The 72,089-nt window shown below is 37.1% G+C and overlaps 1 long non-coding RNA gene across 2 annotated transcripts; it reads left to right on the forward strand.

Annotated features, from left to right (window-relative positions):
* Positions 1 to 1,153: 1,153 nt before the first annotated feature.
* On the forward strand, positions 1,154 to 37,371 carry LOC118160823. 2 transcript variants are annotated; one of them, XR_004747695.1, is made up of 3 exons: positions 1,154 to 1,282; positions 16,479 to 16,591; positions 37,098 to 37,371. It is a non-coding gene; the product is annotated as an uncharacterized LOC118160823 (long non-coding RNA). The 2 variants fall into 2 exon arrangements; XR_004747694.1 differs by lacking the exon at positions 37,098 to 37,371 and adding an exon at positions 19,152 to 21,118.
* The last annotated feature ends 34,718 nt before the right edge of the window (positions 37,372 to 72,089 follow it).

Genomic DNA, 72,089 nt, shown 5'->3' on the forward strand with positions numbered 1-72,089 from the left:
TCCAAAAATATTTATGTTCTTTGTCATATGATGTGTGCATAACTTTATATACAGTTTTAATGTGATGAGATATAAATGTCCCAAGCATTGCAATGTTTCTAAAAATGTCTAGCTTCTAAAACATTTGATTTGTTAACAAAATGGTAAATACTGTGTCACATTGTATTGCAATTGCTACTTCAATATGCATTAGTACAATTCTGGAACCAAGGAATGTATTTGTGACAGGATGTAATAGCAGAACTTACTTCAACTTTTCTTCATGTTTGGAAGTCATTTTAATAATGAATTGTTGACACCCAGGATTTTTGTCTGTTCAACTTTTGAACTCAATAATGAAATCTTAATTTTATATACATGGAGGAGAGTGTGTGTGTATGTATATGTATGTGTGAATATTTAATTGATACTTTCCATCTCAAGTGTAGTTAGAGTAAAGCCTCACTGCCTTTAGTTTTTCTGGTTTTACTCTGCGTAGCACATAGCTGCTTTACTCAAGGGAAAAAAAAAAAAACAGCAACAACAACAAAACAGCACAATTGCTGTTAGTATTCCCTTTAGTCTGACTGCATATGATCCTGGGTTGATTCAGAGGAGTTTGTGTGCCATGTTGAGTGGTGAGGATAAGCTGATAAGCTTTCCAGCTGTTTTGGTACAAAACATCTGTGCAAAACGGTTTCATTCTTCCTTCTGTGACAAGAACATTCTCTTCCAACTGCAATCCATTTAGTTTATTGTAGAGGAAGTTAAAAGGTAACTCGATCATCGTGTTCTGAGAGTATCTACGCAGGAAGGATGTTTTTGACAGTAGAGGGGTCTTTAATCTATCAGACAAAAAGCATTAAGGAATTTCCAGTTGTGAAGCTAGACAAATCCAAATTGAAAGTAAGGTGCAACATATTTTTTTAAGCAATTAACAACAAAGGCAATTAAGGATTGGAGTCATTTGTCAAGTGAGGTCTTGCACTCTTCATATTGTATTTGCAAGGCGGCTGGATGGCTTCCAAAAGGTGTGCTGTAATTCTAACCACAAGGTTATGTGTTTGATGCAGACATGTCTGAGTGAGGTTCAATGGAAGGAGGTTGAACTACTGGTTCTCAGTTGTTGCTTCTAGCCTGCAAATATTAATCTTTCTTTCAAATTGCTCTTGACAGGTACTGTCATGAGCTTTTCCATGCACTCAAGTCCTGAGGCAAAACCCACTGAAGACTTTCTGACATCAATGGGCTTTGGATCTAATCCATAGACAGCTAGTTTCTTTTGGAAAACGTTGAGTGAAATGTAAGTGAAAAGTTTTATACAAGTATTACTGTAGCAACCAAAGTATATTTATAGCACTGGTGTTGTGAAGATGAAAGAATCGAAGGGAAAATGCATATCGGAAACAAGTAAAGTCATCATTACCCTATCCTGTAGTCTCTCAAATTCAGCATGAACGGTAATTTGTGTTTCTAAGCATTAAAAGCTGTCTTTTCAATATGCTGTAAAGGAACAAATGCATGCTTGTCTTTTGACTACCAGAACTTCACTGGATTAATCATGGCATGTTGCCTTCCCAGTCACATAAATATTTTGTCTGTTTGCCATTTTGAATATGTAACTGGTGAAATCTGTAAGTGAAGGTCAACACAATTGATATATCCCAATTAAGACTTATTTTCTAGACTTAAAAACATACCAGGTCCTTACACAGGAGGATGACTTCCTTTTTGATTTTATTAAAAAAAAAAAAAAAAAATAGTATTCACAAATATCTGTGAGTATCCAGACTATTTTTAGATGTGTATAGTGGCATTGAGTCTGAAGGACACTTTGTAAGCAGGCATAACGTTTCTGGTAACAGTATTACCAGATGCAAGCTTGTTCTCCCAGGCCAAAATTGCAGGTTTTGTGGATCTGGTAAGGCTGAAATGCAAGAGATAGTAATTCATGCTTGGCGCCACTAGCCAAAGCTTAACTTGTACTAATCACCAGAAATTATGTGAAAACAATTAGAAAGAAAAGGTAGAATCCCTGCAGAACACCATGAAGTTTTGAATCCCTGAGCAATAGTATGCACTGCCATATGTAGACACTTGAAGCTAAATCATTGCCCTTCCTGCCTTCCCAACCTTGTAGCATCAAGTCAAAGTTCTTACAAAACTACATTTTTATACATTCAAAATATCTTGCTTATCTGCCCAACATCTGTCACATTAAACTATTTCACTTTGTTTGCTATAGGTGGTGGTCTTGAAGCTCACGTTTCTTTGTATGCACTGACCACTTTTCTAGAAAGTCATTTACTCTCTTACACTTGCATTCTTTATGTCATATCTCCCCGAATCCTACTACATGTGGGATTCATGTGATCAAATGCACTTACTTGGAATGTAGACAACTAGGTTTCATTTACAGCAAATCAGCTGAAGGACGCACTTCAGTGATGCAATTCATCTGATCCCAAAGTCGATGCCAAGGTGATGCGGTTTGATCCTGAATGGTAGGTTTCTGTTGCCTTGAGCTCTGTGATTTTCAGCAGTTGGGGTTACACAGGTCTGTGCCAAGGCTGATAAAAATCAGCCTTGCAACACCAACAGCTGTCTTCATGTCCTGTGCCAGTGGGAATGTTCCTATGCACCTTCTTTCTCTGAGGCAAAGAAGTTTTGCATAGCTGAAAGCACTGAAGCCACTGGCAGCGGAGGTCCATTAAAAGGGACCTGTTTCTCAGTAATAATGATGAATTGCGATAGTTTGATCACGTTCTTTCTATACTCTGCTGAAAGAATAAGCAATTTAGTTCTCACAGTCAAAGGTCTCGCTGAGTTTTCTTAATATTCCTGTCTTGTAAATGCACTTTTTAGTCATGTTTTCACTGTGTCTGTAGGTGTCGTCTTCAGGGGACAGAAATTCATCACTTCATAAAATGCTTTATTTACGATGTTCCTAAGACTGCAATACTTCTGTTCATATGCCACGCTAGTGTTTGTAAAATAACTTACCAAAGTTCTAATTTCAGAAACTATAGAAGAAAAGTGATATTTTTAGCCTGAGAAAAATAAGCCATCTTTGATTGACTTCTCCAAAAGCAACTCTTTTTGCTGCAACAGCAGGAAGTAGTTTAAGATTGTTTATAAAATATAATGTCCAGAGAAAACCTCTCCCTGTCTTTCTTTTTCTTAGCAAAAAAACAAAACAAAAAAAACTTAGAAGCTGATCACCCCAATCCCACTGTGAAATAATTTTGTCTTGTCTACTTGTTACCACTTCAGGTTTTTTCCACTGATTTCACAGTTCTATTCCTTGTATCTCCGCTCTGCATGATACCTTATGGTCTGCTCCAATTTATTTATTTAGATTTTATGCGCAGGGTTAAATTATAACTCTTTGATACAAAGCATCTCATTTTCCAGGACACCCCACAGATATTACCAATTACACTGGAATACAAAAGGTTTCCATCCAAGCAAATATTTTTTTTTTTTCGAGTAAAGAATACAAGATATCTCACCTCTGAAAAGGGATTTTTTTTTGATGTTGTTTCTCTCATAACTGTGAATGACCTGTGAGACCCATCTGGTCTTTCCACAAATGAAAGAAAGAAAGAAAACCCTTCAAGGATAAAGTATAATTTATTGTATGAGAAAACAATTTTAAATTAGAAAAGGAAAATGTTTGACTTTATACCACTGTGTGTCTGACTTGAGTCACTCGCAGCTTGTAGTATTACACCCTCTTAAAATGTTATATTGCATAATATCTACATGGAAAGTATAAAAACCTTTCTCACCAGTAAGCGATTGCATATGGTCTGAAAATTAATCCCTCACTACCAGAATATATAAATAGAAAGCCAGATTTGTTAGTAGGCTCCAGCTGCTTTGTGCTTGTCAGACAGTGCAAAATAACCATAGACCCAGATTAAATGTTCAGCTAAAGTGGGTTTAAGGCTGCTTTCCATTACCAAAGCAGTGGAAAGCAACTGGAGGGGGCTCATGAATCTGGCCCGTTCTGGAACCTGACACCGCATCCTGTGTTGTACAACAATGCTAATAGTCTAGCTAGGATGCTTCGATACTTTCCAATTGCTGACTGCTGCTACATCCTTGTGAGCTGAGAACCTGTCATTATATGAATGTTAGATGGAAGAATAAAGAGGAGCTTTATAGTGTGAAGCGTCTAACACACTTGTAACTTTCCACGTGGTGGAGGTGTTATGCTCTCGGGATGTTTAGAGGAACAATGTAGTGCAGTTCTGGCAATGGTCAGATTCTAACATAAATATATATAGCTATATTGGATTCCCAGAATTGAGAAGTTGTGTTCATGTTTTGCCAGTGTTGCCTTGTCCTGATCTGTTTTACATGTTTAGAAATTGACTTGAATTTATCAGGTCATTTAGTAGCTTAGCAGCTGAGATATCAGAATTTCTTTAATGATTTATTTAGTTTATATATTATACTTTGTATGACTCTGGTACTTGTAGCTCTGTTCCAAAGTCTTCACTCTTTGCCAAACCATTTTTCACAGAATCCTAGAACAGTTTGGGTTGGAAGGCATCTAATCTAGTACCAGCCCCCTTGCCATGGGCAGGCGTACATTCCAGTAGATCACGTAGCTCAAAGCTCCCATCCAACCTGGCCTTGCATGTTTACAGGGATGGGACTTCTCTGGGCAGCCTGTTCCAGTGCCTCACCACCCTCTGAGTGAAGAATTTCCTCCAAACATCTGGTCAAAATCTCTCTTTTAGTTTAAAACCATTCCCCCTTGTCCTGTCGTTATCTGCCTGAGCAAAAAGTTGCTTTCCATCTTTTTTATAAGATGATTTTTATATATGAACCATCTATAAAGAGTGATAGAAGAAAGCTTAACAGATGGAGCATTATTTTTTCCCTAACAGGCAGAAATTACTTTTGGATTTCTTTCCAAACCTTCCACAGTAACAACTGATGTAGAGATTATATAGGCACGGAGCATATCACCTACAGTAATGTAAATTTCTCAATCGGGGATGTTTAAGCTAAGAATGTTCCAAGCTGTAATGCTGGTGCACCAGCACTCAGGAAACTCTTCAAGCCAGCTGTCCAGCTAACCGATTATGTGCAATATGCTGGGGATAGCCTGTATCAAGGTCTTAAGTTCAACGCATTGTCTTCCCCCTTCTCCGATGGATTAGTCTGTCAGTGTTCAACGTCAGATTCCATATGATGCTGTGTAGCCTTGGGTCAGACTTCTGTGAAAAACAGAAAAATGGTAAGAAAGAGTTGTGCAGAGCTTCATCCGGGGCTCCCACACACTTGGGTGCTGCATTTATGGAACATGGGCTTGAGTTTGCTCGAATTGTGTTGTAGTCATGCCTGTGCACAAAAATAAAATTATTAAATGTAATCCTGTTGTCATTTTCATCAGTGGATCTTTCCTATATATTCTACAGTAGATCCTAGAAGGAGAAAGGATTATAACTTTGCTCGGAGTGAGCACATAAAATCCCTCTTTTTGACTGTTCTATATAACAAACTCTTGTGTATGTGCAGCAAAAAATGTATCATCTGTTATCCTAGTTCAGTTTTCTATTCTCAAATTTTAGGTGACCCCAGTAAATGGTTTGATTTTGGTCATTGGTTAGAGAGCCTGTCACTTAAGGAACTTAAGCAAGGGAGAGTAAGATACCTGATTTGCCTGTACTGTACTGCCTTTTTACATCTTTTAATTTCTCTAAGTATATACTAAATTGCTTTATTGTACCCTGAGCTGTTAGACATTTTCTACAGGAATTATTAGGTTAATTTTAGGGCCTACACCAATCATATTTCTTGTCTCTCATTTTCTTAAATTCTGAAAAATGGGAAAATAAATTTTCAAGAAGATTTTCTTCATTAAATAAGGCAGTCAGCCCGTTTTAATAGTCATACAATGGTAAATCCACAGTAGTAGGGCTAGAAACAGAGCAGAATCTCCTGCCTGACTCTGACCTCTACTTCCAAAGCAGCCTGCCAGGATGAAGAATTCATGCCCAAGCCATTTTAATCAGGCTAATGCATTGTAAAGAATTAATAACTTAGTCGTTTCTCAGGTAATTTTCAGCTTAGTGTTACTGATATCGGAAGTTACTGGAAAAAATACGATCCTCTCCCATAGGGATAAAAAATCTTATTTTATACCTCTCTGAGACAAGACTTGGGTATTCTGTAATTCGCTAGCTCTTTCAGGCTGTGTTATCTGTCTGCCCTGTGGGCTTGATTCTGGTATCATTTACATTGGTTTTGAACAAAAATATGTTCAGCAAGATGATATGTTATTCCACCAGTAAATCAGGTCACCATAAAAATCTGAATCAGTCTGCATTGTATGCTTAGTGTTCAGGCTGCACGTTTCTTTCATTAGCACTCCCCTTTTCTTTTCTAGAGAGACCTGCTTTTGATTTACAGTAGTAACCTTCTGTCCTGTGCCGGGTTAGCCTTTGAGCTATTACTTTTTCATTTTTAGCCTTGGGCCAGTTGTTTGTAACCTTTCTGTCTTGCATCAGTGGTATTCAGCTTCTTGTAGTTTACAGCAATCATGTAGCAATGACCTTATAAACTTTCTGTACCTTTCTCCTTCTTGAGTGTTCAAATCCGCACCTCGTGTGGCAGTGTATTTTTCAGCTACTTGTGAGGCACTTGGTATTCAACAAGCTCAGGTTCTGCTTCAGCAGTCTCTGGCCTTTTTCACTTTGGTTCTAAAACTGCATGGGGACCCACTTTACAGAGGCAGCTCTCTTAAACACGTTTGTTTGTGGGCTGTGCTCATGCTATTTCTGTATTGAAATGTTACATCCTTTTTAGGAATGTCAACTGGTCTTCAAAGGGATTTTCACCCTTTTTTCATTTCAAACTTTCTGGGGACACTTTCAGGTAGGGAAAAGGTAAAAGTTGCTATCAGTTGTTTTTTTTTTTTTTTAAATGAATAAATTAGTAAATGGACTCAATCCTAATAGAAGAAAGCAGCAACAAACTGGATTTTTCTTCTATGCTTGTTTCATACATACTCAGTTTCACTTTTGCCATCGCTGTGTTAACTTAAGATGGTATCTGCTTCAGGTTTCTCCTTTCCTAGCTGGTGATAAATGGACTCAAATATCAGGGAGATGCTTAGCACCTGCTGGACTGACACCATATGCTTCTGTCGTGGAGAAGCAGACTTCTCAGCAGAAGGAGACACCAAGTTGATCCCTAGAGGAAGGCCATGCCAACGCATCTGTATTGCCTGGCACACGTAGGTATAAGGACTTGCGCATTTTTTCCAAGAAATCTGTCGGGGATCCATCTCACTGCTAGCAGGACTGTGAATTATAAGCAGCATATAAAGCTGGTGGAAGATGACAACAGGATGAATGCACTCTCTTTGTTTTACCACTTTCTTAAATCTAGATTTCCTAACAAGGAATAATAGAAGAAAAGAGCATTGCAATGAATTTTTAGCTTAGGTGCTACATAATTCATGTTAAAAGCTAGTTTGAAGTTTTTAAGTACATATCTATAAAATTATGAGGTAAATTATATTATTAGATGTTTTATGAAGTGTAAACAAAGCCTTGAAAGTCTGTTTGTCTCAAATCTATACTGAAATCATGTTGCAATTGAATTTGCTGAGGTTTCTGTTTTTGTTGTGCTTTTTAAAAGATGATCTGGACATGATCTCAAATCTTGGAATTTTATTTTGTAATTCAAAATGGTATCCTCTAAATTTCTCACTGTGGAAAAGCTTTCAAATGACACCAGATTGTAGTTGAGCTGTAGATTTCAGGAAGTACTTATTAAGGTATCTGCAGTGTATTAGGTCGACAAAATCATCCTACAACTTCAGAAATCCATTATTTCCATTTGGGTTTAGGTTTTCCTTTAAAACAAACAAACAACAACAACAACAAAACTTAACTGAAGAACTTTCTTCAGTTGCTTAAGGATACTCTAGGCTTAAAAATCCTGAACAGAACATTGTTCACCTGATGAAAAATTGCTTGATTATATTTTATGCAAATAGATTAAAATACATGTCTTTATTCCACTCCTCCATTAGTAACATTTTTACTGCAGTGCACTTACATTTAGTTAGTGAATGTTTACTCTCATGAATTCATGACACTTGACTTAACATTTCTTTGTTGTAATTTTTTTTTCAGACTTCTGTATGCCTCAGTGTATTTTCTCTAACTGTTAGCAAAATCTACTGACATTTTGCTTCATATTGGAAAATTTGGAGGGAGGAAGGACATTGTCATTTTCATATTGCTTTGAGTAGTTGATAGTGTGAAGCAAAAGACTGAAATTTTCTTAGGTTCTTGTTTTGTGACATTCTCATTAATATTTGTTTTATTTTTCATCAGTTGTCATTCTTTGTAAATGACCTTCTTGCATATTCATTGCCTGGTTTATGGGCCTTTTCATTAAAAAAATAAGCAAACAAATAAAAAAAAAAACACTTGATATACATCCAGTCATATTCAAAGAATTGGAATCAAGTGATTAATGAGCGTATTTCCCGTCTGGAGAACTAAGTCTGCAATATCCATGGATCTGAATTTCAGGGTGTGGTGAAATGCATACAGAAGAAATCAACAGTTTGTAGCAGAAGCTTTGCAGGTAATTCCTAATTAAACTATGGCTTTTCTGATGTTACATGGAAATTATGACTAAGCTTCAAAAGTAGGGCTGGCAAACCAAAGCACCTGTGCAATTCCTTTGGAAAAAAAAAAAAAAGAAACACCTTAAACATACATCAATATCTGTATCTACATGCATACATGTAGTATATGGGATTATGTATGTATGGGATAGTATATATGTATTTATTCTGATTAAAATCTCTGTAATCCCATCGAAAAGCTTTTGTTAGGCTTGTTACAATGACACACTTCTAAAACCTGTAGCATTGATAGAAATGGACCCAGACCACGCTCCTTTGTGTCTTAAAGTCATAGTTGTTTGTCCCCCTCACAGTTAAGTCAGAGAGAACTGTGGTAAATCATGAGAGATCTTCACCAGGTGAAGGACATGGTGTTGAGGACATGAATTTCTTCCTACTTACTCTAGGGTCTGCTGGGAGCTATGTTATGTTTTCCAGAATGGTACTTTTTTGTTTGTTTTTATTGATCTGCAGTTCCACCTAACTTGCCCTACGTGGTATGTCTTACATTGAATGTATGTTCTTTAGTATCCCTAAAACTGCTTTTACCTAGTATCCCAACGCATCTTTCTTTTAACGACCGGTAACTGACCAGTGAAGAATGTATCTTGCTGAAGGTTTGTGATTTCATGCTGTGCTGGTATTGTCAAGGCCTTCGCGATTACCCGACACTGCACTTTCCTAGCCTCCATTTTTATTCTAGGGTCATAGTTCAGTCTGTATGGAAAGACTACTTATTTCTACTATCTGTTAATTACAGATAAGTATCAAAATTACTATAACAGCAGGCATTATACAACTCAATTTCTCAAAGCTAAGATAAATCTAAAACAGATGAGATAATATTTGCCTTGCCATTAAACAATTGCCCACGCAGCTAAACAAGTTAAAATAAAAGCTTCATTCAAGCCAATCCAAGTGAAACCTGACAATTCCTAAGTCTGAGACCTTGCAGAGTTAATGCATTCCATGAATCCTGGTGCTAACAGTAATGTTATATTTACTGTGCTTGCAGGCTATAATGAAGCATGAAAAGGAATGGGTGTGCTGTTGGTAATTAGAAAATTCAAACATGGAATTTTATGTAGTCTTGTCTGCAGCTCTTTCAATGCAAGGAAGGGTCAATTCATCATTCGGAGTAGAAGGATTGGCACATGCTTAACTGATCAAGCTTCTATACTTTCAAATGGGGATGCGTTTCTGTTTCATGAAAATATGTAAGATGTCAAAAATATCTAGTGTGTAGGATATGCGTTCTCATCTAGAACACTTCCATGAACTGATCTGTTTAATTTGACAGACCATATCAATTTATTATTATTTTTTAAGTTTAAACAGTATTTTTGCAATAATAGCACAGAATTTTCTGTTGCCTTAGGAAAAAAAAAAAAATCACTTCTAAATGAAGAAAACTGATTGCTCTCATAACTTTTGACAATATTTATTAAAGATAAAAAGTCTTTCTGAATATTTGGAGAATTCAGAGAATTTGCTGTGAGTTGGCTTCTTCTATTAACAAATGAACCACAATTTTCTCAGGCAGTCCATCTGAAACAGATGAAGCCAAACCCAGCCCAACCCTATAGTTCAGTTGTTGTGCCTGGTGTGTGATGTCTGTTCTCCACCACCTGATCAGAGAAGGGATTCACAGTGGTGCAGCCTTCTGCATCCAGGACCTTAATAGTCACATGGAAATAAAGTATGGATAAGAAAAGCAAGGGAGCTAACAGATGTGGGTTTAGTGATTCTTGGAAACATGAAGGTCTTTCTCTTCATAGAGTGTTGTAGTGCCAATGAATGTTAATTAACCTTGAAAGGGTATTAGCTCAGGCTGTGATCTCCTGTTTTACTTTAGAGAAAAGGAACAGCCCATTTCTATAATAGAACATGTAAGTTAAAGTTCATCTAAATTTGGGTCTACAAGTAAAATACCTGCAATCTTGTTTTTTTAAAGATAGTTTCCACACAGATTTTTGGTTTGTAAAATCCTGAGGTAGCTATGTTCTAAAATACCTGCATTGCCTATAGATGCTCATGCATTCTTTCTGAGATATACCCTTGAATGTGCAACTAGACATGCAGAAATTTTGTATCTACTGGATTTAATTTGTAGGATGCCCAAAGGACAGGTGGCTTTAAAAATGTTTTTTCATCTCAACAGAATGGATTTTAACTAGCATCAGTGATTACTAAATGTGTTCACTGCCTGGGAAACTGCAACAGAAATCAAATATTTGCTAATTATCCCCTACACTGACATGCAATTTCTTAAGTAAACTGGATTTCGAAATCACATCAAAACTTAATGGAACTCAGGACATCTTAAAAATGAAAGGACTGTACAATTCCCTGCTAATAGAGAGAATCTAGTTAAGTTGGGCACTTTCAATGGATGTACATTATCTTTGTAATTTGAAACAATACAAAAATGGTTGTAAAAAAAATATTTGGGGAATTTAATTTTTTCTACCTCAAGAATAGAGCATTCATTATGGTGGTGGAAATTTTATGTTGGTGGAAATTGAAATGCAGATCCCGTTGTAGATGCTGTCTTCGTGAAGGCTGGATCAAAGGAAAACCTATCTATTTCATACGAATTGCCTGAAATAACTTGATCAAAGGATATCTAGTGCGCAGGCTGCATCTAGTCAAGTCTTGAGTGTCTCTAAGGATAGTAATTCCTGGGCTCTTTGAGTACCTATTCCAGCATTTGATTTCCTTCACTCGGGAAAAACTTTTTCTGGATAGCCAGCTGGGCATATTCTAGTTGCAGCTGGTTTCTGTTCCCTCTCATTCTGCGCACGTACCTCTGAGAAGAGTCTGGCTTCGGCTACCTCATTGGACAGTGTGGAGAAGAGGGAGATGACAAGATTATCTTTCCTGAGCCTTCTCTTCATGTTGTCGAGCCCTTTGGTGCTCCTCGTGTATCATGTTTTCAGGCCTGGCCATCTTGGTGGTCCTCCACTGGACTTAGTTCAGTCTGTTTCTGACTATCATCTTACTGGGGAGCCCCAAACTAGGCACAGTACCTGTGTGCCTCACAAGTGCTCAAGAGAAGGGAAGGATCACTTTCCTAGTCCTGCTGGACACACTTTTCCTAATGCAGCCTAGGATGCTCTTGGCTGTCTTCTGTTGGGGTTTCTATTAAAGCCATCTTTTTTATTTCAGGTCCATGTTAACATACATTAGACACAAGAACAAATCATCACATATGTGTATATGGCATGTCACCTACATTGCCTCTCTGTGTTTTATGACCAGAGCTATCTGGATAATACATTTTCTTATAACTAGCATTCATAACTATGTTTTCATATATATCCTGCAGCTGTGATAAAGAAATGATCAAGTCAGATTCTGCAAACTCTTCAGAGATTTTATAAGTTGGTACTTCAAGAGGCGAAAAAGGAATATGTAAAACTATTTTACGAAAAGTGGTACTGATGGTCAGTACAGATCAATATTTATTCTGAGTTTCTGTTTAGGCACTGCTTTTCTGGGGTTTCATGGGGCAGAATGCTAGGAAAGTCTTGTCCTTCAGATAAGATTAGAAGTCATGTTGCAAGTAGTTGTATTCATTATTACTCTGGGTCCTTTTCCACAGTAGTAAGGTTATCTGTTATTTACAATCTGCTTACTTAAATTCTTTTTGAATATATATTATCATGGCTTTTCAGTCATTGCTCTACTGTTCTGTATGCCCAGAAGACTCTGTGAGAACAGAAGGTTCAGCACGTGTACTACCTGCAGGCTAGTCTGAATAGCCTCTGGAAAGCATGTAAGTGTTACCTGCTTCCCGCTGAATATGCTTGCTCAGAAGACTAAAACATAAAATAATTTTAGTTTATTATGTTTTCTACCAATATAAGAAATATAATTCTCCTTGCAGCCATATGCTGTTCACTGGCTGTTCTTTCTTGAAAAGATGAATTTTAATGATGGCTAAAATAATTCATATGCATAGACTAGTCTGCAAATTTATGTAGCTCTTTGAGAAGAAAAATACTTAAATATATATGTGTATATTTGAGAAGAAAAATACATAAATATATATATGTGTGTTTATTTTAGTTTGGAATATACTTGGTTTATTCAACTGGCTTAATCAGCATAGATGCTTAATTGAGTGACCCTAATTTATTTGTAAGTACTATAAATGAAGTTAGAGATAAGAGCAACCAGTTTAATTGAAGAAAATAGTGACTTAAGTTTTTTACATTATGGACAGAATAAGAGCATCACTACTCTTAAATGTATTAATGTAATTAGCTGAGTTTTAAAGATAAAGGAGTTTATATATTTCATCCTGAGCTGAAATAATAGGACACAGAAATTATTAGGAACAGCACATAAAAGTCAAAAATATGCTTTCAGTAAACAATTCTTTCTTCTTTTTAAGGGTGCTGGGGGAGGGGAGCAAGTGCAGCTTTAACTTTGATTTAAAAATTACTTGTCTAAAGTAGAGCAATAGAGACAATAAGCTATGAATGGAGATGTCCCAGTTAAGAGGATTGGACTGTATTAATTTGATAAGCTATTAACATTCCTATGTGGTTTTATCCTTCAGGACAACTTTCTCCTTCCTGTGGGAAAATGATTTGATTTGATTTCTTCAGGGGATCTTTGGTTACATTTATCACACATGGTTTCAAGCTTCACATGCAGTTCTTGAATCTGATTTAAAATATCTTAGTTTATGTAAATTGAAATCTGCTGTCTTTTCAGAATTTTCCTAAGAGGTGTTGTCTCCATCCAGGACACAAATCAAGTTCACTTTGTTTTACTGCATTCTCATGATCGGACATACATTCTCATGCATTTCGCTTATCCGATATAACATGCTTTTATTGTTTTGTGGCTGTCTGTATACTATAAACCCAGGCATCCTGTAGTCTGGCTTTTCCTAAGTCTAAAGAGCAGTTAATCTGCTTCTGAAAAAACCTAATGTCTCCTGTTTACCTGATGTCTGGTTTGCTGAGTCAGTTCTCGAAGCAACCATAGCTGATATTCCAAAAAACCTATCAGGCTGGAAAAATTACTTTTTCCCTCATATGGGTATTTAACATACGAAAGTTGCTTGAGGCATATCCTGAAGCAGTTGCTCAAATGGAGCTGCTGTGTGTCAGCACTGTACTAGCATATTTTCTCTGCTCTCTCCCACACATTTTTTAGTGTACATGTAGTACAGGAATGTGACACTGACAAAAAATGAATTAATAAATTAAATGTCTGATTCGTTTGTTCAAAAAATAATTAAATGCCATGCCGAAAGATACGGAGCCCACAGCAATCTCATACACAAATGAGAAAAAAACAAATTCCTACTTTCTGCTTCAGTGACATAATGTTAACTTGATATTACTGGAGTTTATTCTATTTTAATTTGCTCCCTAATCTTCACCAGTCTGGAAATGTCAGTTTCTCTCTGGAATCTTGTACATTCTGCTTTTTTGTTCTTTTTTTTTTTTTTTTTTTTTTTCTTAAGAAATAGCATAAAAAGAGAATTATGCAACAGTCAAATTCACGGGCAGCCCTTCACTTTTTCAGCCTTTATAAACTCTTCTTATGGATTGAAAATGATCTCTAGGGCATGTGTTAGAATTACACTGTTCAAATTCAAATCATTCGTTGGACTGTGCATCTTTCACTTGTGTCTAGCCTTTCTGGGGTTTTCTTTCTAGTCCCTTGTGTTTCTCTTTAAATGCATTTACAAATACCTAGCGAACAAAAACGAAAGATGGGATTTGCAGTTTGCTTTCTGACATTTTTTCCCCTTTCCAATTTGTATTGTATTACCTTCAAATTGAATGGTTATGGAGACATCTTTCCAACTAGCTGCTTTCAACTAATTTCAGAGTCAGGAGTTACATATTCATATATTTCTCTTCTGCCATTTTTCTCCTTCTCATTATTACTGCCCCCAGGAATAAAAAAAATATAAAAAAATGTGTTTTAAATAGAACTCAAAACTCAAATTAAGGAGGAAAATGTGTGAATTTTTAATCTACAGAAATAGTCAACTGTTGAAGATAACATGAAAATGCTTGCACCAAGAAAGTTGTTACCTACCATAAGATGAGCTACTCTGAGGGTTATGGATCACTCATCTAGATTGTAAATAATGATGTGGAAATGAATTGCTCTGAGCAAAAAGGAAAACAAAAAGGTTTTGTCTGGCAGACATCACTTTGCTTTTATTGTCGTTGGAAAGCTGAAACTGGTTACCCTCAATCTGAAAGGTATCAACTTTTATCTGGTAATTTTCGACATAGTTTGTTGGATTGCTTTTCGTTGTTTGTTTGGTTGTTCGGTTGTTGTTGTTGTTGTTGCTGTTTTTTTCTTTGCCAATCTTACTTGGTCTGTTTTGATCTTCGTCTTCTATTCAGAAATGGCACGTTGCTGACTTAAGTTCAACTTGGTGTCCACCAGGAGCCGCAGCTCCTTTTCTGTAAAGCTGCTTTCCAGATAGGCAGCCTCCAGTAAATATTGATGCTCACTTTGCTGCTGTGAAGCATCAATTTTTCTATATGTATCTCAATATCCGTAGTCGTTTTAATTAAAGAAAACAAAATGGATGTGAAATTTGTCAAGCTATTTGGTTGCATAGTATGCCGTCACCTCAACCTCTCTCATCACTTGCTGAGAGAGGTTGTGGAATCTCCTTTTCTGGAGGTATTCAGGACTCGCCTGGACATGATCCTGTGCAACGTGCGCTAGGTGGTCCAGCTTGGGCAAGGGGGTTGGACTGGATGATCTCCGCAGGTCCCTTCTGACCTCAACCATTCTGTGATTCACAAAGCATGTCATGGGCAACAAAAATGGAGACTTAATGAACTTGATATTTATCTATTAAAAAAAAAATCAAAATATTTACCACTTCTATTTGCATCCAGATTTGAAGCCTCATGGTATGTTCAGACCATATTTAAGCAAAAATCTAAGCCACAGATTATTGGAGACTGGTAGAATACTCAAGGGAAGGATGACCACATACTTGATGCAGCATGCTGCACTTGCCATCTCCAGTCAACAGCCATTGGAAATGGAACAGCAGGCAACACGGGCCCTTGAAATGACCCAACAAGGCAGCAGTTTGAAACTTAGCAAATAAATTAGTAAGTTGCACTGAACAATCACCTTTAAAGGCAATATTTTCTGATTCATTCTCTTTCTTATTTTTTACCACCTTCCAAAGCAATTGAAGTAGGCCTAAAATAAAAATACTGAAACAGTACCAGGAAACAGAAAAACATGACTTGATAAATTGACTGAAAAAAAATATGCATCAAAAATGGGTAATAAAATGATAATACTCTACCAGATTCAGAAATGGCTCTCCTGGGTTATCCTTCCTGAAAAGTATTCTACTTCTCACAAACTGGGGGAATTTTTTGTTTATTTATTTTTTCCTTGTGTCGTTTTATGTGTCAGAAATAATAGAAATGGATAAATATCCCAAAGGTAAATGAATGCATTTCAGAAGATACATAGTTTGCTTCCAGGGTAAAATTAGTTTATAGGTTATATATATATAATTTTTTTCAGTGTAAGTTTTCTTTTAATGTGATTTCTTAGGTAGGTGCATTGGCTAATGTTACTATGTTTACTTGATGTAATTTACAGGGGAAGAAATCTTTTTGGACACTGAAATATTTAGTGTTGTGTACCTGTGCAGAAGCAGGACTCAAGTTAATTGGAAAAAAACAATTCTACTACATATAATTAAAACCTTTCTGATATTGCTGAAATACTTATTTAGAAACTTAACAGTTGAGCCAAGGATAAAGTAAAACTCCTTTTGCTGAGAAGTGACAGGTGTTTAATTATGTTTCAGAGACTTTATGTTCAGGACTGCACAGTGCCCCAGTCTGTCATGGAAGGAGTGGTAACGGTTGTTATTTTACTACACAAAGGTTATGGGAGGCATCTGACCTTTTGGTAGGAAAGGTAAGTTTTTCTTTTATTAATAATTTACTGTCTTACTGGTACAGTTAGCATTCATTAGGGAAAGCCTGCTAGCCCGCGAACCAGCGGCCACTTAGTACTGAGGTCTCCTTCTGCATGCTTACCAAAACCCCAGCTTGCCAAATCTAAAGAGCGCAATGATAGTAGTTTAGCTATCAATATTGCCCAAATGCTGTTATCAGTCACAACTGGTCTCTATGATGGGAAAGAGCACTTGTGACCATGTAAGTTTTTAGCTAGCATGAAAGCAAAAGAAAAAAAATATTTTTAAGTGGGCCACATACTTATTATGCCAATTCTGTTTCCTACTGAGTGGGAAAGATCCAGAGAATGTAATGGGTGAGCTCACAGCATCCTGTCTTTTCCCTTTTCAAAGGAAGCTAAAATGGAAAACATTGATCTCATCACTGAATACATTACATGTAATATTGCTGGTTTGATGTATCTGTAGCCTTCATCTCAAATGTTTTAGGGGAGAGAGAAAGAGGCCAGCACAGTCAGAAATGAACTTAAACAGATAAATTGAGCACAACTGTGATGTACCGACAACTTTAAGTGGCTGATTACAGCTTGCTTGCCTAATAAGTGTAGCAGCTGTGCTGGATAGAAAGAGGCCATGATGATGTGCTGCTACTATTAAAATGACAGTACATAAACTGGTTTCTCAGATGAATGCTATTCTCAGTTTCTACCTTACTCACTGACTGACTAAGAGTTTATATTATAGCATTTGTGTTACAGTAGTGACCAAGCGCACAATTAAAAGGAAGGCATTTTATTCTTGGTGTAGACTGCTTTTTGGTATTTTACAGCCTAAATAGAACTGCTAAAATAGGCTTGGGGCACAGAGGAGTGAGGTGACTTGCCCAAGGTCAAACAATAAGTCTTCAGAGTAAGGAATTTAACTTAAATTTTTCATCCCTTTCCCTTTACCATAAATGCATTCAGTACTTGGCTTATCTCTAAAAGCTGGGTAAATTAAAGGGCCATTGTCAAGTATGCTAGACTCCCATTTGAATTATTTTTCCTTATATCTTTCTATAGCCTCAGTGTAATCCTTTATTAAAAATATTTCATTTTCCCCCAGATCATTATTTGAATCATTATCAGCACAGAAAGGCTCGTGAGGCTACTAACAATAACAAAGCTGAACATGTGGGTTTTGAAAGAAAACACTCTAGAGCTCAAACAGATTTTTCTTTCAAGCTTCTCAGGAGGCTTTAGAAACAATGGAAAAATATTATAAAAGTCTTACTTTCAGAGGTGTTGAACTGCCACATCTGTTGAAATTCAGTGGGAGTTACAGATGCCGTAGGCCTGACTGAGTACATCAAACCGTTAATTTTAAATATAATTATATCATTATTTTCTTTAAAAACATAACAATAAAGCTGCTTATTGGTCCTCCATAAAACTTACGTATACTCCAGCCACTAACTCCAAAGAACATCATATTTTTTAGGGGGTAGTGCTCAGATGTGACATTAGTTATGGCCAGGTTATCAAATTAAAGGGGAGGAAGACTCCAAAACTCCTCCAGTCATACAAGGGGTAAAATGCCAGGAGTTCTAGACAGATGCTTAAGGCATGTGGCAGTATATATGAAGAATTATGTTTAGAGGAACTTTATTCTTTCACAAGAGCAATTAAAATTTGGACTGCTGCCATGAACAACATATGATGACACTGAAGCATGAGTAGAAATAGGTCAGATAATGATAGGACAAGTGGGAATGGTCTTAAACTAAAAGAGGGGAGATTTAGATCATATGTTAGGAGGAAATTCATCAATCAGAGAGTGGTGAGGCACTGGAACAGGTTGCCCAGAGAAGCTGTGGATGCCCCGTCCCTGGAGGTGTTCAGGACCAGGCTGGATGGGGCCCTGATCTAGTAGGTGGCATCTCTGCCCATAGCAGGGGGGTTGGAACTTGGATGGTCCTTAAGGTTTCTTCCAACCCAAGCCTTTCTATGATTTTATGGAATTATGCCTGGTGCGTTACAGGTAGAACTGATTTGGATCTAGAGTAAATTTTGTCTGAAAAATCCTTGAAACCTGTACTTTTGGGATCTCTTCACCTTCTGGCAAAAGGAAACAATGGATACTTTTTCAAAATCTATCTTCTGAAATAAGGTGGTTACTCTCCTGTTGTAGCATTTCCAAAGTGGTTTGCTTTGAGCTCTCTTGTAGTCACTAATTGGTATTTGCGTGTTTTTTTTTTTTTTTGTTTTGTTTTTATTTTTTGTTTTTTCAGTATGCAGATGCAGATGTCAGCATATTAAGCATTAAGGGATTTAATTTGGAGAATTTTCTGCGGATTTTTTGTCACCTCTCTCTCACCCTTCCTAGTAATTTGTGAGCAGGCTCTGCAGCTCTGTGCTGGAAAGTACATTCCTATTGTGAACTATCAATTTTCTGTTCCCCCACAGCCTTGTGCCAGTTTTATAACCAGCAGCAAGCTATTAAATAGCTGGGTCATTAACTAACAGGCAGAACAAGTTATATGTAGCTGTATATGCACAAATGTCTTCTGTTTTACCTCAGGTCTGCAACTGATCAGTGATTATATCCTCTTCAGGAGCTTGATCACAGTTCCCACCATCACTTCCATAATCTTCGAGTTCTTGCTACCATTAGGTCTCACAGGGCAATGGAAATGGAGCATTTTCTTGTGTCTGGAAGCATTCTTGCTTTTTTTTAAGACTAAATATTTTTCATTTTAATTGAAAGAATAGGTAGCTAGAGTCCATGAAAGACGGGTAACTTAGAGACAGGAGGCCTGAGGAATCTGGTTGCAAAGTGGACCTAACAGAAAGGCTGTGCTTTGCATGCTAGGGTTCTGAAAAACTCAATTCTGTATCCCTCACCAATCCTTCCTCCACTGTTCAAGCTTAATTATTCTTTTTGGATGTCTTGGGGGGAGGAAAAAAAGTTGTAAAACATTTACTGAAAGTAGAACAGAATGTTTTTTGCTCTCGAGTGAAGAATTACTATCAGCAAAAGACTCTTATCACAGAATCAGTGTTAAGACCTTAGAAAGCCAGTCAGTAGCAGAGTTAAAAAATTACTGCTTAAAGCAGGTACTCTTCTTTAAGAAAGCACTCTCATCTACAAGTGCCTCTCAGGTAGAGAAGGCTTAGCCATTATCTCCAATTAATATTCACTTGTGGGGTGAACATATTAGTTGTTCATTTTTGACATAGAAAATAATTTGATTTGTATTTAATATTATTATTTTTTGTCAAACATGTCACAACAATTCTTGGAGCTTAGCATTGAGAACTGCATTGTGAAAGTTAAAGATTGCCATTCTGTGCATCTTTGAGTAACAAATTCTTACTACAAAAACTCTTTGAAAAGTCTCATAGGGGAAAGTTGCCATGGAGACAAAAAAAAAAAATGTTCATTTTTATTCATGAGTAATTGTAAAGGAGGGATAGGCCTAATTAAAGCTGTTTCAGCCCTATTTATCCACAAATATCTATATAAAAAGATCTTGCCTCAAGTGAAGTCCATTTCTCAAAAGCATGCTGGTTTTCCCATGCACTCGAGAGAAGTATTCTGTAGTTTTCCATGGCAGTAGCGAATACTAAATATTCTAAATTAATGAGTTTATCCTTGCTGCATATTTGAGGTGAGGAGGGGAAATCACTGTTGCCCCTGTAACTTGTGGCCTTCAGGCTGGCAGTGTTGCTGAAAATACTATAGAGAATATGTACCACACAGGAGATTCTAAAATAGATCATACAAATTAAAAGAATGAGACAAAACTAATTCTGCTTCCTTTTGTTTGTCAAGTGTACATAAATATCAGCCTAGGATTGATGTGACCTGTGTTTCAAATTACTGAAATAATTTATGCTTCAGTTTTCTGGATTTACCTAGAGCTTGCTTAAAGCTCTGCTGTTTCTGCCTGTGTAAACAGATGTTAGTTCCAGGCTTTTTCTTTATCCAGTCTGTTTTTAACCTCTAATCTCATTGCCCTCTTCAATCCAGTGTCACGGTATAAATATGTCAGTTCATTTTACATTGAATAAATAATCTGAGTAAATTTTATCCCTGTGTTTTAGGTACTATATTGTACTATTAGACATATCATTAAAGATACATATTATCCTTCTGCTGCCCGATGTTTGCGTTATTTTTTTCCCTTAGCTTCCTATTTAATTGTCATGTGGGCAGTGGCATTATGTATCTGACCTTATTCTACCATGTTGATTTGTATTCAGCTATATTTTATTTTTCAAATAATCCTACAGCTCAGCTACAGCTGAGTCTGAGTAATAGTACGGTCTAGTTCTCATACTCTCCTCTCCCATTATTTTGTCAAAATGTGCTCCTGTTTTTCATTTATGGATTAGTTTCTTCTGCGTATGTTGTGGTTCACAGTGGGGCTCCAGTGGGTTATGAGTCTGGTTTAAGACATGAAATTATATTGGGGCTTAATAGATTGCATTAAATTATTATTGCTATCCAGATAATACGGCAATTTTTCCTGCAGTGTCACTTGATACTTACTCAGCTTGTTTCGTACTGCCTGTTCTCTCCTGGATATTCAGAATTAGATGGCATAAGTTAACCCATAATTTAATTTCAAGATGAAACCGAAATTCTCTGGGGTTTCCTTCAGATTGTATACCTCATTGAGAAAGGAATAGTAAGTGGAACAGCCAGGCCAATAGGTTCCTTGCTGTTGAGAGCTTTTGAGTGAGGCCAGCAAAAGTGAACATGGCAACCAGACATTCAGTACCTGCCAGAATTTGATCAAAAATACATCAAATTTGGTTTCCAGACTTAGATGACAAAGTTCTGACTTACGTTTTTTCAAATTAATTATTTGAAAAAAATAAGTAGCTTCCTGCTGGAGAGAAATAGGCAAAATAAGAAATAACTAGTGTTCTTTGTAGCATCTCCTGTTTTGAAATCAAGAAGTTAAAAAGGGAGCAGGAGGAGCATCTAAACCTCTGGATTCATATTATTTGTATTATGAGGTCCCTCTTTTCTCCTTTGGTAACTCTGTTTAGAAACTTCAGTTTCTAATGTCTGAGATGGGCTGGGGCTTATATTTTGTTTCACATTTTGTTGAGCTGACTTTCAGACTGACCTATGCTTTGGTGTCTTAATAGATCTCATATCCCACATGCAAGTTTCTTTATATGCAGAATGCACTTTCTTTTATAAGCTTGTTTTAAGCACAGTCATGCAGATGAGTCTAAACTGGTGTGGTAATTTTCAAGAAACGGTCTGGTGGCTGCCTCTCAGGTTGGTGCAGGGAAACTAATAGCTCAGGATCTTAATGGGTGATCAGAAACTATTGATTGCAGCTAGACAGAGTCTGGCATCTGTGTACAGTTTCTGATATATAAAGCACTAGAGTTTGCTCAGTTCTTCGGATAGCACTACTTTGAAAACTAAAAAACATTTTGTGGGGTTTTTTTTTGGTTGGTTGGTTGTTTTTTGGCAGAGTAAACATTTCAGAATCAATGATACAAGAATGTTGACTTAGGAAATACCTTGTTAGATGACCTTACTCTTATGCACATAGAACTTACTCCTAGGAAAACAAATAGTTGTTCTATACCAGAGTATTGTATCAACTGAAGCTTTAAATTTTGCTAAGTAAAGATAAAGTAAACCATGCTGTCCTTGGTTAAAGACATCCCTGAACATTTGGATTGACACTAGATTGGACTTTATGGTGTAACCATGCAAGTGGTAAAACCTGTTCATACGTAAGTGATAAGCAGTTTGAAAAAAATAGGATAGTAATATTGGATCTTGAGTTATTTTCCCCTGTATGTTGGGAAGTACTCACTTGTTCTGGTTTTATTTGTATTTTGTCCTGTTAAATTTCTTTCAAATAAGGAAAAGCGGAACAAATTTACTGGGGCTTCTTTTTCTTTACTATAAACATAGCTTTACTATGCAAATAAAGAAACTGGAGTTGCAGAGTTAGCTGAAAAATACAATAGTTTGTAAACATACGTTCTAAGACCGCATGGTCTTTGTCATGTAAAGTGTATGGATTGCAATGTTTCAATTTTTTACATTTAAGTAAGCATATTTTAGTATAGTTTTCTGTTGCTGAATTAATTCTGTTGAATTTTTATGATACTTGGCAAAAAAATGCAACATACTGATTTTTTTATTCAGGAATTATTGTAATTATCATGGTTGCTATGTAGAAGAATGTAATTAATCCATAGGTGAATAATTGAGAAGGAGGGGGGAAAAAGACTCGTCATGAATCTCTGTGGGTTTTGAAGCACCACTAACATAATATTTAAAGTATCTTCTACATAACTGTACTCTAATCATGTTCTATTATAGGTAGGCTGCTTACACATTTCTTTTTGCTCTCCTATTGTTTTGTGGGCTGTATAAGCAATATATACATACTACTGCTTTTATCTAGAGTTTAGCGACTATAACATGTCAAATACCAACAAGTAATTTTTGATTTTAACCTGAGTAGGTACATCCATTTTTATCTCTATTCCAAAGAAATAAAACCGGACACGGTAACTACAGAAAAACAGAATGCTAATCTATGTGTAGTCAAGATGCAAAACCATAGGGGTTTGCATTTCTAAAATAACATCTATGGTGTCAGTGAGACTTTTTGAAAACTATTGTTTTATCTGAGAATTAGTAACAATGTTATCATTCTTTTTGTCTCATCTACTAACAGGAAAACTGGGAATCTGACTACAGTGAGCTTTGTACCAAATCCACAGGAAGGAAAAACTGAGGAAATCAGTTTCCAACATTTTTTTTTAATTGCTATTGATGAGGTACCATTATCTGAGCCCTAGGATGAGCTTTTATGGTCCAAGGTTAAATGGGAATCACCCAAGTGCATAACTGTGAGTTTCAAAGAAAAACCAGTACCTTTTTATCTATGCCAGGTGAAGCTGCAGTTAATTCAGGGTTCGCAGCCTGGGTATTGCTTCTCAAGGGTAAAAGGGAGTGTACCCTGACTAGAAACGAGGTGAACACCAGAAAATGTGTATGTGGAGATCTTGATTTCTCTGGGGATAAGCAACCAGAGCAAACAAAGCTCTCCTATTAACAGGATGAAGACTATTTTGTTAATTTAATTCAAATATTTTATTAACTGGAGCTAGGAAAAATGAATATGCATGTTAAGCAATATATTTCTCAGCTAGTGTAAACTGACAGAAATTGAAGTGAACTGTGCTACACTGGTGAAATCCAGTGTTGATTTAGTGCTTTATTTTGCCTTACATCATATGAAATATCCATTAAAAGAACAGATTCTTAAGCAAATAGTTACAGTAATTCATTACCATATAGAAAGTCAGTTTCCTTCCATTTCATTCTCCTCTCCAGTTCTTTTTCAGGTGCTCAGCTGTTCTCTCTTAATTATTGCCTTCAGAGTTTGTTTAGTGCATCAAGAAACAGTACAATATTTTCATACTGTTCATGATCTATTATTTTAAAGGAAAGGAATAGAGTAAGTAAGAAAGAATGTGTATTGCAAGCACTGCTCAGCAATAGCAAAAGCGGTGGTATGTTACCAGCACTGTATTAGCCACAAATCCAAAACACACCACCATGTGGGCTGCTGTGAAGAAAGTTAACTCCATCCCAGCAGGGCACAGTACAGTCCTACGTTTGGGTTTTCTTTGCTTAATGACATTCGTTCTTCTCCATTTTCAGTAGGTTTGTCTACTTCAGCTGAAAATTTCCATAGTGCAACGTTTCTCAGGGCTTGTATGTTCCTTCACTTTCCGCAAGTGAGAAGATTTGTAGGTTTTTTCTTTCTTTCGTAGCATTACAAATAATTCCTTGATTATTTTTTCCTATGACTTTTCCGCTGATTTCTCTCTTGTCTTGGATACCTTATTGGAAGGTGGTTTACATTTACACCAGGTATGTAAATTCTAAAATGAGGAGGTTATTATCACCACTTCAGCATGACCCATATCTTGTCTGCTACCTATGAGCAAGCTAGTTAGCCTAATGGTTATATGTGGTGCAGTCACTGAGTGATTTGCATTTGGATGTCAGTTCCATAGTTAGCACAGGACAGCTGCGGCCCTGGAACACAAGGATCAGTTTGTGACTTCAAAAACTTGAATGCCTTCTGCCCATGCGCTGAGCACTGAATTAAATCATGGTGTACTGTGACAGTTGACCAACTAGCTTAGGTGTAGTTATGCCAGAGAAATATTTGAACCCTTGCTTAATTCAAAGACAATAACAAAAGTCAGTTAAGTTATAATAATGAACAAAACACCACTTAAGCAAGAACAATAATAACCAAAATGTATGCATCCCACACATGTCATTTTAATTATCTACAGCCCCTGCAGTCAGGAAGTCATACTTTTGGTAGCATGGTGCACCTACCTGAGAGATGACTGAGCAACACTCAGATCAGTGATATGGATGGTGCCATGCTGACCACAGTCCAAATCAGGGTACAGTGTGTAGCTTACCTCATCCTAAGGTCTGGCAATGAGGACAAGGCTTTAGTGCTTCCTGCTAGGAGACTACTTTCTGCACAGCAATTGAACCTACTGGCAGCAGTTCTTCTGCGATCTTCTGAGGATCTTTCTATTGAAAGGCAAGTTCTCTTTTTCATGCTGGTTTTACGTTTCCAGTCCCCTGGTTTGAGCAAAACATTGCATTCAATGATTTCATCCAACCATTAGCTCTTTCATGTACTGTTGCTTTTGGGTACTGATCTTCAGAGTTGTTTACTTTTTCATCTTATTTTGGGGTCAGTAGCATTGCTAATCTCCAGTCAGTTCCTTTCCTTCTACTAATCATGCTCAGATCAGTCTTCATTCCAATTTTTTATAGCCAGCAGCCACGTTTACCACATACACATCTGGCAAGCTCACGGCAGCAACAGAGGGTCAATGCAGGCTCCTCCTCACACAACCTGCTTACTGAAGATGAGCCTTAAAGTCCTAAATTCTCCTTGTTCACTTTATTATCACGTATTACTTGAGGTTCTGCACCTTATCTTTGTAATAAATTCCCAGTTTTGCACACATTTCTTTCATTTCTGAGAGCAAATAGAAGAAAATATGTAAGTGGAGTGGTATCTTCATTCCTTGGTAGTTCTTTCTGACATTATAGACCTTTCCCACACAGTAAATGGCAACAGACCTAGAATTACCTTTAAGGAATCATCTTTCCACTATGAGGATTGTGTTTTTTTGTTGTTGTTGTTTGTTTGTTTGTTTATCTCTTTTCCCAGAAGCTTTCAGGACTGCATTGGACTCCTGGAATTCTGTATTCTGAAGTATCCTTGAGGGTTCTGGTTATGTTTCTGAGTTCCCTGATGCTCAAAATACCAGCCTTGCTGTATGAAATGCCAGCATTTCTGTGAATCACATTTTACCATTATTATTTCTTTCAACTCACAGAGAAGCGTGGGGAAGACTTGATGCTAGTCCTGAATAATACCTTTTGCATTCAACGTTCAGCAGAGTTGATTCATGGGAAATAATAGTGTGGTTGCATCAGCCATCTGAACTGATACACTCTTCTGTTTCTGAAAGACTTTTTTTTTTTTTCTTTTTTTTTCCCAATTTCCAAGTTAAGCTCAGTGGCAGAGCAGCTTGAAAATATATATATATATATTTTGAGTACCTAACGGTCTCAGCCTTCTATCAAATGAAAACTAGCTTTAAAAGCCAAATTTGTTAACCACCATCGCCCTGAAAATGTTAAAAATATGACAAACTATTTGCTAGAGGTCCTAAGCAGGTGAAGGAGAGAATGTTTCTATTCTCTCAATTTTTACACTTGAAAATTTTGTATAGAATTGAAAAGGGGTGAAGGATGGTATTTTCAAGCGTGCTTTTAACAAACTAGGATTTATTTTTTTTTCCAAAAGTAGCAAAAGTTTCTAACATGACGTTGCTGAAAACCACTGAAGCTTAACTGACTTTGTTAATCAGGTCTAGGCTATGAGTTGGACATAAATCATTAAAGACACATAGTTGCCTCATTCTTGTTGTTCGGAAGCCCAGATTGCAATGAAAGCATCCTTTGATGTGTCAGGCATTCCTGAAACCAAAGCAAATATAGAGTTTCTTTTGTAAAGTACTCTAAATGTTTGGTTTGTTCAGCCCAGAGCAGAGCAGGCTGAGGGGAGGCCTCATGGCAGCCTGCAGCTCCCTCACGAGGGGAGCGGAGGGGCAGGCGCTGAGCTCTGCTCCCTGGGGACAGCGACAGGACCCGAGGGAACGGCATGGAGCTGGGACAGGGGAGGGTCAGGCTGGGGGTTAGGGAAAGGTTCTGCACCCAGAGGGTGGTCGGGCACTGGGACACAGGCTCCCCAGGGCAGTGGTCACAGCACTGAGCCTGACAGAATTAAAGTGTTTGGACAAAACTCCCAGACATATGGTTTGATTTTTGGGTGGTCCTGTGTGGAGCCAGGAATTGGACTTGATGATCCTCATGGGCCCCCTCCAACTTGGGATATTCTGTGATTGCATGTACTTAACGTGGAATAACAGACTTCTTTCATATTACAGTTTTCATGATTCCATCATGAAATCCTAAAAGACTAAAAATTTTATCATGCTCTTGAGACATGTAGAAAGGCTCTTGTGCTACGTAGAGTGATACGAAAAGAGTTTCCCATTAACTAATATTTTTAAATGACTTTCTTAATTAGATTGAAGGTTTTGGAAGAGCTAATAAGTACCTTCATTACAGACCTTTATTATTATTATTATTATTATTATTATTATTAGATGTAGCAAAAGGGAGAAATGCGGTGTGTTAATTTGACTCAAAAATACATTCGGAAGGGAAGAAAACAGCCTTGAAAATTGTCATTTTCTTCATCCACTTTCTGCAGATTGTTTTTCAAACTGCAGCTTGTTTTGGAAAAGAAAAAATATTGTCAAAGGAGAAAAGATAAACCAGCATAAAGAAATTTACAGCTTTAACAATGTCAGGTTTATTGTATGATGGTAATCTACTTGAATGGCCCAAAGCCACTATCAATAGTGAAAGAGTCCCTGATTTTCTAGTTTCTTTCCTAATGGGGAAAAAATGAGCTTGCTGTAACTGTAGCATCTGTCTAAAATTTCAGAACTTGTGCTTGCATTATGCTTACAGTATTGCTTGAAATATCTTTAAATAGAAATCAGAAGATTTATGAAAAATGTTGAGAACACGGACAATTTTTAAAGCTTGCTCTGACAGCACCTCCTTCTGGTAGGAGTGTACTGAAGAGACTGTAATTTATTTTTATGCTAACAAGAAATGGTTTTCAGGCTGCCGGATGAGAAAGCATAAGGAGAAAAGTAACCCTTTAAATTTTGTTCTTTTTAGTGTGTTGATCTCCTTGTAATTATAAAATTAATAATAATAAAAAAAAAGTTATAAGAATACTTTTAAAAAATAGGTCTGTTAGCTAAAGAATAGTAGGACAACTATTCTGTGAGCATAAATCATAAAAATAAAATAAAAATAGCCCCCTATAACTCTCTTGTCACTAAAGGAAAGAAGTAGTTCAGTTTTCTTATTTAGTAAGGAAGAAAGAAAGAAAGAACTTCAGTTTCCTTATGAGGAGAGGACAGGACAGGAGAGGAGGAAGTACGTCAGTTTTTGCATAGTATTTTGGTTAGAGAGTATTTAAAAAAAGCAGTAAAGTAACAAAAAAAATCAAGAAAAGGTATGTTTTCAGTTGAAGGTGAAATGAGGGAGGTACTGAATAATGCATGGAGCTGAAGCCTCTACATCTTGGCCATGTCTTCTGATATAAGTGCATATTTGGACAGAAATACTACATTTTTTATATTTTACTTTTCCTGCTAGAATATAAAAATTGTATTTCTTTTAACTTGAGGGTATCTTTTTATGTTTCATTTCTATTTTGTATTTTAAGTAAATATCTGTAATTTTTTTGGACAGTCAGAACCAAATGCAGACAAATCAAATTTAACTTTATTTGCCATGTTAACTTCAGTATTTTCAAGAAATGCTTTATTTTCATGAGATTAATATATCTCTGGCCACACTGGATGTAGGTCGTGTGATGAAGCATAGGAGAACTGTTGGAAACAAACAAGGTCCTGCACTTGGGGCACAACATCCCCAAGCAGCGCTACAGGCTGGGAGATGTGTGGTTAGAAAGCTGCCTGGCAGAGAAGGACCTGGGAGTAGTGGTTGACAGTCGGCTGAATATGAGCCAGCAGTGTGCTCAGGCAGCCAAGAAGGCCAGCAGCATCCTGGCTTGCATAAGAAACAGCGTGGCCAGCAGGTCCAGGGAAGTGATTGTCCCCCTGTACTCAGCTCTGGTGAGGCCGCACCTCGAGTACTGTGTTCAGTTTTGGGCCCCTCACTACAAGAAGGACATGGAGGTGCTCGAGCGAGTCCAGAGAAGGGCTACGAAGCTGGTGAAGGTTCTGGAGAACAAGTCTTATGAGGAGCGGCTGAGGGAGCTGGGACTGTTTAGCCTGGAGAAGAGGAGGCTCAGGGGCAACCTTATCGCACTCTACAGGTACCTGAAGGGAGGCTGTAGCGAGATGGGGGTTGGTCTGTTCTCCCACGTGCCTGGTGACAGGATGAGGGGGAATGGGCTAAAGTTGTGCCAGGGGAGGTTTAGGTTGGATATTAGGAAGCACTTCTTTACTGAAAGGGTTGTTAGCATTGGAATGAGCTGCCCAAGGAAATGATTGAGTCACCATCCCTGGAGGCCTTCAAAAGACATTTAGACGTAGAGCTTAGTGCTGTGGTTTAGTGGAGGACTTGTTAGCATTAGGTGAGAGGTTGGACTCGGTGATCTTGGAGGTCTCTTCCAACCTAGATGATTCTGTGACTTCTTTTCAGCTGCAAGGTGCTGCGTTTCTGGTTAAGGGTTCTCTCTCAAAAGTGCCAGGCTGGATCCCAGATGCCCAGTTCACTGCCTGGGATTATGCTCCAGCCAGTCACCTTCCAAGAAAGCTGTGTGCTTATCAAGAACAACCTTTTAAAAGCCAAGGAGCAAGCAATTCCTTTGTGCCACAAGCCAAGGAAACAGGGCAAAACGCTGGCCTGGCTAAACAGGGAATTCCGCCTGGAACCAGGGCAGAGAAAAAAAAAAAAGGATGACCCCTGGAAGCCAGGTCTGGCTTCACAGGGAGAGTACAGAGCTACAGTTCACATCTGCAGGGAGAAAAGAAGAAAAGCCAAAGCTCAGTTTCAGTTGACACTGGCCAATATAATGTCAGACAATGAAAAAGGCTTTTTCAAGTATGTCAACAGCAGGAGGAGGTCAAAGGAAAATACTGGACTGGTACTTGAAGCAGGTGGCCACCTAGCAGGTGAGGATGAGGAAAAGGCAGAGGCCTTTTTTTTTTTTTTCCCTCTGTTTCATAGTAATGACAGATCTGATGCAGACCTCAGAGCTGGAGGACTATGACTGGAGGAGCAGTGACTTTCCATCTGTGGTCACTAAAATTGTAAGGGATCAGTAGTATCAGCTCAACGTTTGTAAGTCCATCGGGCCTGACAGGATTCACCCCACAGTGATGAAGGAGTTAATGGATGTTACAGCTGGACCCTTCTCAATTTACCAAAGGTCACAGGATTCTGTGGAGGTTACTGGAAGCTAGACCATGTTAGATCCTTTTTGTAGATGGGTTTAAGAAAAGACCCAAGAAACTACAGGCCTGTTAGTCTAACCTCAGTGCCTGGAAAAGTTATGGAAAAGATTGCACTGTGGGATATTGAAAGGCAGTTTGTAGTGGGTTTACATGGCAATGTTTTGGTAGGAAGGGGCCATAGAGGTGGCTTCTGTGAGAAGGATCTAGAAGCTGCCCTATGTTAGGTAAGGGCCCCACTGCTGACCAGAGCTGAGCCAGTAAGTGATGTTGTTTGCACCTCTGTGAGAGCATATTTAAGATAGGGAAAAAAAACGCGACACAGAGCAACTGGGAGAGTGAGAGGAGTGAGGAACAGCCTTGCAGGCACCAAGGTCAGTGAAGAAGGAGGGGGGAGAGGTGCTCCAGGCACCAGAGCAGAAGTCCCCTGCAGCCTGTGGTGAGGACCATGGTGAAGCAGGCTGTCCCCCTGCAGCCCTTGGAGTACCACGGTGGAGCAGGGTTCCACACTGCAGCCTGTGGAGGAGACCACGGTGGAGCAGGTGGACCTGCACCGACGGAGACTGCGGCCTGTGGAAGACCCCTGCCGGAGCAGATTCCGGGCCGGACCTGCAGCCCGTGGAGAGGAGCCCACGCAGGAGCAGGTGACCTGGCAGGAGCTGCTGCCCGTGGGGGAGCCAGGTTGGAGCAGTGTGCTCCCGAGGGAGGGACCCCATGGTACGGACCCATATGTGCAGCAGTTCGTGAAGAGCTGCTGCCTGTGGGCAGCCCACGCCGGATCAGTTCAGCAAGGACTGCATCCCGTGGGAGGGACCCCACAGCACAGGGGATGAGTGACCGAGAAGGAGTGGCGGAGAAGAAGCGCTATAGACTGACCATAACCCCATTTCCCCGTTCCCCTGTGCCACTCAGGGGGAGGAGGTGGAAGAGGGTGGATGGGGGGGAAGGTGCTTTTGGTTTCTTTCCTTTGTTTCTCACTTCTCTAGCTTGTTAGTAACAGGCAATAAATCTTACTATCTCCCTATGCTGAGTCTGTTTTGCCCGTCATGATAATTACTGCGCGATCTCCTTGTCCTTATCTCAACCCTTGAGCCCCTTTCATTGTATTTTCTCCCCATTCCTCTTTGAGGAGGGGGAGTGAGAGAGTGGTTGTGGTGGAGCTCGGCCGCCCACCCGAGTAAAACCACCTCATAGTTTTTAAAAATATAAAAATAAAAGCCATGATTATGTGTAGTCAACATGAGTTCATCAAGGAAAAGTTCTGCCTTAGTAATTTGATCTTCTGTGATAAGGTCACCTGTTTGATGAAGGGGAAGGCAGCAGATGTAACCTTTCTAGTTTTAATAAGGCATTTCATACTGTCCTTCACAGCATCCTTCTGGACAAATTGTCCAATTGTGAGATAAATGGGTTCATGCTACGCTGGGCGATAAACTGGCTCAACAGTAGGGCTCATAGGGTTGTAGTGATTGGGGTTGGCAGCTGGTCACTGATGGTGTTCCCAATTCTATGACCAGTCCTGTTCAACATTTTATCAATGGTCTGGATGCAGAAGTGGCATCAGCACCTTGGCAAGGTGCAGATGATACTAAACTTGGAGGGAGTCAGCATTTCCCGCTAATAGGTACATTGGAGCATTGGACAATCGTCAATAGCATGAAGTTCAACAAAGGAAACTGCTGGGATTTGCACCTGGGATGGAGTAACACTGGACACAGGTACAAACTGTGAGAGGAGAGGCTGGAGGGCAGCTCAGCAGGAAGGGATCTAGGGGTGCTGGTAGACAGGAGGCTCAACATGAGCCAACAAGGTGCTTTGGATCCAAGGGGGTAAACCAAATTTTGGGGTGCATTAAACGCAACACAACCAGTTGGTCCAGGGGAGGTTCAGATTGGGCATTGGGAATAATTCATTTCCTGTGAGGGTGGCTGAACACCAGAGCAGGCTTCCTAGTGAGGTGGTCGGTGCCCCAAGCCTGGCAATGTTCAAGACGCATTTGGGTAATGACCTCAGTGATGTGCTTTGACTTTTGGTTAGCACTGAAGTGGTCAGGCAGTTGGACTAGATGATCTTTGAAGGTCCCTTCCAACAGAACTTTCTGTTCTGTTCAGTTCCTATTCTTGGTAATGCCCAGCAGGGTTTATATCCTACACTGATTTCCAAATCACATGACAAGGTTTTTATTGACTGTTTAACATCTCATACACCCTGAACTTGACAAGGCAGATTACCAAATGTGGAAAACCAGATTGATTAAAAAAATAAGTTTCTCAAACAAACAATTATATTTGCATAGTGGTTTTCTTAGCTTTGTGATAAAATACTATTGGATGTGTGTTCAAAAACATATAGTTGTAAGCCAGATGGAGGAAAAAAAAAATAGCTTGCTGTATTTCATTGACTTTGCTCACTCCTATATATGCTTACGCTGTACAGACTAAGTTTTACAGTTCAGTGGAAAAAAGTGGAGTCAGTTTAGCTTCATATGAAGCGTACAGCAGAGAAGAAGGAAAAGGTAGAGTTTATACTAATTTGCCTAAGAGAAAAAATCATATTTTTTTTAAGCAAGCACCCTGAGGACTAGAAAACATAGTGATTAAATGCCCCCCTCTTTTTTTTTTTTTTTTTTTTAATTTTATCATTTCTCGGATGTTAAATGAATTGCTTTTTGCCTGAAGTGTCCTGATACATTGTAATTTATCATCACCTGAGGTAGAACAGAAGTCTTTTAAATATGTAAGCTGATAGTACTGTGCTACACAGAATTTCTTAATAGCTCTTGGTCTATTTACAAAACAGTTCACGGAATTTTTGAGTTTAAAACAAATTCTTCTTTTTATACCCAGATTCTCATTAACTTTTATCATTCTGTGCACTATCACTTCTTTTAGCAAGATGATTCTATTATCATTTTTACTTATTTAAAAAGATTTCACAGCGTTCCTCTCTGTTCTGGATTGTTGCGCTCTATTCATTGTGATCTCCAATTTGCTTGTTGTAGAAGGGTCTTCTCTTGAGATGCAGGTGCATTTCAAAACCCCCCAAATATCTTTTCAGTTGGAGGAAGCACCATGAATACAGGTATCCTGTCAAGTTACCTGTTAATGGAGGTTTCAAATTAAAAAATATAAAAAAAAATCTGGATGGTGACTTGGACTCATGTCAGGAGAGAATAATCTTTCCAAAGCCGCATTACTACCTTTACCTCTGTGCCAAACAAGAGCTGAAAATACAAAAGCAGAAACTCACTGAGAGATTCCTCAAGAGCTTTCAAGGAGTTTTTTGGGGACAGAAATATGGTTGTTTTTTTGGCCCCCCCTTGCCCCCCCCTCCTTTTTTTTAATATGCTACTGGAAAAATAGCCATTTTGTACAGTGAAGTCTGTGTCAACAGTAAAGTAATATATGGGGTTGAGGTGTACAGCTATGGGATTAGAGCAGTGGGCTCCAAACTTTCACACCCCTATCAGTGAAAATATTTTTAGCACAAAAATATTTCACTAAATATTTTTAGTGAAAATATTTTTAGCACATATTTTTAGCACAAAAAACTCCAAACTTATGTATATTTATTTATATTACTACAGAGTACATGTTTATGATATATCTTTTATACATTATAAAATCTAATACAGAAATTGAGAAGAGATAAAGATGAAATAGAAATATTTTAAAATAAAAATGTTATTAATTTACATTACAAAAATCCTTTTTCTTCTCACAAAGAAATTTTGAGAATAATAATAGAATCATAAAGGTTGGAAAAGACCTCCAAGATCATCTGGTCTAACTATCCCCCTACCACCAATATCACCCACTAAACCATGTCCCTAAGTGCCACATAACAGTATTAGAGCAATGTGATGGAATACACTTGATTAGTTTTGAAAATCTCAGTTAACACTTTGTGATACAGTGATTTGAAGGTCTGGTTCTATGTTCTGTGTATTTTGATACTTGGTTTTAATGGTCATCATGGCTGAAAAAGGTACCTCACAAAGATGAACAGATGCAAATGCAAGAAGTACACCATTTGCTTTGTTTACTAAATAATGATTTTCATTTTTTCAATCCTTCATCAATCCTTTTTTTTTTTTTTAAGTGTAAAGATATCAAAGTTTGTTTTTCTTTTTTCTTTTTTTTTTTTTTTGTAGGTGACACACATCATTTTCAGAAACTACATCACATAATGATGAAAACATTTCCAAATGTCCATTATAAAAATGCTGCCAGCATAGAGTTGATTTCTTTGGAAAAGTAGATACTTTCTTACTCATTGTTAAGATGTCACCTTTACCTTCAAGGGACACATTAAGTCTGTTTATTTTTTTGAAAATATCTGCTACGTAGCATACTACTGATAGCTACTTGTCATCACAGAAGAGGTCAGAAGACTTGGAACACTTGTATTTTTTAAAAAGAAAAATGTGTAAAGTCATCTTTAGTTTTGACAACATTTTAAAGCATTTTGCATGAGGTAACCAGCAAACCATTCTGTTCCAAGAAAGATTTTCATGGTCACTCGCCATCTCATTACAAAGTATTGTAAAGATTTAAAGGCTTTCTTGTGGTAAAATTAACCACAGCGATGACAACCCGTAGAACTTTATGCACTCCTGATCTCTTTTCTTTGCTGCAACAGCTTGCCTATGAATGATGCAGTGAATGCATTTCACGTTCAGTGCTAGCTCTGTAACCTTACCCCAGAATCCCCTTTTTATTCCAGTCAAAGCAGCTGCTCCATTGGTGGTTACACTTACAGAGAGTTTCCATAAAACATTGTTTTTATTAAAGAAGTCATTTAGCATTGAGAATATATCATCTCCAGAATGTCTTTCCTTCAGCGGCTCACACAGCACTAGTTCTTCATGTACTTCAATATTGAAACAGAAGCTAGCAAATACCATAAGCTGAGACACGTAAGAAACATCTGTACTTTCAGCCAACTATGCCACAAACCTCCCACACTGCATAATGTGTTCTAATACTTGTTTCTTCAGCAAGGTTTGCTAGGCGTCTTCCAGAAGTATTTGCTGACAAAGGAATGCATTCCAGTTTGTTGCCATATTATTTTCTGTGTATTATTCCACATACTGTGGCAGAAAGAACAAACATTTCCCGATGTTATGTGGATTTTTGTCTTTTGCTATTAACCTCAAAAGAGGCTTCTAGACATTTATTATTAAGCTTAGTTTCGTTCTTATTTCTCTAGATTAAATAAAAGCTCTAAAATTTTTCCTCTGCACCCTAGTAGTTCTTGTTTGTGAGCCCCTGGGGTATGCAACCCCCTTTTTGGAGACCACTGTCCTATAGTGTGGATGTATTTTATTTTAATTATCCTTTTTTAACTAGTGCAAGTTCCAAATTGGAAAGTGTATTGGATCCTGTGGTGACAAAAAGGGTGAAGTGTTTTCTGTATTATCAAGCCCAAATGTTCAAAAGGCACATCAAGTGCCAGAATAGCAGATTTAAAAATAACAGCAAACAGCCTACCAATATTTTTTTCTTTTGTCTCTGCTTTTAAGCTTTAAGACTGACCTTGAGTCATATATTTCCAGGCTTTGTCCTGTAACTATAAGGATTAGAAACATAATGTAAAAAAATAAGGGAGCAGAAGTGTTCATAAAAGACCTGTCTTTGGGAGCTGAGGCTTTTAAGAAAATCTAGAGATACCACAGGGCTCATGATAAAATCCTGGTAGTTGACAAGACAGCACTTTATTTCTTTACATGTGAGAGCACTAAGAGTCTTTTCCTCACATGGCATCTGAAAAGATTCCGAACATATCATGTCTAATGTAGTTATTTTTGTTCTGAACTTGCTGTGAGTTGTGGTTTTGGCAGACCCTGTACCTGTGTAGAATCTCACCAGTGGTTTTACACTGAATGAGCAGATACGAGCATGGCACTCTGCCTGAAACATCCACCTGCCTTCTGCACTGACAGCCTGTAGACAGCCTGCGGGCAGCGTGCATGTGGTTTGTCTGGGAGTGCCTCATGGTATGTTAAGCTGCCTCGTGGCACAGAGGTCTGTAAGGATGCACAGGACACCACTTGCTCTGTAAAGCGCTCTCTAGCTGTGCCTGGGGTTGCGTTTAGAGGCACAGCCTCTTAAGGACAGCAGGTCTGGTTTTAAAAGCAGCTTCAGAAGACTTCATATGCTCTGTGTGATAACAGAAAGATGCTTACAGGGGGTCAGTGCAGAATTTCAATCCTAAAATTAATTCAAAGGTGATTGTAAAAAGCATTGTCAGATTAAGGTTACCAAATAAAAAGTTCACTGACAAAGAACAACTGCAAAAATTGTTCAGCATGTACACTGAATCTGCTATCTAGCTCTTTTACTACTTCACTTTTTATGTAACAGTTTTGAAAAAATGTTAGAGTGCAAATAGCTTTATAAGCTTGCACACATAGTCCTAAGATTTGGGTTCAAATGTTTTAAAATCTTTGACATATATCTGCATTTATTTTTTTTATAGAAAAAGTTGAATTAGGTATTAGCAGTTATCAACTTACCTATGTAGTAGTTTTGGAAAATGCAATACTTTGCCTGCAGACCAGTGTGATCTAGAGCTATGGTAAAACAAAAATGGAACTTACTGCAGCATGTCCAGCTTCGGGCCACCGGGATGATTAGGAGACTGGTGTATCTTCTTAATGCTCCAGAGAGACCGAGAGCTGAGGCTATTCAGTCTGGAGGAGAGTCTCGGAGAGATCCTTTCAATGTGTATAAATAACTGATTGGAGGGAAAGAAGGTGAGGGAGCAGACCGTTCTGATTTGTGCCCAGTGACAGGACTTACTAAAACTAAAACACATGAAATCCCATCTGAACAAAGGAAAACACTTTTTTTTTTTCTTTTTTTTGTGTGTGTGTGTGTTGTTTTTTTTTCTTTTCCTTTTTGAACAGGTTGCCCAGAGAGGTGGTGGCATTTCCATTCTTGGCGGTATTCAGAACCCAACTGGATGCTGTCCTGGACAACCTGCTCTAGCTGAGTTGGACTAGATGATTTCAGGAGTTCTCTTCCAAGTTCAACCATTCTGTGAATGAATCCTCCTTACCCTGGTTGAAATTTTACAAGGCTACCAGGTATTAAATGTAATGTGACTAAACCCTGCCTCCCTCCCTCCCTTCCTTTTTTCCAGAAATAGTACTGAGTTTGCTAGTGATAAGAACTGCAATATTTGCCTGTTATTTTCCTGACTCCATACCGAAGATAATCATCTGCAGTATAGTTTCTACCAATGGCTGGTAATTCACCACTACCTGCACTTCAAAATGGTAAGCTTACCACACCTTTCCCTCCTACTACAACATATTAAGGAGAACCAGTCCTGAAGAATCAGAACATGGTAATGTAGGGGCCAGAAATATTTTAATTTGAGGTCTGGAAGGTGTGCTAATTTCTTGAGGGGAAAAGACACATCAGGAAAAACAAAACAAAAAAACAAAACAACAACAATAAACGTGTACTAAAATGTAAAAGTGCCCTTGAGCAGACAATATTGCCATTTTACCTTTTGAAATACTTTCCAAACCTCTTCATCAGCATGAATAAATACATTGCAGTGATGAATTTCTCCTATGCCTATTCATATTAGAAGAAACATTTTGGTGAGAGCAGATGCTCTACTCACATTGAGAAATTGTCCATCAGATGGCATGGTAACAAACAGCTTTCACAAACAATCCAAAATGTATCTACAAAGCAAAAACCATCCTACAGCCCACCTGCTCAATAGAAAATATAGGGAAAAGCTGTCAGTATTTCTTGCTAGAGATGCTCTCCTAGGAAGATGTTGATGAACTGGGGAATGTCTGGAACAGATTGTTTCATGAGGGAGGAAGATAAAAATACTGATTGTTTCAGCCCTCCCAGAACTGAAATTTTCCCAGCCTGCAGAACAATTGTCTTGCTTACTTAGCAGGCTTTGAAAATGTTTTAAAAACTATGTCTGTGTAGTTACAGAAACTATTGAGGACCAGATTCAAAAATAGGAATTTATTTTTTGCTTTTATCCTGGATCTTTTCATCACTCTGGAAGTTCTCTTACTATTACTTGCTTGTTCTCATTTGCAGGGAAACTAATGAAATGTACCGTAAGCTCCCTCACCTGTATTACCCCATGTGTTCACTAATCTGGTGAGAAAGGTAGATGCTTTTATTTTGCTGTTGGGTGGTAATAGAGGGGTTAAAACACATTGGGGTAGTGAAAATGTCGGTGACAAATGGAAAACAAAATCAATAAAAATTGAGAGAGAGTGAGAAGGGAGAAGCACTGGTGCTGCAAAGGAAAGAATGGAGGAAGAAAAGAAAACTTCTGCATACAAAGTATACAGGCACAGAAATAGAGCAAAACAGAAGGGGGAAACATACTCATTGATTAAAGGGCTGAAAAATAAACGTAGAGATAGAAGGAAAACTCAGGTGAAAGGAAAATCCTCCAGAATTGTAAATTTACCATAAGGAAGTTATTTTAACACTGAAAAAGTGCATCATGGTCAAGGAGCCAAAGGAGTATGTGCTGAATGATGGTGGGTCTGATAAACATGCCCTGAAACAACACTCTCGCCTCCATTTCTTGAAGTCTGCTTCATTGTGTTCAGGATTAAAACAGTCTGGAAGTAAGTAAGAAAAATAGACACATACTCAGAGATTTATTTAGATATGTCAGCAGAAGAAGACATTATGGTTTGAATAACAACTCTACCCTTCATGTATGGTAACATATTCAGCTGTTGAAATACAATGCAGAACCATTGCAACATCTGAACGCTGTCACATTGTTGAAATATAGCCAGAGAGCTTCCTAGCAGCTCCTGAGCTGCCTTTTAGCAATTAATCTTTCTGAGGTTGGGAGGTAAAGAGAATAGGGAAAGGCTAAGAGTTTTATTTTAGAACAAAGAGAAACTTCCTCACACTCTAAATAAAAGAACTTTTTTGGTGTGAGATCCTACTTTAGATTAAAAAATGCATTCATGGGGAACTTTCAAGTGAGTACATCAGAATTTGCCACATGGGTGAACTCATGAGAATCATTTGCAAATATATATCACCTAATATTTAATGCATGCTCTCAGAACTCCCTTGCTCTACCAGACACTTTATCTCCTCACTTTCTCTTCTTCTTCCTCAGGCGTTTTTACTGCTACTGCAACCTTCAGGGATTTATCCTGTTCCAAGTTTGAACAGCAAGCATATGCCAAAACAAGTAAGCAAGCAGTATTTTCCAACTCAGCTCTGCTAGCAGCTTTATGAAAGGTTAGTGAAGCTTTCTGCCACACATTGAAAGCACTCAACCTAACCATGTCAACCAGATGCTTCAGAGGGGAAAGCACTTTTGAAATGAACTGTAATTTGGGGGAGCCTGGAATTGAACTGAAACCAAATGTGAACTGGCCTGCTGATTCAACATGGTATTTTTATTCGATCCCAAATATAAAAGTGACCATATTTGTAACCTACCTGTTGAACCAGAATTTACTGGTGGGGAAAATAAGTTTTACTGGTTAAGCTAAAGGTTCGGCATACTTATGTTCATTACATTTATATGTGTGTATATATATATATATATATATTTACATACTTGCATATAAAGGGAAATCCAAAACCCAGAAATAACAAAGTCCTGCTGCATGAAGGCATTAAAAGAGTAGGCTGATCTGAAGTAAACACCAGTATTTTGATATAGTTTGAGATGGAAGTACTGGGATGTGGATCTGTCATCTGAGAAACTGGCATTTTCTTTGAAGTAAACCTGTATTTACTTCACTATTTAGCAACTTTCTTGTTGCTAAATGGTGGAAAAAAAAAAATACTTGATTGGACTCTGAAAGCATTCATCTAACCTTTCCATGTTTATACACTTTATTCCTGTTGCAATTTATCACGAAAGCTGTGATTTGATCAATGGGAAGAATCACTAAAAACTTACAAACCATACAAGTTCATCAACCACAGCTGGTGACATCTCATTGTATCAGGGAACCCTACAGTTCCTATGAAATGACAACCCTAGACCCCATTTTGAAATGCAAACTGACCTTTCTTCAGGGGAATGGGAAGAAGGGAATTACAGAATAAAAGATTATCACATTCAATTCTGATAAATCCACAAAGAAGCAATGTAAGTGTCTTTGGACTATAGCTTCATAGCTAAAATAATGAGTGTCTTTTTGAGGGTGATGCTTTGTTGAAGGCTTGCCCAGAATTAGTCATTCTTAATAGAAGAGCACTCAAGCCTGACCCTGTTCCGGAAACCTGGTGTTAGATTTATGCTTAGTAGTCTTTGGAGTCTAAGATTGGAAAACATTAATGTATTTCAAGTACTTCCTGAAGATACGGCCTTTAATAGTATATCTTCAAAGTCTGCATATGTGCAGGCACGTGTTTGACTATATAAGGTATGTGCCATACTGCATTTTATAGATGAGTGAATGGCTAGGAAAATACAGAGAAGGTGTACTGTAGCTTCATGTAGTAAAAAGTAGAAAACAGTGAAGCATTGAAGTATTCTAGCATAAGAAAACTGAATAGTAAATTTATGGAAGTTTTTCTAAAGTTAAAAAATTAAATCAGGAATCAAAAATAACTTTTAAGATTCATGTTTTATTTTAATATGTGTACTTTGACTAAAATTTGAAATAGATTTGAGCCAACTTGAGAAAAAACATCCAAACAATTATTCTTTATTTGATTTTTGTCGGCTTCACCAAAACTGATCTTGAGAACACTGAGTGCAACTGCATTGGGAGTTGAATTAAACCTATCTATTTGCCTTCATATATAAAATTGAGAGGGTGGAAGTAATATATGGTTCAGCCTTTTTCAGAAGCAGCTTAATTGCATGCCAGTAAGAGCTGGGGAGAACTGTGAGGCTTTGGAAATGGATCTGCCGTGAGCTCACTGAAGTAGCTGTGTTATACTGAGGCTCATGTTGTACAAGGATCATGTTAGATCTGTTAATGCTGTGATTCTGAATGAAGCACACTTCCATCTCTCACACTGGTTTTCAGGATATATGGATCAATACAAGCAGGACCAAACAACACTTGAATTCCTAAGCCTAATGAAACTCTTGAAAAAGCAAGTATTTGAACGAATGATCTGCTATGGTAATCTGCAAGTTTGGCCTCCTGCCTAACAAATGTTTTGGAATTTTATTCAGCATTTCCTATGATGGAAGTTATTGTTCCTTTACTATTATATTATCTGTGTGGTGTCAAGTATAAGGTGGTTTTTATGTTTGTTTTGAATTTTGCTGGAGCTTTTGATTTTATCTGTTTTCTGATTTTCTGTTTTGATGTATTGGATCATTTTGCAGAACTGACAGTCAAGTATATATCCCTTCCTTCCCATAATATCAAAATGCAGTTATCCAAATTTCATGTATGTGATTTAAGTATCAGGACTAGCAGATTATAAAATTCTGTAATTAAATTTAAGTGCTCAAACTAACAATCCCTTTGTAAAATTAATCTAGTATCAGTGGATACATTTTAAAAGACAGGTAATACACTCTGGGTAGCACAAAAATTTTCGTTGCTTCTACCATTGAGAGCCACAGCAGAGTTCACCTAGAGCAGTACCAACTAGTCCTTTACAGTAGAAATGAATTACTACAGCAAAAAACTGATATGTTGGGCAGAAAGGGGGGAAAAAACAAAGTAATTTTGAGAAAAGTTTTTGTGCACACTGCTGATTATCTGACTGCAGATAAGTAGATCATTAGTCGTTTCCGTGATGGTTTACTTCAGTCCCGGGTTTCAGATGTGATTGGTCTATCAAACCTGTCTTCTAGCAGGACTATCTGCTGTCTTCAGAAAACCCCCAAGTTTCATTGCTTTAAATTATTTGTAATTAATTTATACTACAGAATAAAAAATTAATCATACATATAGCAGTATTCAAAAATGTTTATAACTGAAATGCAAACCTTCAAGCCGCCTTGAAGCACAAATGAATACAATTTGTAACACAGCATTATAATTTTACCAGAAAGGAACCAATTCTCTAAAGATTACATACAGAACTAGTCTGAATCTGCTTTATATCATAGGTGAAATTAATTTTGCTAGCATCACTCCACTCCCTAATGCATATTTATCGATAGCACAGCTCCTCTCCAGGTCCAGAATCAGACAAGACTGGCAGCCTCACCACTCTAGAGGGGCTTTGCAGTGGCATAGCATAGGTATCGTAGTGTGTCGGCATTGAAATAAAGGTGGCATTGACCTTAGGGTAAATTTAAAAATAACTGCTGTGCTGGTACCTGTATGCTGCAAAAATCATATTAAGCTTCCTCTTATCTTTTTAAAGTGCTAACAGCTATGGAAAAGTAATAGAAGACGCATACAAAACCATGAAAGATTCCCTTTGATTTCTGAGTCTTAATGTTCTCCTTAGCAGGCCAGCACTACAACAGTTCACCCACCCCAAACTAATTTGGTATCATAGCGGGTGTGCATAAAGAACTTTGGTTTCCTTGATTGTCCAGCTGCCCTTTTCCGAGCACTCAAATCTAGCAACAAAGGGTTTATTCAAGGTAAACAAAGAAAACTCCTGACCTACAATATAAACTGGAATCTAACTATTTCCTTTCCTTATTCATAATTCATTCCTTAGAAAGGCAAGTGAGCTGTTGGTGGTCTTTTTTTTTTTTTTTTTTTTTTTTTTGTCTGCTGCCCTAGTTTACTTTGGTATTTTACAGCTAGAAGTTATTGAGGCAGTCACCAGGACCAGGTGTCATTTGCTGGTATCATAGGGCCCCCTACATCAAGCTTCAGGCTAGAGCACAAAACAGAAGCAAAACTTGTTGCTCTGCTGAATTGGTTTTTCTTTTCTTAGGCAAGAGAGTCAATCACATCCATACTTCTCCGGGTAGACCTCCCTGATGTGTTTAGTGCTATTGACTGTAAACACACCAATCTTTGCTCTGCCGGGCTGTCTTCCGAATCCAAATGTGGTTAGCCATGTTGCACTATGGATTGTGGTCCTGACCACGCTGGCTGTCAGTATGGGTAATGTCAGTGCAGAAATCTTTTCCAGGATGGCTTAAGTCTTGGACCCACATGAGAAGGGCCTAGCTCTTGACACTGGAGCTCTCTTCCAGGCCGCCAGACAGGGCACAGCATGACTGGGGGTGGCCTGACAAGGTCTGGAGGGCCATGGGGCCTATTGGAGTGACATGGTGGCCTCAATTCCTGACCATCCCCCTTCCTCAGCCCCCAGCAACATGAACTGGGATGGGTAAGGGACAGTGACAGGAGTCAGCCACTGCCTGGCCATCCCCAGGCAGCCACAGGCCCAGGCCTGGCCAAGAAGGCAGCCCCCAGGTTGGGCTGGATATGGGGTGGTGCCCAGCCCAGCAGAGACCAAGACAAGGCAGAAGGCAGTGGGCAGGCTGAAAGGCAGCCCTAGGGCAGGGCACACCTCCCCACCCCTCGCCCTGTGGTTTCCTGGTTCTGTCCTCTGGGTGCTGAGCTCAGGTCAGGGTGGCCCTACCCAGGCCTCAGGGAAACACTGGGAAAAGTGGGTTAGGTCCAGGTTCTGGCAAGTATTGTAGTCATTTACTTCCAGTCCACGTACCTGCTTGCCTCTGATTTAGAAGTATGTTTATCAATTTGGGAATTGGTGTCTGAGTAGTGTTGAGTATGTGGGTCTTAGTTCTGGCAGGAAATAATGCCTCCTATTTTTCAAAATTGGTTATGGTCTAAGGAAAAAAAATAGTCTTTCAGTGCTCCTGAAGTCACATATCTCTCTGAAGTTTTTTTTGTTGTTGTTGTTGTTGTTTTTTTTCTCTGGTCCCTGTCACTTGTTTGTTGAATATTCTTCTCTTCTGCGAACTCCATTGGCATGAAAAAGATTTTTATTTAGAGATACACAGATTCCTTCTTCTTCTTTTACCTTTGTGCATGTTGGTTTCTTCTCTTTAGTGTTTACCTTTGAATGTTAATGACTTTTATGAGGGCTGATATTCTTCTGCAGATTGGCTGGCTACCTGTTGGAAAGATGACTCCCTTTCAGTATACTCAAGCAATATTCTTCCTAATGGTAACAACTATTTCTACTTCATAGAAAATAGTGGGCTTTTTTATAGTAAATGAAAATGGCAATTGTGTATTAATGATCTTCAAAGACAGTCTCAGAGAATTGTGGAAGAAATGAACTTGTTTAATTCTGATCATCCGGTGCCTTCATATTGTCTTTATGAGTCTGGGTTTGTTTTTTAATACAGTAGGCATTATTATAGCCGAAGTAAATATCAGTTAAAAAAATCATTTATGTAAAAACGTTATGAAAAGAAAACTATGGTAAACAGTACATATGCAATATCATTTTTATCCTAACTTCTAGGTGAGTAAATTGGCAATAACTGCTACACTCCCGCCTACACTAATCATGGAATAACAACATTAAATTTATCCATAAAATCCTGTTTTTCTGCCATAACTAAGCCTTCATTAAGATGTTCTCACCTTTTAGTCCATTTTTTTTTCTGTTCAAAAGTTAGCTCTCAGCCAAGGAGAGGAATGAAGACAGAAAGGATTCTCGTATATCTTCTGCTGCCTCATCCCTGCACTTGTGTGTAAACTTCCAAGACCCTAGCTGTTGCCTCATTCACACTTTCAGTTTCTGTAATTCATCAAATTTTAATTCGATAGTAGTATCACTGAGACATAGTGCCGGCAGAAAGGAAACTGGCTAGTTTTCTCAGAAAACTGCCCTAATCCAGAAAGAATGTGCAAAAACCCTTTGGCTCCCCAAGTACAACTAAAACAAAAAAGTCCTGGAAGACCCAGAAGTAGCCAGATAGACAGCTTCAATCCAACCAGGAAAAAAAAAAAAAAAAGTCCAGAAGTCATTCTCTGTTACCAAATAAAGCTCACAGGAAGGCCTAGAGATAGGAGAAGACTAAAACTCGAAATAAACTTCTTGCAGGTCCATTAGAGCAACTGATTTTCATGTTCACATTTTTTTTTTTTCCCCCTCCATTTTTTTGCAAGACAGAAATAGCTAGGTGAAAATGAAGTCCTTGTGCCTTTCCACTATTTTAAAGGCAAGGTGTTGGTTTTATTATTTATTTATTTATTTCAGGTGTTGTTCATCATTTCTTAATTGAAGCAAATATAGATAGTGATGAATTTTGCCAAGGAAAAATTTTTACTGACAAAAGTTCTCAAGATACAAAGAAATTTAAGAGTAGCACTCTAGTAATAAAGTAATTTGCTTGTTTCATTAGAGTAAGCCTTGGAAAATGAATATATAAATGGACCTCATTTAAATCATAATAATATGTAAAGAAAAAAAAATACAGGCATATGAGCTACTCCGTTAACAATTTGCTTACCTGTATGTCACACCATGGTAACTGGAAAGGGAGAGAAATGGTCAGTAAAATTATTCTGTAGTTACTAAGTTCTCTTTAATTTGGAAGATGAAATACATGTCTGTGGCAACTGGCTTGGTGATGTTTGGGAAAAAGGGAAGAAGCCAAAGCACTGGAAATACTTCAAGATTATGCTTTGTGCTGGAACAATACAGCCTGATGCATTCCACAGCTACAGCATTTACTGTGGATACCTTCTCCTAGTGTATGATTTGAGATTTTTTTGACCCCTCTATTATGTATCTTGCACATGACTCGTATTTCCCTTATGCCAAGGTACATGAGACATACCTCAGTATTAATAAAGAGAACTCAATAGGACCGGATATGGTCCTTAACTTTACACCCGGGCACAGCCCCTTCTTTGAAATGACATATAATTTTTACTTTAATACATATTTTGCTCTAACAGTTTGATTATATAATATCTTTAACTTTTCTGTTGCAAGTGCTGTATTTGTAGAATTTTCTGGATACATTCTGTAAAGCTTTAATTTCTCCATTTGTGAATCTTAGAAAAGCAGCTCAGTCTAGGCTCATGTGAACTAAGTGGTATCTCCTTCACTGGTGAAAATTGACACAGCTAAAAGAACCTGTTGAAGCTCTTTATGAATTTTTTCAGCTTTGGACTCTTTTAAAGCTACTGGATTAATTTTGTGAATTCAGCAAAAAAAAGTGAGCTCTGCACAGTCACAGACAGAATATTAATGTTCCAGGTCTGTTCTTTGTACGCTTGAGAGCAAGAGGAAGTCTAAACATGCCAATCTTCACTAGCATGGCTGTGCTTTTCATGCTTCTCCTTCACAGTGATATATTGCAAGTTACAGTTAGGAGGCCAGCTTGGATTTTTAATCTAAAGTGAACCCAGATAGAGCAGAAGAAATTTAGGATACTTGTATAGACAGTACTCTTAAACTTTGGAGAAGTGTTTGCTCTTCCTCAAATCAAACCACTCTTTGACAATGGAGGATAAGAGTAAAGGCATAAATTTAAGATACAGCACTTCTTTTTTCTTTTTCTTTTTTTTTTCCCCCTAAAATGTTGAGTTCTTAAAGCGTCTTTCCCTTCTGAAATGGAGACCTTTGTAATTAATAGGTTATTTTGCTGTATGTGTATATGCACCTACGCATATGTGCACGTGTGTATGTGTATACATCTGCAAAGTGCCCTTTTGTGGCATCAATGCAGTGGTTGAAGGCATTAGAAAAGGATTTGAGTTTGCATTTTTTATTTTTACACAGAGAGTAAGACAGCTTCTTTCAATAATAATGATTATTATTATGACAAATCAAAATGGGGAAAAATGTCAGGGCCTACTGCTAGATTTAATTTCTGTTTTTTCAGCCCTGACCTTAATTTTCTGTCACATCTTTCTTTCTTCATTGAACTGTCATGAGTAGTATTTCTTCTGTTTTTAAGAAGCATGCTGAGTTTAAACACAGTTCCCTTCCTCTGCTTCTTTATCACGGTACAAAACCTACAATGGTGGCTAATCTTCTGTGTCAGTCTCTTTTTTCCTGTTTTTATGACAAAATTATCATTCGCTTTCTTGGCTTGTCTTGGAATCCAGAGTAATGTCACTTGGGCCTCAGGGGCTGTTGAGCAGCAGCAGCAGGTATCAGCTGAGGAAGTCAAGGTAGCATTAGCAGTCGTGCCTGGCTTTATAATAGTAGCTTCCTCCTCCAGGATTTGTCAATTTTGATTTTGCAGTTCAGTCAGCAATGGCATGTGCTGTTTGCCTCCTGTCTGTTCAGCAAAATAAAGGGAATCATTTTGTCTTCCAGGTGACAAGACTGAAAAGGAAACCTCTGCAGCTGCTTTCATGATTTGATGTGCAAGCTGCATTTTTCTCCCCTAAGTCTGTGATGATCTTTTGTGTTGATGGCTATTTGGATTCTCTGGATAATTTAATAATTGGCAACTCCTACTCTAACTTGCTGCTTATTTTCAAAGCTGGCGTCCTCACTGAACTTTTCTGCTTTCTCTTCACTAGCTGTTAAGGAAAGTGAGAAGGGAAGAGAAGCAGGGGGAAGAGGGGAAGGACAAATCTCATTTCTGACTGCAGGGGAAAGTCAGTGAAGAAGAATGAGTTGGAGGATACAGATGATTTTCTTGAGAGCTCTGTTCCCACTAGAGAATACTCTAACCAAAGAAGAGAGGAGAAGGATAAAAAATAAAAAAATAAATACTGCAGTAAACTACTAAGGTAGTGTGCAGTGCCAGGATGTAAAGAAAGGAGTTGCTATCTGAACAAAAGCTGGAAAAGGAAATAGAGTCTGGTACTAAAATCTCTTCTGCCAAGCTGTGAATCTTAGAAGTGCTCAAGTATTTTTGCCTATTTGCTGCATGAAATGACACACCAGCACAACTTTGCTGTTAGTCACTGCCCCTATTTTGGAAAGCTTGCAACAAATGAGCTTAGTTACTCAGCTATGGGATTTCAGTCAAAGCTTTTTTGAATTCTTCTTGTGCATACAGACCACAAATATGTGCCAAATACTTTTGGCTGATTGGAAGGTATTTCAAAGATGTGAATAGAGTTTGCATGACCCATAAGGAGTTGGGAGGTGGGAATGGTGGTTTTTTTTTTTTTCTTTTTTTTTTTTTTTTTCTTTTCAGTACTCACAATACTAATTAGCCACAAAACACTTGCCCCCTGAGAAAGCAAATTGTAATTTTAGTTCTGGGAATGTTTTCACATTTGCCAGCTCACACATTGTGCAGTGACTCATCGAAATGGATTGTGTTAGTCATTTGCTGCTTCAGCTAACAAATATGAGAAAACATGGATTATTTTAACAATGGTTAAATGAACACGTGTGAGCTTTTCTGTAGGAAGAAAAAAAATAGTTTTTAAAGTATGTTTTTATTTTCCTTTTGGAAAGACAGAATAAGACATATGTACATTATTCTATTGTATCAAAAAGATAAAATATCTATGGCTATCTCTAATATCTAATATCTATCTCTGTAATTGTACAGAGATAAAAGATCTCTGTACAATTTTTGCAGTTATCCCAAATAATCACTTTCTCAAAAAAATACTCTATATTTGCAATATAATCCATTCATTCTTATGCCTTTTTTTTTTTCTCAAAACTTCTTGTCATTTATTGTTTAAATGTTATTTGTTAGAGGGAGATACTGTAATTGTCACTTGGTAGAATATTGCCAAAAATACCAACACAAAGGTTGGGTATTGTCTCTCTCTCCACATTATTAGAAGATTTATCCATAAACTTGTAATTATTTGCAGAATACATTTTCTATTTTGTTTACACTTTCAAATTTGAAGAAAAAAAAAAAGATAAACAAGAAAAATATGTATCATTAAATTTCATGAAGGAAAAACTTCAGTCCTTGGAAAAAGGCCATAGCTGAGTTCCAGGTTAACCTGGACAACATTGTGCTGTTAGGGAAATTGAAAGGAATTTGAACCAACCCATTGCTTATATGGATTTGTGGCTGTTGCAGAAAAGTTTTGTTTTTCCCAAGGAAGGTAAATTTCAATAGACCACCTGCATTTTGCTGTGAGAGATGTTTTGGAGATGTAAGATAATATAATAAAATTCTAATCTAAAATTCATGTGTAAATCTAGATAATTTTGAGATAAATAAGTGTCTTTCATTTTATAATGAATGAAAACATAATTTGGCCTTTTAAGTAGGAATGATACTTGATAAACCAATTCATCTCCAGAGCAACTCTGAATTATTCTGTGGTAGAATTAAGACTTCTGTTTTGGAAAACAACTAAATCCTGCCTGGCTCTAATACAGAAATCAGTATGGGAGGTATTTGACAGGTACCGACGTAGATGTGTGTGTGAATCTGTCTGGAAAGCATTGTAATTTCTGACCAAAAAAAATGCAGGTCTGGTAGGGAGTTGTCCACGGTGCTGAGAATTAATGAAAGAGTATGGTTATGATGTTCCCAGAGACTTCTGTAAAGTTTATTCCTAAGACAATCATGTTGACCCAAGAGTGTACATCTAGAGAACAAAATCTATACTGTTGCAGCACACCCTATAAAAATGTAAATGCAGCTTGAAGCATGCTTTATTCATGACTTTTTTCAAACTATTGAGACCTTAAAGGAACAAAGCTAAAAAGTTCCTGTTTAAAAAGCTAAAAGATAAAATATGTATTTAAAATAATGAATTATACATAAATGTGATTTATAATTTATTGTCTATGAAAGTTTTATCACAGAAACAAGGAGAATGGGATATATGTAAATACATAAAAGCAAAGTAAACACTTTCATAAGCTGGGTGAGGAGAAGAGAGTTAACTTGGATTTTTTAATGTCGCTGTAATCGAAGAGACACTCTCAGAAAAGTGTCTTATAAGAATAGTAAAGCTCGGTATATTTTTCCATTAGAAACATATCTTTTCTGTGTTGATAGTAAACCATAATGTTTTCTCGCATTCAGTGATGGTGTTAATCCAATTCAGTAATGTTCTTTAGGGCAGACCAATGCGTACATCAGCTAGAATAGCCAATTCCCATATTTATTGTAGGCAAGATAGGCAAGAACTCCCAATTTCACTGTGTGATTTTTATCATGTATCAACCTGAGTTACGTGTCACAGACTTGACAGAGCTGCATATTTAATAGCAAAGGATGTCTGAGAATCAGAGGTCGTAAAAGAAGAAACACTTCAGGATTTCTAAACCAACCATACTAGCCTGTGAGCAGGGCTACTGTACAGTCCTAACGTAACTTAGTCTCATCCTCTACTTTAAAACAGTGAAAATGCAGGCTAGATGCAGGTCTATTTAAATATATGTACATATGTATAATTAGGAATTTAATGGACTGTGTTGTTCCGATTCATTCAGGATTTGTTGTTAACTGCAAGAAACTGATTATAGTCGTGACTCTACTGCACATCGATTTGGCAGTGGCTACCAAAAACACACTTAGCAAGCTTGTTAATAATGCTATCAATTTTATTCCAAGAAAATATTCTGATTCCTTTACTTTAAAACTGACAGCCTCACACAGAAGGAAGGTAATGAATAAGAGTTTCCACTTGGAAATTTTACTGTGGATCTCTTGCCTGTTCAAGATTCAAGCAGAGACTGCCAGCTTTTTTATTCCCCACCATTCCAAGAATTTATTTTGGACCATGAACTTGGCTTTTGGGGTGAATGATATGATTTACTAAAATAATAATAATGCTTGGTGATTAGACTTGGAAGAAAAGAAAGAAATGATACTTGATGATTGTGTATTCAATATTTTTATGGGTTTACTTTAGATTGGAAGTTAAAGGATTGAATGCTTATTCTGCTGCATTGTAAAGATCAAGGTAACCCATGTTTATATTTTGAAAACAGAACACTGAATCAGTCAAAAAATAGTTAGAAAAGACCATTGTTTGTATCATCTAAAAATTTAATAGAGCTCTTCATTTAGTAAAGAGTTTATTAAAGAAAAGCGGAGAAAAGTAATAAAGCATCAGGCTTCAAAGTAGTTATTTTTATGATCACATAAGGTATTAGTGTCTGTAACAAAGCAAGCATCTTAATAAAATAACCTTAAAAAGAAGTCCACTGCTAGTAAAGAGTATTTGGGTCTGGAAAAGTGGTAGATTGCAGCAGCACAGAGCAGAACAGGCAGACAACTGAAACTTTGGACTGCAAGAATACTAGAATTTTTAAGAATAGAGGTTATTGTGGTAACTAAACAGGAGGATCTTCAGAAATATTCAAGTATACATCCCTGAGAGCCGTAGCTTGGTTACACAAAAGTCCTGGTCTTCTACACTAGAGCATAACTTCCTAATCATAGCAAATACTAGGTAAGTATTATATAGTGAGATGATCTCAGTGATTCTCTGATGCTTCCCTATTTCTCGTAATGCCACCAGAACAGTCCTTCTCTGTTTTTCATTATTTGTATTGTTTTTCTTACTTGTTTCTTTTGCTGACCCAGAGGGAGACTGTTGAGTTTATTGCATGTGGGACAGCTTGGTTAATGCTGAACCATCAGTGAATCAATGAGCACTTTAAATATTTTATCTTTTTCAGTTTGCTGTGGAACAAAAAGAAAATCACTTAGCAACACCTATCTATGTGAAGCTAGTCCCTGAACATTCACTGGAATGTCTGCACTGTTTTTGTAACTTAGCCAGTTCTTTAGACAGTCTAGTCTTTTTTTAACCGTCTAATGCTTTCCCATTAGTGTTGCTATACAACCTCTTTCTTTGATGTGTTCCTCAGATGCCTGTCTCAGACTGTATTTAATTTCATTCTTTCTTTGAAAGGCTGTAATCTTGTTTCTCTTTACTCTGTTACAGCTGTGTAAATTTAAATTAATTTACTTTCTTCATAGATTTATGCAGCCATGAATAGAATCTCATCACTCTGAGATGTTCACTGTCAAATATTTCAGCATGGCAGCCAAAGAAAGTTGATGAATAGTAGGTAATTCTGGGCATCTGGCTATTTCATTTATGTTTGTAAATGCAAGTTGAGCTCTTTGTAAAACTTGCTGATCATAGATAGGACTAGCAGTACTGTCAATGGATCAGGTACGCTTATCCTTTAAACTTATTTTTACTTTAACTGTTAAAGATTAAGCTCTTTGGATAGTCTGGTCTCTGAGTAAGAATAGAAGTGTTAAGCACTTGAACTTTAGCTTCAGTGAAATCCTGTCTGAAGCATTTGTTTTCCACTAAAATATATTGCCATCAAGAGAGACGTTTTGCCAGGATCTTCTTAACACACATTCTTCAATTTATTGTATATTTTATTAAGGAATACTAAGGGAAAGAGCCTGTGTGTTGGGATTTATGCTAATAGTTCTCACTTTCTGGAAGCTCCCCGTCATCTTTGCCATGAGGAAAGAAAGGTGATGGCTTTAAAAATCACTTAGTCCATGGCTTAGGAAGAACCCAAGAATTACTGAGTCTTGACAGTTCTTTGTTGTGCAACAAATAAGTTTTCATTTCTTCAGATAAAAAAAAAAAAAAAAAAAAAAAAAAAGTCCTCTCTTTCTTAGGATTGTTAGTGGGTTCCTGGCTGTTTTTGTTACCGTTTACCAGTGTAATCATAGTTTGGGCTCTCAGTTGAAAGTCTCTGAGCCTTCAAATTGCTGACAGAACAACAGAGAGGAGGGAGATAATGGGGATTTTCCTTCTAGAATTTCTCTGTTTTAATCAGATTTAGTCTTTGGTGAAGTTAATACTTTCAGAAATGTGTAAGTGTCAAAGCTGTAAAGCCAAGTGATCCTAAGTAATAAGATAGAAGCATGACAGTTGTTCTTTCATCTTTACTTTGGTTGTACGTACATGATAGGCCATTGGTTTTAAGGATGCGGTCACATTCACTTTTTTGCATACCTGCCTTTTCATTTAGTGTCTCGCTCATTTTGCTATCAGTTATGATATGATATCATTGTGATTCACACTCAATACTGTATGCAAAGTCTACATGAAATAGCGTCTTATTTTTTCTTCTGTCACTTCTATAACATTCAATACAAAATGCAAGTGCTTCAAACACATTGCACTTAACAGTTCTGGGGTACTTAGGGAACTGATGCATAGACTGTCTAAGGAGCTACCTATTATGTGGGGGACTTAGGGCTTGCATTTTCACAATCCTTTTCTATGTGCATTCTGAAAGCAAGCATCCTGTTGGTTTTAGCTGTAGTTGCTTCTAACAAACTGCATCACAGTGACCCAGAGTTCAAGAACAAGCACTGCATACAGTTTGTGAACAACTGTGAAAAAATGTTTGATTTTAATTGACTTGCCCAGCATTGCATACACAATTTGGAGGAGAGTTTGGAGCAGTATTCAGTACTGCAAGAGATGAGTCAGTTGATTTAACAGTGCTACTAGCCTTTTTCACACCATCTTCACACCTCACCTATTGTGTCCCAGCACCAAACCGTGTCCCTTAGGTTGATGTCTCTTAAATACCTCCAGGAACGGGGACTCCACCACTTCCCTGGGCAGCCCATTCCAATATTTGATCATCTTCTCCATGAAGAAACTCTTCCTAACACCCATTCCAAACTTATCCTGATGCAACTTGAGACTGTTTCCTCGCAAAACAGTCACAGGTAGTCCTTGCTTTTCCTAATTTTGCATTCCTTGATGCTGCTACCATTGCTTTCTTTTATATTTTAGTAGTTTATCTTTCTTTTAAATATATTCTATTCATCTATTTTTTTTTCATATTTGTTTTTATGTTGCTAATTCTTTTTTTACGTTTAAGCTAACTTTTTTTCACAGATCGGCATCACTTAATGAAGCTCATTTGGGGCTAGAATTTTGCTGATGGTATCCTAATTCTGTACCACATTTCACAGAGTCCTGTTAAATTTGCATATTTTGTTTTCTTACCATAACTTTTTACTTCTTTTTTACATTTCTTTGAATAATTTTTCTATCTTCCTGATTATTGTTCCTAGCAGTTTGTTAGTCCTATCTGTGTTTATGCTTTTTGCTATGCTCCTACTCTTTCTTTTGAAATAAATAAATAAATAAATAAATTACTTCAGAAGCAGCTAATTCAAATGTATTTGTTCGTGCATATACTTTTCCATAAATGTATCTGCTTCCTGACACTACCCTTGAATATATCAACTGTCTAGTAATCATTGCATTGTTTTGGTCACTTTTATTTAGTGTTTGCATTCCTAGGTAGTTAGCTTTAATGAAGGTCTCCCATTTTCATTCTATTCCTTCTTGTACCACCTTTTTGATGTTTTGGAGTTGTTTGGGTTGTTTTGTATCACTACTTCCAGTCTTTTTGGGGGGGTGTAGGGTGTGGAGAGGGGATTGGAGTTCCTGATGTTAGGCTTCTAGATTATATTGGTATTTTTAGCTTCAGGATTGCCACTGTTGCTATTATGATATTCTTACATCCATGTCTATTGTTTTAACAAGCAGAGCTGTACAAAGTGTTCCTTTCTGTTGCACTGTTTTATCCTTGCACTATTTTTTCTTGGTGTTGGTAGCAATTGCTGCTTGAGGTTGAGAACATAATGTTCAGATGAGAACATAGCACTATGGCTCGTGCTGCTAGAATAAGGACCTACCTCCAGAGTGCATTATTCTTCCACAATTATGATTTCTCTTCCAAACTCTACATTTTACAACCTTCATTTGGAATCTTGAATAATATCCGTCAAATAAGGATACTTTTACGTTTCACTTCTTTTACTGAACAACCCAAAGTGGAACAGCTTTCCTTTAAGATAGAGGACTTTTTCTATTTTATGTACTGAACACAGGTTTTGCCAGAGAGATTATGGTATACTGATGAAAACAATAGAAATGTAATAAAGATATTTAACTGAACCTAGAGTATCTAAAATATGGGCTTAAAACAAAAGCCTTTCATTTTTACATCAATTTTTAAATTTTTGAAGTAAATATATTTGTATTGAAAGAAGATGAATGATGTTTCTCAGGGATTTCTTTTTTTTTTTTTCATTTAACACCTTGCCACCCACCCCACCCCCATTACCAAAATTTTGGATTTCTGGGTTATCTACTTTGGAAGCATATCATCTTCTAAATCTCCAGTTAGGTGTCCTTTGCCATGCTACCATCACTATCGTATTATCCCCATTAATTTATTTTTTCTTTTATTTTATCAGACATGTTTGGATAGTTTAACCAAACTAAGTTGTTTTCAGAATTACAAATCCAACTCTATACTTAGTTTACTCATAAATAAAGCTACTACATGATACTATCCTCTTTAGAGTCTGCCTGCAAGGCTCTTTCTGAAAAGCTAATCGTTTGGACTAATGTAGAGTAAAAGACTAGCTTATGATCACAAACGTGCCCCATAGGAACTTTGTTACCTGTGTTGGAGCACTTCATAAGCTGTGGTTTAAGAACATACACTTAAGGCTCGTTCTCATCTCATTTACGCTGGTATAAATCACATTGAAATTACTGGAATTACATTGCTCTTATGGCATTGTACTGAGAGCAGAAGAAGGCTGATTAAATTTGTGTTAATTGAGATTAATTGCCAGTAAGAACTTGAAGAGGATAAAGTTTTTAATAAAGCATTAAATAGACAGATATCTGTCTATACCATCCAAAGGCATTTCCTTATCATAAGTAACCTGCTGCCTTATTATTCATGTCCCGTCTGAAGTCAGCTTGCCAGTCTTGGACTACATGGAATCCTAGGTCAACTTTATAGCAAGTCTGTCATTATTGCTAGATTTTCTTTCCCATGCTGAAATAGCTTTCCTCTTGGTGACCTACCTCTCCAGTGACAGGGCTAATTCAATGTGAAACCTGCAGGAATATTTCTTTCTCATTTCTGTAGCTGCACTCCCTTGCTGCACAATCTGAGCATCTTCTGAACACAGTATTCTTCTAGTCCATATGCCTTTCTTGAATTGCAGATCTCTATTTTCCAGGATACACTTGCACACTTATTCAAATTCTTTCTTAAAGAAAGTCATGGCTTTGCTTGCAGCACAGAGTCTGCTGCATTTCCTTGCTCACGTAGATGTTACGGTATTATATTCAACTGGTATTTACTATTTATGTGGTGTGTACGTAGTGTATAGTGTTCAAGAGGAGGCAGTGTCCATGTGTGTATAATACATGTAAGTATACATACACCTTCATGTCTTCCTGGAAATTATAGACACACAATAACTGTGTACATACATATTACATATTATAGACAGAGAGAATGTATGGTTTATTTATACATACATCCAATGTATATATTTTGATTCAGTACTGCTATCTGGTGTTACTGGCTTAATACAGCACTGATGAACTCCAGGTAGGAGGTATGTGTCTCAACACTTTGTCCAGTCAATGAAAATCAGATGTTTTCTTTGTACTTCATGTGGAATTTTGTAGGAACTCTATACAGGTGGCTGTTGAAAACAAAAACAAAAAAGTGTTCTGGAAGCAGTCCACCCCAAATCCTGTAATGCCGTGGCGTTGGTATTCCTAATTATGTAGAGTATGGGTGGCCAGCTCTACAGGATTGGACTAGACTAGATACTTAGACTACCAAATATCGAGTCCTACACAGTATTCCAAAGTGGTGAAAACATTTATTTTCAATTTAAGTTTAAATTAGAACTCAGGTGTTGAAGATATAATAATATGCAATTAATCATGGATTAAATATTTGATTGCAATTTGCAATAATTTAAATACCTCAGTCCTTGTTCATGACCACTTATTAGGGATTTAGATGTGTGTATACAAATTATACCCACTTCCTTCATAATTTTTAATAGCTCTGTCTCCCCAGTGGTAGCCAGTGCATGCAAACTAGCGCTTAACAGAGTTGCTTAGTGTTCTGAGCATTTTTCATGCCGGATTTGTTGGGCTAATAGTGATATTATTTAGATACGTGAAAATCTAGAGATGGCAGAAAGGGAATAAGAAAGCATTCAACAATGGCTTCATATTTATTCTCCAGTATTAATATGTATCTTATTTTTCTCAATTAGAATCAAATCATTGAGTTTCCAACAAGCTTTTAAAGCAAAGTTTGTCACAAAGCAAATTTTTGCTTTAGTTTAATGACAAACATGCATTAAATTTAAATCCCTAAAAAGATGACTAATAAAGAAGTCCTGATACATACATGCATACCTGCAGTGGCATCAACCTATTGCCATAATAATAAAATCCCACAGTTTTCTTAATAAGTGAACGGAAATCATTCTAATTCATTGAGTTATTCTCAAAGGATCGTTGCTAACAGTAAGCACAAAAATAGGGATCTGCAGAAAGTGCATATTTCTTTTTCACATTCAGTTCCTGATTTCTGAATATTTTACTATTCAGAAACACTGAAGCAATTTCCACCTGGTGAGGTTTTTAGCTCCATCCTCTGTAGAATCGGTATTGAGCAGCCAGGTAGTAAGAAGTGTCAGTAATTTACATTACTATTATGTGCCAAATAATGCTACACCAAACGTGGGAAACAAAGCTCTGTAAAAGCAGGGAGGTGGGTGGTGCAGGTTGTTAAGAAGCATTGATTCTCTTGGATACGCATCACATTCTTGCTATTTTCACTATTGTTTTCCCTATTGTCAACCTTCCCAGCCTTTCTGCGCATTTTCCCTGTCACTTATTCTCCAGAAAATATATCACACTTAATAGTATCTCATCTGAAGTGTAACTCTTCATGTTCTTCATAGACCTCTCCAGGCTGTCTGCACTTTACCAGCTTAAGGGCAACTTCCTGGTGAACAGTCAGCTCTTCAAACATTAATTTTTGCAAATCTATGGAGAGAAGATTTTGGGATATGCAGTTTCCTTATGCAGTTGTGGGAACAACAACGTCTCCAGGTACGTGGCCCTGCTGTGTATTTGTTGAAGAGGTATCCAGTACTGTGAATGAGGCAAGTCATTGATTAGTAGCACCTGCAGGCTGAGGCAACAAACCTCAGATCCTGCACCATCTCTGTAGGATCCCTGCTGACAAGAAGCTTGAGGTATTTCCCTAACTACTTGAAAATGAAGCTGTCTTCGTTCACGCGTGTGATCTCATTGCTCTGAAGGAGACCTGGCCTGCTCGGAGGTGGGAACCTCTCTGGGAAGCTTCCCAGGCTGCTACCACTGTCACCGCCAATCAACAGAGAAAGACAGATGTCCTTGAGTGATTTCCCCCCCCAGCACATTTAAAAACATAAACAGCAGTTGCATTATTATTTTTTTAAAAAAGAATGTTTCTTAAGACTCAGATCTGAGAAGCCCATGCCTCAGCCTGTAAAGTAGTGCTGACCATGTCTCCTATTAGTGTATAGGAATTTAAGGCCAGCTCAATCACTGCGATGAGAGGTGTTTATTCACTAGGGAGTGATTGACTCTGGTTAAGGCCAAAGGCTCTGAAACGCATTTCCACAGTTCTTTCTCCCTTTTAGGAAAATAGCATTAAAAGACCTCTGACAAGAACAGCAGTATAAGGGAAAAAGAAAAGAAAGAAAGAAAGAAAAAACATAAATACATAAGCTAAACATTAAATGTTTCAGGATAATACCTTTGAAATTCTAGCTGCCTCATGGTGTCACACTCTGTTTGAGGCACACCTGGAAAGAATCATAAATTATTTGTTTCTGAACTGATTCTGGGAACAGTCTGCTTATTATTTATTGTTTGTTTTCATGGTTAGACTGCTGTTCTATGGAAAAGATTAAAAAAAAAAAAAAAAAAAAAAAAAAAAAAAAAAAGGACTTTCTGTCCTTTCCATGGACTTAACTGTTGAGCAGTGTGGCCTCTAAAATGTGGAAGAGATCATTGTAATCAGGACAGCAAACTACAACATCAATTTGCTTATCCCTGTCTCAGAGCAGGTGGGGATTTGGGGGTTGGTTTTGTGCTTTTTTTTTTGGATGGCATGCTGGTGTGCTGGGAAGAGAAGAGAGGGAAAGAGTTGGGGAGGGAGAAATAGATCCGGTTGATATTATAAAGGGCCTAATTACAAATTAATGAAGTTCTCAATCACAAACTCTTTGTGATGAAAGTTTGTTCTCCTTCTTCCATCTTTTCCTGCAAAAAAACCTGCTGTGGTTTTGGTTGCCGAAGAGCAGAATCAATCTACATTTGCCGGTGCCCCATTATTTACTTCAGCATTTTTCTGATGTTCTTCCCAGTTTGTTCCTATTGCTACTTATGGAGGAAACTTCTAGTCAGTCAATGAAAATGATTGGTAGGATAGACTCTTGAAAAAAAGCCTTTTATACTTAGAACCAGGCCATTTGCTGATACATTGTTGTGATACCTTGAACATATCTTACATTTATTGATGGAATCTCTTTACTACCCAGAAAAAAATGTTTGATATGTCCAGGATTTAGAATGCCATTTCCTATTAAGAATGATCCCCTGTCTAAGGCTGTGACATGGATGGAAAATCGTATTTAAATTCTAATATTGTTGTTAAAAAAAAAAAAAAAGAAAAAAAAAGAAAAGTTTGAAAACAGCATGACATAATGTATACCAGGATATCTCCAGCTGCCATGTGCACCTGCAGCTCCTGAAATAGATCACCAAAATGATAAAAATTACAGCAGTGCTCTTACTTTCATGCAAAAATAAAGTGATTATTTTGTGGAAATGATCGTTAGATTTTCTTCCTCTATCCGTAATTATTTTGATTTTTTATCTAACACCTTTTCAGGCAGTGATAAATTTGGAAAGATCCAGACATGAGACTTCAGCATCCAGAAAATGCAGATGAAAGGAAAATCAAAATATGCAGTAGTTTGGTTTAGTTCCTTTAGTTCCATAAGGATGCAAAGGAAGAGCACAAAATTAAGGATGTGCTGTGAGCTAAGGAGGAGTCTCACCTTTTGGAGAGTTTTCTAGACAAATGACAAAGCAGGACTGGCAGCTCATGTAAGCTCTGTTCATTAGGGTTTTAACAGGTCCCAAAATCTGAAAGTTCTTGTGCTGGCACAAGCATTGGTGGAAATGAGAGCACCCTGATGCAAGGACTTGATCCTCAGCTCCTCTAGGCTTTCTTAGGATTTTCTCATAACTCTAGAGGTTTAGGATCTTTCAGATGAAGAGCAATTGCAACTGTGAGCCAGGGTACATCGTATGTTAGAGTCTACCACAAGAAGTTAAGAGGGTGACCAACAGGAGAAACCATTGAGACTGTTAATAAGTTTGTTTTAACTTTCTTTTGTTGTTGTTTTCCCTCTGCTGTACCTGACTTTATACCTTTAACCTAGTCTTACACTTTTAGAAGATTTGTTGGTAAACAGCTAGCCTGACTGTTTGATGTCTTGGATACCCTCACGATACTGGTCAGTCTAAAGGGCTGGCATTTTTGTTTACGAATTTGGCTGTTGTCTGAGTGGGCATGAAGAAGCCATGTTTATGCAGAAAGATTTGTTTAAAGTAACAAACAAAATTCAGCTGCAAAACAAGGTTCCAGTCAGTATAAACAGAAAAACATGGATCTATTCTTGCAAAACCAGAAGCCTCCAGCCAAAGGCAGCAATAGTATTAATCATTGTAATTTTCCTCAAAAATTGGACACACTTTCTTGTTTTGAAACTCAGTTAAATGTAGTTATTATAATAAATCCTGTCATAAATCATAACCACAAAAGCAGCATGGTTATTTTCAATTAATTACTTGTTTAAAATTTTTCAGGAGAATGGTATGAGTCTATGTGGCATTTCTGATGTCTGTTTCAAGTTACTGGAAATACGGAATAGAAATATCAAGCTGGGAAAAAAACTCTTTTTCTCATTATAGCCGGAAGGGTAAAGTCTACAGCAAAGTAAAAAACACTTCCTAAAGGATGACTTTTCTAGACAGAGAAGCAAAATGTGTGAATCATTGAGAAGAGGCAGACTTGCTCTTAAAGTCAGGGCTATACAGGGGCAAGACGTTGGCTGTGCAGGAGTCTTTAAAGGCAATGTGCGATGGGCGTAGGTTTTGTGTAGTTTTTTGTTAGAGGAAATCATGGTAGGATAGATTTGGAGGAATTTCATCAGAGGAAATTTGATTGGATTTTCCTTTGTTCTCTTTTCCATAAAAATGTTTTTTTTACATGGTAGTTTAATGTTTTTTATCTCATACATGCTATAGACTGTTCGGTACAGTCCCTTACTCTATATGACCGGTTCTTACTCAGGTAAAAAATCTAGTTAATCTTTCCAGGTTTTCCTATTATGATCTCTTCTTCCCAGAATGCACTCTTCGAATCAGGACTTCACCTTCGCATTTGCCAGTAATCAAAGACGAAAGAGAGTAGAAATGATTCACATTTGTTTTGTGAATTGGGCTAGACAGCAGGTTGTCATTCAGAGCAGCTCTGAAATCACCTCTAATCCATACAGCAAGTTTTGTAGCAGTTTGCCTTAGAAGAGCTCAGCGTCCAGGGAGGACAGCAGGGCACTGTAATGCAGCAGGGCTTCACTGACCCTGAGACACCAGGGGTGCTGTTGAACCCCATGGCAATAATGAAGAACCAGCACCAGGCAGAAAGGCCACATCGGTGTTTGGTTCTGAACTGGAATCAAAAATCTGTTTTACTCCTGCACAGATCCTTCAGCATTGTTACCAGACATTAATTGCTCACTGTTTTAAGATGCACAGCCTTTCTTTGTCCATAGTAGTCCATTTGACTGTAGTGGGAATGAAGGATTCTAGCACAATGGTGGATTTGGTCTGTAGGCATGTTAAATGCTAGGTATAATTTAGAAAGATCTGTTGTTCTCAGGTTGAGTTCAACTATTTTCTAGAATAATTCTTCTTGGTGTTGAATGTTCTGCAGTGTCTTTAATAACTTTATCTGTCTTTACATATTTAGTTAGCTTGCAGAGAAATCTATGCCTTTTATATTAGTCAAATCATTTAGAAAATGCACACTTTAAAAGTGGAAGTCATTTAAAATGTGAAGGACAGATATTTTTTTTTGGTATAAATAAAGTCCCTGGAGGTATGTGAATTTATAACTCCCACTATTCCTCATTGGATGTACAGGGAAATGTTGAATAGATTATGTATTGTTTGAAATGTTGTTGTGTGGAGAAAATAAACTATTGGTAGATGAATGATACAGGATGTGTTTGTGTAAGCCATATGTGACAATTTTTCTTTCTGCCGTTCCTTCCCTTTTTCACATTTTTTTTTTTTAAATAATGATTTTCAATTGGCATGTGTGTTTTCAAGACAGCAAAGTTCCCCTCGTCAGGTAACCTGGGAATACCTTGCTTTTTTGAAAGACAGAGGCTTCTGTCTTCCAGCTCCCTGTAGTTTCAGTCACAAGGAGAGAAGAGTGAGGGTCCACAATTCTTTGTGCTCACGAGGCAGGGAGTCCAGTCAGTGCCCAGACTTTGCCCATGCAGAAGACACTAGCTGAGAAATCTGAATTCTGGAGTCTGCAAGTAGCCTGAGCTGTTGTCTTTCAGAGAGGAGCTCAGGAGAAGGTGGTTGCAGGCAGCAACTACTTTCACAGATTTTGTATCTTTGAGAGGTTTCCCAAGCAACTGCATTCTGCAGGCATGCAGAATCTCTGCATGCCTGCCACATTTACTGGATTTTGAATGTCAGGTGTTGGCTGCTATAATTACAATTTTCACTTTCTATCTCCCTAGATTTCTTTATTTGCATTGAATCTCAGAGTGGTCCACATGAAATTGAATACAATACCCACAACACTAACAGACCTCATAAAATCTCCAGCTCCTTTCATTTAGGCCTAAAAGTTTCTCTATCACAGTTCCGATTTTAATTTTTGTTTACTGCGTAATCACTCTTTTAGAGAGATTTAGAGAGAGTGGAAGTGGAAGAATGGATTTGGGTGGAGTTGTTTCCAGATTTGGTTTTGTTTCAATATTTGGAGGGATGAGGAAAGGGATCTTACTAAAAATAAACAGAATTTGCAAATGAGGCAGGGAGACTTTCTTTTCAAAGAGTATCTTCATATACTTCTTTCTGAACTAGAGATGTAAAATTTAATTGTCGTATTTATCAAGAATGCAAATCTTGCTTATTACTCCTTAAACCCACAAAGAATGTATTCAATATAAGAAGGCATTACTGCACGCTGCATACTGTTAGTTCAGTGTGAGTTTTTCAAGACACAATATTCAATTTCTGTAGCATCATTGTGTTTTGGAGATCATATTTTATAGACAGATTCTGTAATATTCAAAGTAAATTAGAAGAGTAAATTACACCGTATTACGACAGTTAAGGAACTCCATGGTATACGCTTTTGACATGACTGTGTATTTGAAGTTCAAATGTTCATAAGGTAAGTATTAATCCATATTATTTCTGCTTTCATGCCTGGCATTTAAAATGTCAAATATGAGCCTAATTCTATTGTGATAAGTACAGGCTTTGAGCAGCATTAAGTTAACACACTGTAACAAAAACACAAGCCACTCAGTGTATAAAAACAATAATTTTCTGAAGACATAAGTAAACTGATGTGTTAAAAGGTGTTGACTGATGATAGAGTTTTACTTTTAGGATGATTTCTTCAATATTATTACTGTTCATCTTGTGTTTCCTTTCACTGCTGCAGTAGTACATGTATTTCTCAAATCAGAAATGTCCATTAAGGAAGATACAGCCACCACTGGGCAACAAATCACAGAGTTACGGTCATACTACCATTATCATAATATATTAATTTATGTAGTAAACATTTAATGAAAGAATATACAGGGGATCTGATACAGGGGATCTTATGGACGATCTAAAGGAAGAGCAACAGAATATATCAGGGACATGTGATACGGGTTATATTTAGTGCTTTGTTTTACCAAATTTTTTCAAGAACAATAAACAGCTGTACTTATGTGTAACTGAACTGTATTCTGTGGTGTATCGATGCCCTCGATTATTTCTTGATGCTGTATTGATCCTCATAAGTTGCATGACCTACTTACTTGTACAATTATATCTATCATGTACCTGGAATTTCTAATCTTCAGAAATGTTTTCAGATGTAAAAGTGAAAATCAGAAAGGTAAGCAACTGCTTAGATCCTTCAAAATGATCACCTGAAAATTCCTTGGAAACCACCAAAATGTTGTCTAGTAGCAGAATAATTATTTTCATATTAAACAAAATTTGAAGTGTGGAGTTTATATTTTAGGATTAGTACGTTGCAATTAATATTATATCAAATCAAATAAAGAACAAAGCAATTGATTTTTTTTTCGAACTATTAACAAATGTTTCACCTTTTCCCAGACATACCTATGCTATGAATCTATATTTCTTCAATAGAAAATTTTTCTTCATTGAAAGGTATTTTAATCAGCTCCACACAAAATTCTGTCAGACATCTCCGATCTCTCATTGCTTTGATGAACATTTTGATGTAATATTGAAACCTGAAGATTATTTTAATTTGAAAAAATACTTTTTTTTTTCCTAAAACTCCCCTCCTCCTTCCCAAAATAAACCCACCAGAGCTCAGATCCTGATTCTTATTTGTCTCCATCTTTTGTAATTATGTTTAAAATAGAGATTGTTAAGTCAGAAAAGCAGTATTCTGCATGCACTTTACACTAGTATAACATCAACCATCTATTTGCAAAGAAAATTTTAATGAGGTTGAGACATACAGGGGACTGTCAACCCTCCTCTTACATTCTCCTCCATCCAAGATCTCAATTACTGAGTGTTTTTCTACTTGCCTTTTTCTCCTGTCTGATGTGTGTAATCCTTAGCTCTGTTGATGGCTTGTTATCTGATCCAGTCTTCTGAATATCATAAAAGCCTTTCCAATGAAGGCTTTTAGTTTTTATTGCTGTGAAACTTCCTTTGTTTGTCATTCAGTTATACGTCATACTCTCTGGGATAAACAGATTCAACTCTCTGTTCAACAGATTCAAAATCATCAAATGTGACTGTAATCAATTGATACAAATTATAGTAAAACTTTTTCACCTTTTTTTGTGATACTAGATTCAAATTAAGAAGACAGTAGATTAGCAAAGGAAAGTATCCAGAAGTTAAGATTAGATTGTATATGCAAGCCTTTTCTTTTCTTTTTGTAAAGATGAATTCTTAAGAACTGAGGCCTGGAAGAAGACAGCTTGTAATGTATTAGGAAAAAACAAATCTGATTTTGGCTTTTGCTTCTGTAGATTGTGTACAATTTTATTTTTTTAGGTTCAGTCCAGCAGCCAAATGACCGTAAAGTGACACAGATCTGCTTCTTGAGGTCAGCTGATCAGATGAAAATTCAATTTAGGGATTCAAGAGGCACATCTAATCCTAAACACCATCTCCTAAATCAACTCGAATTATAACTTCTTTATAGACTATACAAGTGAACAGCAGTGAGCAGAAGTACAAGTTAAAAAAAAAACAACCAAATAAACAGACAAAAGGGAGAGTTAAGGTTTTCCCCTGCTATTGGAGAACTGTGAGTTTGTGATGTAGAAGAGATTGTTCATCTTCTGTATTTTATTTTATTTTATTTTATTTTTTGAGTGCTTACCATTCTGCTTGGAGTTTCAGCCAGAGAAGTAGATTCTCCCTTCTCTGATACTTAATTAATTATGTTTATGAATGTCTACACTAGCTTATTGGACAGTTCAAGGCCTTTTCTTGCAGACTTTTTTTTTTCCTTTGGGAAAGGTCAGGTTCTTGGTGGAAGCACAGAAGCTGTCCCTGTTATCTAGGAGGATTCTCCCATTGACTGTTGTTTAACAGAGCTTAAATGTTTGTTAATACGCATCTGTGTGTATTTAAACAAAGAAAATCTACAGAAAGTGTATGAAAAAGAGGAAGAGATATTGAATTGTTTCTGTTTTACGGTAAGCAGTTGTTTTATATATTCACTTAGATGAGTTGAATACATCAGTCTGAATTAGAAAGTCAATTTTCTAATACTTACCTTGAGCTTTCCTATTCTATCTGGGTTTGATATTTTTCTAATTTTTTTTTTTTCTGAAGGAAGAACTATTGCCACACAAGTGAGAGCACCTCCTACAAAACAGCACACATTTAAATAAGCAGAAAAGCTCTGCTATTCTGTGGCCTGTTACCAAATTAGCGAACTGTATCTGTACTTAACTTTAGTTTTACCTGCTAATTCTGTCTGTATGTTCAGAATTCATTCATTTTATTCTGTGTGTAATCAAATCTTACGTCAAAATGCATTAAGTGTTAGTCTAATGATTGTGTGATTGCAGACCTCAGTCTTTTTTTTTCTCTCTTTTTTTTTTTATAAAGGCATGCAGCCTTTAAAACAACAAGTAAACAAACACTGCCTGAACATCCAGAATCCTAGTAATTAATGAAAGAAATGTACAGCAGAGCAGTTAAAATGCACCTGTGCCACACATGTGGCCTTGGTGTATTGCGTATTTTTTAAAAACAATTACACAGTTAATTCTTAACAAAACAGCAGACATCTGGTCCACTCTGAACAAAGGATCGTAGAAAATTGCCAGATTGAAATGGACGGCCTAGTCCATTATGCTACATTTGGAGGTAATCTAGACCTGTTTCTTCAAGAGTAGACAAATGTGATCTCTAGTGTGCTATGGCAAATCAACAACTGCTCTACTCCCTGCTCTTTCCACAACTACTGTTAGAAAATTAATTTACACTGTGGCTTACATAATAATTAGAAGTAGTTGAACGCTTACTAATATTATGAAGGGAAATATTTTGTGTGTTATTTATAAGAATCACTCCTTTTTGAAAATGTTGCAACTGTATGTGATGGTATGAACATCATACTTGAACAAACCTCAACTTATGGGTTCATCATATACTCTGCTCATTTTAGTCAAAGTTTGATTGCTTGCTGTGGACTATTGGGCTTTAGGTAGTTACAGGAATGAGAGATGGTACAACTGAATATACCATTGTCAGCATGGAAATACTGTGGTATTAAGGCTAGACAGGTACTCTGGAGATCTTGACCACAGTAAGGCCTGTCCAGGTGAGGGTATTTACCAGGTATTACATGATAAACCCAATCTGAGAATGTTTCTTGCAAGACATGAGATTTCTAGTGGGATAATTTTCATAGAAAATTATTTTGCTTCATTTCTTTCCTTTCCATCTCATATATATTAATGATTAGTTTAAAAATATCAAAAATCACAGAGAAACGTAAAGCTTTTCAACATATGCTGTCTCCTCTTTGGTAACTTCACTAATGTTGAAATAAAGAAAATGCTATTGATTAATTTGTTCACTTTTGATTCCCTATGCTTACATTGACACACCAGTACTTTCATCCAGTTTTTTTCAACCCTTCTGAAAACGTGGAAACTAAGTAATTTCCTTACTAGCTTATTGTATCATCCTGTCTTCTATATTTATTTTTCTACAGTATAAGATCTCCCCTGAAGGATTATTATGCAAAAATGTAAAGTTCTGATTCATCTTCAGCTTGCTTACTTTTGGTTTCAGCTTCCTCCATTAAGAGTAGTTTACATTTTCCATTGGTAGAATTTTGGAAAGACTCAGATACTGATTTGATGGGCTCCTTCTATGGAGATAGAGAATATGAAAATATTTTCCTGCAGATTGTTAGATTGGATTGGCCATTTACCATTTAATGTTGAAAAAGAAATAAAAAGAAGAACTGAAAACTGGAATATTTTAATTCATTGATTAAAGGTTTGAAAGGCACAGTAAAGAAAAAAATGTTAGCTCAGTATACTATAATGTACATACAGTACATTCTAACAAACAGCTAATGTTATCCAAGATTAGGCATAGTTAATCTAATTTTCTGTAAATTGCAGAGTAAAATATGTGTGTATCTACACAAGCCTGAAAAATACGTGTGTTGTCAAAGTCCATATAGATTTTGCTCTTATTTTCGAGGTACTTGAGCTTTAGCTGCAGCAGGCAATTTGGGGGACTTTATGTGGAAGTCTGTGAAAAGGAGAAAAAAGGTTATATACATATATATTAAAAAAAAATAAAAATATATATATATATTTTTAAATATATATATATATAAATAAAGTACTACCAATGCAGCATCACACCACATGCATCCTTCTAGTCTGTGCATTATTCAACATAATAGAAAAAGACAAAAAGAATAATAACGGGGGAGAGATGCAGCCTGCAGCTGATGGCAGATAGCCATGGGTGACAAGAGTACAGTTCACTCACCAGTGTCATTGAGGGAAGGGGTAAAAGTGACACCTTGGTACGGAGCTAATTGTCAAAGAAAGGAAAAGTTTCTGTTAATGTAGAACTAAATACCTAGCCTCAATTTCTGAAATTGCCGTTTAATAGAAATGCACTTAAATATGCATTGATGTGTCACTGAAAGAATTCTCAGGCTCTCATTATGACATCTTTCCTTTCCCCGTTCCTTATGTAACTGGGACTAGAGCTATGCTGAATGTTTTTGAACTGAAGTCTCCCAGAAGGTCTGGTGACTTCCGCTTTCAAAAGCAAGGGTAAACTATAAAGAATGGCCTCAGATCAAGTGGATTTCTTCCCTACAATATCCTTAGATAATGACTAGGGGCTTCAGTGGCCCTGTGAATTTGTCCCAGTTTGACAACTAAAAAATTAGGTTCATAATTTGCTCAGAATCTTTCTTCTTTCCCTTTGGCCTCACAAAGGTTGATTTATTTATTTTTTCCTTTGTTTTATACGTCCATCTTTGTATTACTGATTTCTGCTCTGCATCAAGATCAGGTCACCAGCCATGTAGTGACAGCATGGTTTTTTGACACCAGTTGCACTGGTGCAACTCAAGCCATAGGTTCTTCCTCCTCCATTTTTTTGGCACCATCACAATTGTTTCCATGCAATTCCATTCCTTTTACCCTCTTTCCAGTCAGTTTCAGCTAAGACTGGTGCAAAAAGTGAAAGTGGTGTTTTCCTTGTGAACATTTCTTCTCTATTGTATTTGCTTTAAATCAGATTCAGCACCTGACAGCCTTTTTCTGTATTCCAGATCAAACTGTAAAGTTCGTCTAATTGAAAACAAAGTTAATGATAGACAACTGAAGTCTACAATATTTCACTGAAAGCTGAAATCATTTATTATTGCTAATATAGACCATAAAATCAAATTCCTCTACGGTCATCAATTCTGGCTAGAAATTTATTCAGGGCATCATCTTCACCTGTTCACTGATTGATTAATGTGCTCTAGTTTGGTGTGCTTAAAGAATGTAGAATGGCTGAGTTGGTTGAATCATTTGAGGTCTTTGTCTTTAATTTCTTCACCCTCTTTCAAATTCCAGCGCATTCTCATGCTGCATGTCTTTTGTTTGTTCAGATATCATTCCCTGAACAAAATCTCTAGATGCTATTTCTGCACAGTCACTCAATAAAGGTATAATGCAGAGGCTAAAAGTCATAAAAGCCTTTTGCAATTCTTGTTTGCCAAGCACAGAATAACTCATCAGACGTGTACGCAAAACACTCAGTATTTCTTCCCTCTCTCTTCCCTCTCTAGCGTCCCATGCTCAGATGTGTTTGTAAAAAATCTTTAAACGCATGCCAGAGATTGATGTACAAATATACAGCATAAACATTTACACTTTGCTTTCTAGGATGCTCTTTATGCTTTTCTACCATTGCACAGAAATGAAGGGGGTCTGAGCCTTGTGAAATGAAAAGTAAAAGCAAATGCATGCCAATGTGCAGAATGGAATTTAATGACCTTTAATAACTTCAAGGAAACAAAGCAAACTCTGGGAGGACAAAACTACTCTACTTGGCCAACCGTCTGAAAGTTATGATTTGCAGCCTCGGAGCACAGTCATGCCTGTCCTCATCAGAGATATATTTCAGTTGAAGGAAATTATAGTTCATACTGTATATTGTTTTTCTCTTTGCAAGAACAAAGCTTTCCACAGCAGACACTGCTGTGGGGTCTTTGTCATATTCACAGATCTTGAAGTGTGTGCAGGTATCTCTAGGTTCACAGAGAGTGTATATTTATCTCACTAATGAGCTGTCAACACTTTCTGTTTCTGTAATAAATATTTGGGTACTCATCTTTGCAGCTTATCCCAAGGTAGAGTTTAACCAACATATATTCTCAAGGCTCTGTAGCAGATGTATTGCCCCATGTTTCATGCAGTACTGGTAGCAGATCAATTAACAAGTGATTACCTGTTTTACATGGTTCTTTTTTGGATCATTAATTTTTTGAGGAATGTTTGGGGAAAGTAATATCTGTTTTCATTTGTTACTGTTATAAAACTAGTCAATCAGCATTTAAATCACTCATTAGAACTAATTTGATGTTACCTCTCTGGGATTCTGCCAGGGCTGCTAGTTACTGTTTTTCACTCTTACTAGTTGCTCTCTACGCTGCTCCAAATAGGTTATGCTGTATATGATGTAGTAAATGGTATAAATGGCTAGAAGATGTGTGATCTTGCAATGAGGTGGTATATTTTAAGTTTGATAAATGTTTTCATATACATTAAATATTTGTTATTTAACGTACAAAGGAAGAAAAAGTAGAAAACTGGGATGACATATGCAATATCCATATGTATGGGTGAATTTCAGTAAATACCTAGATTTCAGAATCTAAATGTGACCATATCCTAGCATTGTGGTCTCCTTGTTTTCAGAAGATTTGTTTGGATGCATCCTGTGGTGTTATTTATTTTATTATTGATGTTTTCTGAATTTGTTTCCTTTCATTTTCTTTTCATTATAAAGTGACAGGTGAGTCTGAGTGATTCCATTTTGGGTAGGTGACTTGAATACCAGTCTATAAATGATTGTAATATGGTAAATAATGAACATACTTCGGAATTCCAGCTATTTTTAAATGCATGAGTTTGGACTACCCAGAAGTAGACTCCCAGTCTTAATAGTTTAGAATTAAAAGAGACTTGTGACCTGTATCATCCTACTATTAGGTAAAATCTAATATACTTAGAACATACATATTTCCTCCCCAACACTTTGTTTAAAAAAAAAAAAAAAAAAAAAAAGGAATAATCATTCTGCAATCTCTGCCACACAATGTAACGCACAGTGAAATTTTTTGTTAATATTTGATCTAAATCTTCTAAATCTTACTTGCTGCAAATTACACTGTTTTTGCTTCCCTTACACCTGGTAGACATGGTACCTTACTCTCTTCTGTACACATCTGCTTTCTGTTCAAAGAATAATCATGATATGTTTCATTTTCAGCCTTAAACAAATTCAGTTTGTTCAAAATTTCCTTACAGGTCTGGCCTTCTAAAATTCTGTCAGTCTTGTTGCATGTTTTTGGATTCTCTTATGAATGTCTACTTGCCATCAGTGATTGTACATATGTTTTAACTGTTAACATGGTTTTGGACTAGAATTTTAAAAACCGGATCTAGAAGACACAGAAAAGTCAGGACCTCCTACTCTTCATGGTGTTGAAAAAGGGTCACATATCAGGGAATAATTTAGAGGTAACCATAGAACCAAGTATCACAGAACTGCAGTAAATTTTGGAATTCAGAGATGGTAGTAGCTACTATAGATACTCTGACTGTGATATATTGCAGCACAGGCATCTGGTTTGAAACAGTTATTGGTGGGGTACAAACTAATTCCCTCGCAGAAACTCACCATTTTGTGTCGCTTTACCATAAATTGCTCGTGACCCAAAGGGACATTTTGTTCTAGGTTTTGCGATGTCTATTGCCTACTAAGTTAGAATTTCAATTAGTATGAGATGCCATCTACTGCAAGGGAAAACACTGCATAAAACATTTAGTTGCAATCAAAGAGTGATGGGTTTTATTAAAATAACTGCCTCTGCTTCTTATTACCTAAGAATAAAACTAGATTCAATAAAAAAATAAAAAGACACTGAAGTAAAGGTTTGGCCAAAAACTCCATGGATCTGTTTTTATGGGAAAGTGAAGATGTCAGTTTATTTCCATGTGTCTTATTTTACTGTCTGTAAAATGGATATTTGTTAACGTACCTAATAAATTCAGACTTAAACCTCTCCAATAGAGGTAAAACCTAATTCAATGTATTTTTATTATTTGCTTTATGATTACCAGTATGGTAAATCAATCATTGTTTCTAGTGCTCTTCAGTTCAAATCCA

Source organism: Oxyura jamaicensis, chromosome 1 (genome assembly GCF_011077185.1).
Source record: "Oxyura jamaicensis isolate SHBP4307 breed ruddy duck chromosome 1, BPBGC_Ojam_1.0, whole genome shotgun sequence".
Lineage (NCBI taxonomy): Eukaryota > Metazoa > Chordata > Aves > Anseriformes > Anatidae > Oxyura > Oxyura jamaicensis.